Below are 72,089 nucleotides of genomic sequence, written 5' to 3' on the forward strand. Positions count from 1 at the left end.
CCGCGATTGCCTCCTTAGTAATAGAGGATGGGCCGAAGTCCCAAGACTTTATCACCATGTCTCTGGAGTCCGCGGCGATCAGGTCTTCGATAGACGCAGAGACACTCCCCAAATCCTCCTCCACTAGCTTTTCCAACTCCAACACGAAGGCAGAGGCAAGCATGCACTCCTCAAAGTGTGCACCCCAGCTGACGGCGCTAACACCAAGAAGGTGGCGGTAGGGTTCGGAGAAGGCAGGCCAGCGAGTTTGGGCGGAGGCGGAAAGGAAAGCCACCGCGACAGCAACCTAAGCGCGAGACGCGAATAGAAAGACGGAATGCGCGAGGGTAGCAAGAGGCGAAAGCGAAGAGGGCAGAGAGCGATTTCTCGAACACAATGAAAGCGAATGAGCGGTGTGGGGGGGGGACCCCGCCGCCAAAAGCACCCTTATATAGGCAGCAGGCAGGCGGTCCGACTCCCGCCACACAACGGTCACCTCCGGAAGATTCGCTCACTGCACAACGGTCACCTCCGAAAAAGTCGCAGGGAATGCAATGGACACTAACACGGCAGAAACGGCCGCAACGTAGGGCAATGGCTAGATTTGCCGCCCAACGGCTACTCTCAACGAGACCAACGGCTACGCCAGAGCGGGCCAGGGGGGAAGTAGCGGGGCCTCGCTTGAAGACACCGAAGGCGGCCTCCGCCCCTGCGGACGCCTTCGGCCAAGGCGTTTTGAGCTCACGGCACGCTCCAGCGAACCATGGTCTCAAAAGGGGGGAACTATTGTAACATGGTTTTGGCGGGTGGCGAAGGCCCCCGACAGCGGGGTGTCGCCAAGGCGTCTTTGACCGTCTTAGGGCGGAGACCCGACGCTGACTAAAGGAACTTTCCCGGCTATGCTCGAAGGGTGCTGAATCTCCTTTTCATCGTGGACTCCGCCAAGGCCAGGCGGGCGTCTCTAGTATTATGGGCGGAGGCCGCCTTATCTCTAAACTAATCAAACAAACAATCTTGCCTAAGTGTGCGCAGGTACTCAAGCGTAGGCGCTCGCGGTCCGCACAAGCGCGCCAGCATGGCCCCTACACGGCCGGGCGGAGACCTACGGATGATGTCTCCGCCCAGACCGGCGGAGACTCTCTAAGGCGACAGCGCGCCCCTGAAGGCGAAGGCTAGCGGCCGGGCGGAGACCTACGGATGATGCCTCCACCCGGACCGGCGAAGATTCTCCAAGGCAACGGCGCGCCCCTGAAGGCGGAGGCCAACGGCGAGAACCATGGCCCCCGCGCGGCCGGGCGGAACCCGCGGGTAATGTCTCCGACCGTCTGGCGGAGACCTGCTGAGGCAGCGGCGCGCCCCGGGAGATGAAGGCCAGCGCCGGGGACCTAGGCCTTTGGGCCGAAGACCGAGCTACAGTGGGCCGGCTGCTCATGGAAGCCCATCACTTGAAGACGGTGTGGCAGGATTGCCCCGCGAACAAGAGGCTAGCGGCGGAATATTCCAGGAATGTACTGTAGTAGTTGAGGGGCATTGTAATAAATTCTGTTATGTAGTAGTTGAGTCCTATAAATAGGGGACACTTGTAACCGTGGAGGTTGGTTGGTGAATGAATTAATGAAACCATAGCTTTCCGTGCCTTTCCCTTTACTCACCACTCTTCCCCCCATCACTCCTTTCCCGAGCCTCCGCCCTAAGGCGGCGTCCGACGGGCGGAGGCCTCGGTCTCCTTCACATTGTTGAAACCGCTGTTTCAACACACTGACTTGCATTTCATCAAAGGATAACAATAATAGAAATATTGCGTATTGTATCCAGTATTTCAGTTAGCACTACTTATACATCAGTTATATTTATCTTATCGCATTGTCATATATTGTGGATACTGGATACGCTTCACGGCTTCAGTCAACTCCAGAAAAAGAATACAGTGTTTTGATCTGTTTTAATGTTCATTTCAGGTGCCCCCTAATATCAGGTTTGTATTAGACGGAGAAATGCCGCCTTATTTACTTGCGAAGGATCTGATTTTGCAAGTAAGCTTACAAGCTGTGCTAAATTTGTTCCTTTCTTAGGATCTACCTGTAATCGGGACTTCTTATTCTTGTTAATTGCTACTTACAGATTGTTGGTGAGATTTCAGTATCTGGTGCAACCTACAAATCAATGGAGTTTGTTGGATCAACTGTAGAAAGTCTAACTGTGCGTTTCCTGCTCAAGATTATCTTAATTAATTGCCACACTTCGTAACATTGAACTTAGTCCTTTTCACACACTTGCTAGATGGAAGAGCGTATGACACTATGCAACATGGTTATTGAAGCTGGTGGAAAGAACGGTGTTGTGCCTGCTGATGAAACTACATTTAAATACCTTGAGGTACAAAACTAGTCCCCTTGAAATGCTCATAATAAAGCTGGACCAATATGCTCTTCTTTCATAACATTCCAATAACTTTGAGAGAGTGCTCAGAACAATTTGCAAAAATGAGCTTCTACTGTTTAGTTTGTAGAATAGTTCTGACATCATTGTTGTTATGCTGGTATACTGCATGGTAAGACATCAATTGATTATGAACCTGTCTACAGTGATGCTCAGGCCAGGTGACTATAGGCTATCCCTGCTTTTCTTGACCTTTAGCTCATGTTATGTATGCATCTATGTGCATGTTTTCAGTTTTAAAGTTATTTGCCTTACAGATCACGAGTCCTTGTTAGACAACATCGAACTTCGAAAGTAAATGGATAAAAGATACACCACTAGTTTTTTCTATATTCTCTTATCTCTTGTCTTTAAAAGTTGATTATGTTATGCACATACAAGAAGTACAATTTGTTGTCTAATTCTTTCCTTCCAGGCCTGGTGCAGTGGTGAGAGCTGTCTCACTGAGTCACCAGGTCGCGGGTTCGAAGTAGCCTCTCCGCAGATTTTGCAGGGGGAAGGCTTGCCTCGGTTTTTCCCTTCCTCAGACCCCACTCATGTGGGAGCCTCCGGCACTGGGTTTGCCCTTATAATTCTTTCCTTCCAGACATTTGGCTCTGTAGTCTCTGTGTGATCATCTTTTTTTTGAGCGAGAATACAGCAGGGGAAGCCCCCACTGTAAGATTTTTTTTTATTAAATAAAAAAGAGGAAAAAGGAACAAGACTGTACAACTATACAACAGACACCAAAACAGAAAGAGCAACAGGTCTAAGGATGACGGAAGAAGAAGAAACTAAGCTAGGGAGTCTATACAAAGAGAGAACCGGTCGTTTAGCATCACTGAATCTCAAAGCTTGCAGTTTAGCTTCCTCCATGAATAGCCTCTTCCAAGAACTAAAGGAGGGACGTCCTCTATCAAAGATGAAGTCATTTCTTTGCTTCCAAATTTGCCTCTGTGTGATCATCTGATACGGCATGCGCATGATTTATTGCTTATTTTATTTGATTGCCTTTGTTCCCAGATTTTTTAGTGACTACCGTTTCGATGTATCAAAACTGGAGCCAGTAGTTGCCAAGGTTTGTTGATGTAGTATTTTGCAATCTTCATCTTTTGTTGATTTTCCTATAAAAACGAAGCAATAATAACTGTCTTGAATCTGCAGCCACATTCGCCCGACAACCGTGCTCTAGCAAGAGAATGCAAGGATGTCAAGATCGACCGAGTCTATATTGGTTCTTGCACTGGTGGTAAGACTGAGGACTTCCTTGCTGCTGCAAAGGTGTTCTTAGCCTCGGTAAGAAGCTTGAATCCTATCATGGTGTACGTACTTGTTGTCTTTCAGACCTCCTATCCCATGGCTACTTGACTTACTGGAAACTTTTTCTTTTTAATCCAGGGAAAGAAGGTTAAAGTTCCCACATTTCTTGTCCCTGTTACACAAAAGGTGACATTTAGAATAAAAATATTCCAATGTGATCACCATGTAGAGTGTAGACTTGTTCATTATTTGGAAATATTGTGATAAATCTCTGCAGGTGTGGATGGACGTATATAGCCTCCCTGTACCAGGATCTGGTGGCAAAACTTGCTCCCAGATATTTGAGGAGGCTGGTTGTGATACACCAGCAAGTCCTAGCTGTGGTGCTTGTTTGGGTGGCCCTCGTGATACATATGCACGGATGAATGAACCTATGGTAAGTATCACATGCAAATCTAGAAGCATTTCTATATAATAGGCATGGTACTTAGTATATACCTAGGGTGGGGAACTATGGTTCTAGTGCACAAATTAGTATGTTGCTATGTTATCTTAACTATTGAATGATAAAGCTCTGCCTGTTACCTTAAAAAGCAAAGAACTATCAAATGATAAAATATATCTTGTGCACATACAAATTTCACACTCTGACTGGCTAACTGATGCGCAAATTATGCTTACTTGGGTACATAACTGTACCTCCATCTCAGTTATGTGCTAGGTTGCTGTTCTAATGTTGTTACTGAATAGTTATGGCTGGAATCACTAAACAATAATGCACCCTGTGCAGATTTAGCACTAGCACCTTCTTATTACTACTAGACCCCTCCCCCCTCCTGTTGGGGGATGCATATTCTTTTTCCTTTCTTTTTTTTTCTCTACGTGTATAGATGCTATCAATGCCAGTTGAAACTACAAGTATTGTAGAACTTTTTGTCATTGATTGAAGTCCTTCAGTCTGTGAAGGAAAACAAGTACTCTGAAATTCTAGTATGTTGACATGTGCGGCTTTGATGAGATGAATTTAACATATGGATCTGGTAACCTGGATGCAGGTCTGCGTGTCCACTACGAACAGGAACTTCCCAGGCAGGATGGGGCACAAGGAAGGGCAGATCTACCTGGCGTCCCCCTACACCGCCGCCGCCTCGGCCCTGACGGGGTACGTCACGGACCCCAGGGACTTCCTCATGTAACCATCTTGAAACAACAGAGTTCATGATGTGACACAGTTACACAGTGCCTGTAGGCTGTATTGCTGTTTTTTATATATATATATAATGTACTGCTGTTTTTAGTGTTGAACCTTAGTTTAGGCATGCCTTTCGTTGAGGAATAAACTGCATGTCGGGAGGTTCGCATGTAAGGTTTTTCATTATTACAGTGTACTACCAAGAATATACTTGACTGTTTCAAGGAAAATACATTCTTGTGGTTCATACAAAAGGTAGTTCCTAGACTCCCTACTTCTTACAAAAGGCCTGTTGAGAGATCTTGTGGTTCACACTGGATGCTTTTCTTACAATGAATATGAGAAAGAAGCTCAACTGATCTTTCATATTCTGCATGTCAATGCACTGTACTAGGTGCGAATGTCATATTGTGAGTATTTATAATCAACCCATATAAATGACAGAATCTATAGCCTAGTTGGAAGGCTAATATATACACTCCATACATCATGTTACTCATGAGAAGAAAGGAAAACATGCGCCTTCATCCAGGAGCAGGATCCCCTGGGGAATCCTGCTGGGGTTTTGCAGTATGTCATGCTTCCCACGGAACCCACTTCTATCTTGCAAGCCATTGCAATTCTACTAGTAGCATACTTTTTTTTTTGGAAAGTACTAGCTAGTAGCATAATCTTGACTGACATTCACAGATGATATAGCGTACTCTCTTCTGGGTGTCACCGCAAGCCTAATGACACACCCGGGATATATACTTCCTCATCAATCCTAATTATATATACCTCTTGTTACCGTATTTGGTGAGTGGTATGCAGGCCCAATCTGCCATCAATGTAAAGGAACATGGGAAAGGAAACACATGCATTTAGTTTATAATAGGTTTGATTTAGAGCAAAAGTCACTGACAAAGTAGCAGTTTCTTGGACATTGACAAAATGTGTACTTGTCATCTACATGACACCACTTTGATGAGCAATGATCACTGATAACATATAGTAACAAGACCAGCAAGTACTAGTAAGCCAAGGTGCCAAACAAACGTAGGTTCCACAAGATTACATACACAAAACAACTAACACTTATCTTGATGTGCTAAGGATAGCCTAAACCATACTGTATAATTAGGTACCGTAGAATATGCAGTACCACCAAGTTGTTTGTGCATGACATATTGCACCTCCTTTATAGCAATCAGGCACCTTCAAGTCAACATAGAATCCTGAAAATTTGGAACCACCTGCTGATCCAATAATCCAGTTTCAATAGAATAGCTGCTGCAAATCCCACTCCAAAGCCCACACCAACAAAGAGAAACAAAACAACATCGACACCATGAGAGGAGTTTTTCAGATGTGTTTCACTTGGAATATCCGAAGGGCCACATTTTTTGGATAGAGGGGGTCCACAGAGTCCTGCATTGCCATCAAATGAACTCTCTTGGAACGTTTCGAATTGACGTGATTGTGGTATCCTTCCATCCAATTGATTATTGCTCAAATTCAAGGTGCTAAGGAAGGTGAGATCAGTTAACTCTTGCGGAATCTCACCTGATAGCATGTTGGAAGACAGGTCCAGGGACTCCAGAGCAGTTATGCTACCAAGTTGGGGTGGAATTTGTCCAGTGAAGGCATTATGAGACATGTTTAGTACATGCAGTGAAAGCAGATTTCCAATCGAAGTAGGAATATTTCCTTCCAGTGCATTGTCTGATATGTCTATTGCAGTTAAGGTAGTTAAGATCCTTTCAAAGCTCATGGTGAACCCTTTGTATGATATTGTGATAGAGTCTAGGTAAAGTACTCCTATGTTTGGATGATATATGATATCTCCACTATTGTTATCCTGCCTCATTGATTTCAAATTTTCAAACCATTGTGGATGCAATTTTCCAGAGAAATTGTTTGAGGCCAGATCAATGATTTGCAAGCTTGAGAAGTGTCGTCCTCTGTATTTTTCATCTTCAAGATGACCTATTGAACCATGGAACTTGTTGGATCTCAAGATAAGGACACGAAGATTCAAAAGGCCCCCTAGCCAGGATGGAAAAGTGTCTGTAATTTGATTCCTTCCGAGGTCAAGAACCTCTAAGTCAGTGCATTTAGAGAGTGTCCTTGGAAGCTGACCTTCAATCTTATTGCCATTCAAATTTATTGTCTGGATAGGACATCCAATTGAAATATTGGAAGGTAGCATCCCTTTGAATTGATTCTCCCTCAAATTTATTATGCTCAGACTATTTTCCATCAAGCATCGTGGTAATAGTCCACTAAAGTTGTTGTACGATAAGTCAAGGACTTCCAAAGGTGAATGGCAAATTGAACGTGGCAAATAACCACTTATATTATTGTGTGACAACATAAGATACACAGTGGAGCTAAGGTATAATGTGAAGTTTGGAAGAAGGGAAGAGAAACTATTATTTGAATAATCCAATATTTTAGCTGATGAACTTGGCAAAGGAATCGGTCCTTGAAGTCTGTTGGATCTAAGATTGATATAGCTCAAGGTATTACTGAATGGGATAACATATGAATTGACTTTCATGCCAGTGAACATGTTGTGTGAAAGATTTATCACCATGAGGTCATAATTCCATATCCAACTTGGTATATCCCCGCTGATTTTATTATTTGAAAGGTCTACATGAGTCATGTGCTTGGCACGCATTATTAACTTTGGTATTTTTATCATATTGCAACTAGCAAGACCTAGCTCCACAAGCTGATAGGGATAGGTGGATAAAGAATTATTAATACCTTCCCCTTCTATTACAGTCAGCTTATTGTATGATAGAAATAAAGAAGTGAGGTCCTTCCCCCATAGTGACGCAAGATCCACTGAGCCCATTAAGTTGTTGCCCTCAATATTGAGATCCTTCAAATTTGGGAGTACCAACAATGACTGGGGGATTTGCCCTGTCAGATTATTCATTTCCAAGTATACAATCTTCAAGCATGAAGATGCAGCATCGAATTCATTTATGGGACCAGAAAGTTGGTTTAATGAAAGATCTAAGTAGCCTAGAGCTGGAAGAGTGAAAAGAGATGTTGGGATTTCTCCTGCACAAAGAAAATAAATTTAGTTACACTGTGGATTTCTAAATACTTTTTACAAGTATACACCTAAATAAATCTATAACTAAGTTATACATGATCCAATGAGTATGAAATTTTTACTACAGTTCAAGCATACAATAATTAGCCCAACATAAAAATTTCACCATAATTGGATTATAGAAACCGCAGCTATGAATTAATTATAGAAAAGCATAGATCTAAAGCTATAACAAAAAAATTTGTACTAAAGCATATCATATTATATGTTCACTGTGTAGATCTACTCATGTGGAGTCCAACAAAATTAGATTTTTTTTATTTTATGATTTTTCTATAATTTACTATGATTTTTTCAAAGATTTGGCCGAAATAAATAAAAAAGAAAAAGACAAACCCGTGTTTGAAAACCGCTTATAACGGGTCAGGGAGGTAAAATGAACGGTTTTAAAAGTTCAGGGAGATGGTTTATCCGGTTTTAGAGCATCTCCAAGAGTTGCCTAAATCCATTCATAATCCTTGGTTTTTAGCAAGATGAGAAAAAACCTCTCTCGAGCAACTCCTAATCCATCCTCCTAATCTTTTAGAACTTGGAAAAAGTCACCCTGTTCCGCGTAAAGTTACGCGCTTCCGAGTCACGCGTATCTTCTCTCACCCAACGTGTTTGTCGGCCAATCTAAAGGTGGAAGGGCGTGGAAAGAATAAAGAGTAGGAAATGGTTCCAGATGCAAATGTACAAGAGAGAAAGAATATATAAAAGTGATTATGATAATTTAGAAATAGTATATGATTCCTGATGTAAAATTGTCTTCTATATTTTAGGAGTGGATTATTAGAAACTCTTAGAGATGTCCTTCTTTATTCTTTTTAATATTTTTTTAGGAGTTGTAAAACTCTATGTTTTTAGGAAGAAAATATTAGGTACTTTTGGACAATGTGGAATTTTTCCCTTCGAAAAAAACATGAGGATAATGAAGGAGACCAACACTGAACTATGGGCCTCTAATATTTCAATTAATTATCAATCATTTAAATGTTTTATGTATTTTATAGACCAAAGGCTAAGATTTATTTAAAATATTAGCTCCTATGAGGTATTGGGAATATATTTGGTATATTTTTTATTTGACTTTCAAAATGACACTGACCGATGTTTCTGATTCGGGTTTTTAAAGATCTAGAATCATTCGACATATATATTAGTAAAAAGAGGAGAATTGATCCTGTTTATAAAAGAAACCGGGCCTGGAAATCGTCCAACAAAGGACCTCAGCCTTATCTCGAAAGCTTAGATCAACCACGAGACAAAAACCTGGTCAAAGCACCAAACAGCTACCATGCACGGTCAAATACGAAGTCTACCACTAAGATCCTTGTTCTATCCACTGTCCACGACTAATCACAACTATGAGTCATCGTTGTTGAGCTCGTTGACACCTTAACACAGTAGCTCCAACTTCTCAACAAGATGTAATTTGGTGCCACCACCAGCCGAGGAACTAAGCACGATGCAAGATGTACAAGACGATGCCTCCAGGAAGGTTACGGCGCTAACGACACTAACGACACCGCCATCGCCAGCCCACAAATAGGTTAGGTTTTCACCTATTGAAACTCAGCAGGGTTGGGTAGGGTGGATGCCTCCAAGGAGGATGCGGCTTTCAACCTGACCTCAACCTACCAACCCCCGTAGAACGCAGCTGAGGCACAGTCACGCCAGCAGCGAGGCTGGGCACCATCAGCTGGGAGCACCCTCAACGGAAGACTGAGGGCATGTTTGGATCGCGGCCTCGCCTAGGGAGCCCTGCCCAGGCAGGTTGATCCAGCTCCAGGCGCCGGAAATCGACGGCCTGGGGAAGCTACCTGGCCCAGGCGTCGTTTTCAGGTATCGATCCAAACAAGCCCTGAGTGCAAGACAGAGCAGGGGCACGAAGAACTTAATGGAGACCACGAAATTGACGCGCAGCTGCTTGGCCTCACTGCCGGATAAACAGCACCACCTGCAGGAGTAAGCAGCACCACCGACCGACATTGCCACCCCTGAAGGTTGCAGCATCACCATGCTTCTCCGGCTTCTTATAAGAACCGGCCACCAACATGCAGATCTGGCCTCCAACACCGCACCATCTAGATCCACGTCACCATGCCAAGCCTCATCGGTTGGCCGAGTCATCGGCCACCGCGCTCACCATGTGTGACCGTGTGTTGCTGGCCAACTCGCGCACAACCCGCTTGCTGCTACGCTGCCGCGTCTAGAGCTCGCAAGCAAGGCACGGGCACGCCGCCCGCGCGGCCTCCGTGCCAATGAGCTAGGCGCCTCTGCGTCGCCACCCATGTGGGTTCTGTGGCTCGAGCTCCACCGCTGCTGCCCAGGACGATATTGCCGGAATCAAGCTCCAACCCACCGGATATGGCCGCCCCTCGCAGATCCGGCCGGGGGAAAAGTGGATCCACCCGCCGGAGCCAAAAGAGCCGTCACCACTGTCATGGAGCTTGCTTGGACCTCAACTTTGCGGGAGAAAAAAAAACTGCCACTGCCATCCTCGCGGGCGCATGAGCCTCTTGCGACCTGACCCGCTTGGGCGGCAGCGAGGCAGGGGAGGGAGGTGATGTGGGCACCAGCGCTGGGGATTGAGGTTTCCGCCTATTTCGGTTTCCAGGTTGAAAAATTGAACTGGCCTAATAAATTAACTGCATGGTTATTTGCATCACAGAAGGAATCATTTTGGACCAACCCCCCAAAAATTATGCAATAGCTATACCATAACCCCTTGAATCGCTTCCACTTTGCAATCACCGTAGCACATAATGCATTGCCCCTCCAAGGAGATACTATGTATGCTTGCATAAGGAATTACATTCTACGCAAAACAATGAATGATGCACATTGAAATTTAGTCCTAGTTTATCCTTTCACACTCAAACCTATTCAATATAAATTTCATAAGGTTTTAAACAACCAAATTTCTACATAAATGCACTGGCTCTATTACTGTAGTTCATTACAAGATCAGAAGAATCAGTATAGGAAACACAAACAAAAAGAGCAATTTAGGAGTTCCAAATAGTACGGAGTGAGCTTTTATTTACAAAAACTAGGTGTAAATGAGCGAGTGAGCTAACCGTACCGCTGAGATAACTTCCTTCAAGCCGCAGCTCAGTCAACCGAGTCAAATTAGCAATTGTACTTGGTATTCCACCGCTGAAATAATTTCCTCCAAGCTGCAGCTCAGTCAGTTGAGTCAAATTAGCAATTGTACTTGGTATTCTGCCAGAAAGACCCATAGAACGTAGTACAAGTGATTCCAGCTTCTTCGGTGCGCCAACTTCATGTGGTATTGGGCCTATTGGCCGAGACCAACAACAATTCAGGATGTGCAATCTTTCCAAGTTAGTCATATTCCCAATAGCAGATGGAATATCAAAGAAGCTATAATCGCACTCGATTTTGAGAAATTTTAGGTTTATAATATTGGTAATTGATGATAATGTTTGTGTTGTGAGGTTGCTCTCAGAAATGACTAAACTTGTTAAGTTTTTGAGATTTCCAATGGATGAAGGTATTGTCATGGAGAAGTCGCAGGAGTCTAACTCCAAGCTTCTCAGGTTCTTGATGCCTCCAAACCAAGAAAAGAGTGACTCCAATTGTCTTGGTGAATCTAGTTGTGTCACGAACAATCCGCGCAAGGATGCAAGCATGACAAAATGAATAGAGGAAATCCGTGGAAATAATTTTTCCATCAATAGACAATTCTGTTAATGCCTTGAAACCACTACAATAGCTTGATTTAACATAGGTAAAGTTGGTCCCGTCTATCCATAGTGCTTCTAAAGAAGCGGCATTAGAAAAGCTTGACAGGTGGCCAGAGAGATTTGAATTCTCGGACAAGTCGAGCACCCTTAGATTTTCTGATCGAAACATTCCTCGAGGAAACCACCCTTGAAGATTAATACCATTCAGTAGGAGCACTCTTAAGTTGGGAAAATTCATGAGAAACTCAGGAAATGGACGGGGGATGATATCGTCATTGCTGCTGAGGTTGATCACAGTCAGAGACTTCAACCTTGAGAGAGAGCTGCCAATCTGACCTTGGAGGCTGCAACCCTCCAAGCTAAGAACCCTCAGATGCGGCACAGATTTAGCTAGAGCTTCGAAGAAATATTCTGCAGACGAAGATATAAGCACAGCAAGATCAAAGTAAAGCTCTCTCAAATTGCTGAGATTTGACACTAGGGTTTCGAAATCGGGTAACCAGAGGAGATTAGATGCGCCGCTGATGGTACAGTCATCATCAGTACATATATAACGATCGGAAAGATCCAAGCAGACAAGGTTTGTGAGGTTGCTAATGCCAATAGGTACCTGACCGCTGATTCCTGAACTGGAGAGGTTGAGGTGCCTGAGCAAAGCGAGCCTCTCCAAACCAACTGATGGGATGTCGTAGCCCCTAAAATTGTTCATGCTCAGGTCGAGCATCCTGAGGGAGGTGAGATTAAACAGCACGGGGTGAATTCCATCACTGTTCAATCGAAACCCACTGAGGTCGAGAGCTGTGACGACATGATGGCCTGAGGACGAGTTGCTGCAGCCGACGCCCTCCCAGAGACAGCAGTCCGTGCCAGGTTTCCACGACGGAAGAGTGGTGGTGGACTCCAAGTCGAGTGGGAACCTTCCGTTTGGGTGGAAGCTGAAAGACTGCTTAAGTGTAAGCAGAGTGTTTGCCTGATCTGGACGGCATAGCCAAGGAGCAGAGTGGTGGCGAGTGAGGTTGGCATGCCCGTGAGGATGGACACCTGAGGCGGAGGCGGCATGTGTGTGGAAGTGGAGGAGCTGTACGAGACAGAGCAGCAATGGCGTCCAACCAATGCAACTGGAAGCCATTTTTGCATGCTAGGCTACTGTCTGGCTGGTAACACAAGGATGGCATATTTGCATTTGTAATCGAAGTTGATAGTCTTGTTCAAGTTTCCAAGTCATCGTCGGTCATCGCACGCGCATTACACCCACAATGGCATGCTGCACATTCATGTGCGTGGTGGATCGTGAACTGAAAGCACTCCACTAGTGTATTACTTTCTCTTTGTTTAATTTCACTCAGTGGAAACAGTTGAATGACCACATTAACATTAATCATCACTCCATGCACGGCCCCTTTCCTTTTCTTCATAAGGTCCTAATCGGCGGCTATTTGGTGATAGAAAATAGAATCACTATATCCGAATTTGAATGTGATTTTCAATTGTTATGTTTTTGGCTGTGAGTATTACAATTTTTCAAAGAAATCACTTCAATCGACAAGGTTTAGTTTTGGGCACCAAGGCAAAGTCTTGTTTTCTCTTTTCATACACAGAGGAACTATCATATCTTTTGCCTTTTCCCGCTTCTAAATTCACATTAATACTCCGTAGTTGTCTCAACGCCTCTGATGTTTTTTTTTCAAAAAGCTTATGGCGTTTGAGACGGGCTTACACCTAATAATGGTGCCAGACCTAATTTTTACCGACTATTCCCTAACTTGACATACTTAGCTCAGAAGCTGCAAATCTATATCTATATGTATACATATACACGTATATCTATACTTTCTATGTTTCAGTCTTTATTTAAGAGCAAACTTTATTTTATTCCCTCTCACTCTCTCCCCCTGTCCGTTGTCGCTTACTCTTACCTTTCTTGTTTTGAGTTTGGAGCTACAAAACCTACATCGATGCCACACCACTCATGCCATGACCTGGCTACTCGAGCCTGTTTGTGTAACAGTGTTGCGGCACACATGCACTACTTGAAAAATTGTACTTTGCCGAGTGCCTGAGACTTTGCCGAGTGCTTTTTATCGGGGCATTCGGCAAAGAAATATTTTGCCGAGTGCCGCACTCAGGAAAATAAAGCACTCGGCAAAGGTGGCTTTGCCGAGTGCCAGGCACTCGGCAAAGCCTGGCTCTCGGCAAATCTGGGCTTTGCCGAGTGCCGCGGCACTCGGCAAAAGTCCCACTCGGCAAAAGGTGGCCGGCCCGTTTCGGCAAAAGGTGGCAAATCTGGGCTTTGCCGAAAGGTGCCGAAAAGTCCCACTCGGCAAAAGGTGGCCGAAGAACTTGTATGAGTCAGAGAAGCTCCTTCTTGCACTTAAGATGCCGTATGACAAGATACATGTGTGTCCGAAGGGGTGCGTCCTATTTAGGAAAGAACACGCGGATGCAAAGTACTGCCTGAAGTGTAAATCCTCCAGGTACGTGGAGGTAGACTCAGGCGATGGCCAGAAGAGGCAGCTTAAGATCCCCATGAGAGTCCTACGACACCTTTCGTTCCTGCCGAGGCTCCAACGGCTATTCATGACCGAGGAATCCGCGAAACAGATGACATGGCACAAAAACGGCACACGATACAATCCTGAGAAGATGGTACATCCATCCGATGCTGATGCATGGAAGTACTTCAATTCGCGGCATCCTCTCAAAGCAGAGGAGGCTCGTAATGTACGTGTCGCGCTGGCAACAGATGGGTTCAATCCATAAGGCATGATGGCTGCACCATACACATGTTGGCCCGTGTTCGTCATCCCCCTGAATCTCCCCCCCTGACGTCTCCTTTCAATGGCATACTGTGTTCCTGTCGTTGATAATCCCTGGACACTCGGGGAGTAATATGGGTGTCTTCATGGAGCCTATGATAGATGAGTTGATCGATGCTTGGGTCAAAGGGGTGTGGACATACGACCGAGCTACGAAGACTAGCTTCAAAATGCACGTCTGGTACCACTACTCCCTGCACGACTTCCTGGCATATGGGTTAATGTGCGCCTGGTGTATTCAGGGGAAGTTCCCATGCCCAATATGCAAGGAAGCTGTGATGTTCATATGGTTGAAGAAGGGTGGCAAGTATTCGTCGTTCGACAAACATCATCAATTCCTTCCTCTTGACCATCCATTCAAAGAAGACGTCAAGAGCTTTACGAAAGGTGTCAAAGCGATGGACCCTAGACCGCACTTGAGGACTGGGGCGGAGGTTCGTGCTCAGATAGATGCTCTCATGCCCAACGAAGATGGTGGTTTCGTGGGATATGGTGAGCAACATATGTGGACTCATAAGTCCGGCTTGACGAGGCTCCCCTATTTCGATGACCTCCTACTGCCCCATAACATTGATGTCATGCACACTGAAAAGAATATCGCCGAGGCACTTTAGGCAACGCTCATGGACACTGACAAGTCTAAGGACAACCCTAAGGCTAGAGTGGACCTGGCAACGTTGTGCGATAGGCCAAACCTAGAGATGCGGCCTCCTGCAATAGGAAAGCAATGGAGAAGGCCTAGGGCCCCCTATGTCTTGAAAATTGATCAAAGGAGGGAAGTACTTCGATGGATCAAGAATTTAATGTACCCTGATGGGTATGCAACAAATCTGAGCAGGGGAGTAAACTTAGAGACTCTACGAGTCAACGGGATGAAGTGTCATGACTACCACATATGGACTGAGCGCATACTTCCATCGATGGTTCAAGGCTATGTCCCTGAGCATGTCTGGCTAGTGCTGGCAAAGTTGAGCTACTTCTTTCGCCAGCTTTGTGCCAAGGAGCTATCTTCGACCATCATTACAGAATTGGAAACTATGGAACCTAAGTTGGTCTATGAGCTTGAGAAGATCTTTCCACCCGGATTCTTCTTGCCGATGCAGCATCTGATTGTGCACCTCCCGACCGAGGCACGATTGGGGGGGGGGCCCGTGCAGGCCCGTTGGTGCTATCCAATCGAGCGATGTCTAAAGACTTCGCAAGAGTGGCATCAATCAAGGGATCCTACCCCGCACGAACATGATACCCTTCTTTTAGAGGGTGCGGGAGCTGGGAGGCCTGATTTCATTTCTTGGTTCAAACAAAAGGTCGTACGTTCGTCGATATTCCTTAGTAGCTTGTACGTTCCAATAGTATAACGATGTATCATGCTTGAGCTTGCAGGCGCAAACCAATGCGTCCATGAGTGACGAGTTGAGACAGGTTGCAAATGACTTCAAGTTAAGGGTGAAGTCATATACCGGTTATGACATGAATGGATATCGCTTCCACATGTCAAGACACGAGCAGACTCGGCCTGGTCGGAAAACCACCAACAGCCAAGTTTTTACGCTGGGCACTAATGGCGTCGAATACTACGGAATAATTGAGGAGATCTATGAACTTGAATATGAGGGCCGGGTACCTCTTACTCCTGTCATATTCAAGTGCCACTGGTTTGATCCTGCACGAACGAGACGGACCCCTCATCTTGGGCTAGTCGAGATTAGGCATGATTCCGTCTATAAAGAAAAAGATGTCTATATTGTGGCTCAATAGTCCATGCAAGTGTATCATACGCCATACGCGTGCCAAGACAAAGACCATCTTAAGGGTTGGTCTATTGTGCACCAGGTATCTTCGCACGGTAAACTACCTATTCCAAACGATGAAGATTACACCTTCGACACAAACACATATGATGGAGAGTTCTATCAAGCAGATGGGCTACAAGGGAGCTTTGAGATAGTCTTACCCGGTGTGATGACCGCCATGGAAGTAGACAATGAAACGGTTGATGACGAGGACCCTGGAGATGTAGTGCTAAATCCGAAGGACATTCAAATGCTTGAGCAATTCCATTTAGGCAAAGACAATGAAGAAGACACAGAACCTTCGAATAGTGTTGCCCATTTGGACAATTTTGACAGTGATGATGAGACCTATGACCCCAATCATGAAGATTATTCCTAAACCATGTAATACTATATTTTTTATTAAATTTTGTTATGTTTATTCATTTTGAACTATTTGACATGTATGTACTAACACTTGTTGTTCATTCTTTGTACATTGCAGGTGACAGAACAAAGATGGTAGGCAACCGTTCACCGAGGCAGGTGCTCTCGGTGTACCAGAGGCTACGCCGTCCTGATGGAGGCGAGGGGGCGTGTTCGCCCCCAGCAGCGAGAGCAGGCCCGGGTCGCCCCAGCATGGGGAGGGGGAGGGGCCGGGGTCGCCCTAGGAGGGACCCGCCTCCTCCCCCGGCTCTCGACCAGCCGGAGGACCCATCTCCTACCCCGGAGGACCACGTGGTGGCCATGGGCACGACCACAGACACTCCGTCGGGGGACGAGGAGACTCAGCAGACGGAGGACAGTTCTGCTTTCTCGGCTCCCTACCTGCGAGGTCCCACAAGCCTTCCTCCGGTTTCGCTTCCTAACCAACGCCCACTGGTTCGTCCTGTGGGAAGAAGGTAAGTAACTATAGATGTTGTCACTAGTACTTCATATGGTACGTTGAAAATCAAAAGAGAAACTGATAATTTTTTGTAATCACTTGTGCAGAGGCTGGCTAGTTCTGTCGGGTGCTCTTGACCCCCCACGCACCCCCGCTAACGTCCTGGGATGTCTGTGCAGGAAACACTTCCCCGGCCTTGTGGACTTGAAAGAGGGGAGGTGGGAGCCGGCCTGGTCGTGGGACAGGTACAAGCTCATCTCGGATGACGAGCAGGACAACCCTTCGCCGCAGTCCGGTCCTTCACCGCTGTTCAGGGGCCACACCTGCAGTTTTCGTCGTCGCAGTAGAGATGTTGAACTTTGTGATGTTGAACTTGTAATAATAAACTTGTGATGTTGAACTTTGGTGCATTTTTGATGGATTTATTAAATATGTGTGTGCTTGTGATATATAATGCATGTTGGTGATATAGATGTGATGATTGATGTGTTTATATATATATATATATATATATATATATATATATATATATATATATATATATATATATATATATATAGTCTGTTACAATGGAATATAAAAAAAAATTGCAATTCTCGGGGTCTTTGCCGAGTGCCATGGACAAGGCACTCGGCAAAGTTTTTTCCAAAAAAAATCCAGAAATTCTTTGCCGAGTGCCTTTTTTAAAAAAATACTTTGCCGAGTGCCTGGGCTGGGGCACTCGGCAAAGTATTTTAAAAAAAAAAAATAAAAAAACTTTGCCGAGTGTCTGGGCTGGGGCACTCGGCAAAGTTTTTTTTTTAAAAAAAATAAAAAAAACTTTGCCGAGTGCCTGGGCAGGGGCACTCGGCAAAGTATTTTTTTTTAAAAAATCCAGAAATTCTTTGCCGAGTGCCTAAACAGGGACACTCGGCAAAAAAATTATTTAAAAAAAATAAAAAAAAGTTTGTCGAGTGCCTGGACAGGGGCACTCGGCAAAGTAATTTTTTTAAAAAAAATTAAAAAAACTTTGCTGAGTGCCTGGACTTGGGCACTCGGCAAAGTAATTTTTAAAAAAAATAATTTTTTTTTTGCCGAGTGCTGGGTCAGGCCCTCGGCAAAATAACCGTTAACGGCCGATGTGCAACGGCCAAAAATATTTTGCCGAGTGCCTCCCCAAGCACTCGGCAAAATTGTTTTTTATTTTGCCGAGTGCCCCGATAAAAAGCACTCGGCAAAGACCCTTTGCCGAGAAAAATTTTGCCGAGCGGACTTTGCCGAGTGCTACACTCGGCAAAGCCTTTGCCGAGTGCAAAGGTCTCTTTGCCGAGTGTAAAAACACTCGGCAAAGCCGCGGCCTCCAGTAGTGATGCCAAACTAGACCAGAGCACCTCTCTTCTAATCATCAAGGTCACATAAGCCAACTAGTGACAGATTAACCCTAGTTTCTTAAAACCACACTGTAGAAGCAAAATAAGCAAGGTCTGAAACAAAAGACAAGCACACTGTAGAAGCTAACCACAAGCTGAAAATTAATAAAAACAAAAAAACTTTTGTGTACTAAAAACAAGCTGCAAACAAAGAGGAACCAAATGCACTACTACTGGCTGACGACGTACTACAGAGCAAAAAACTCGAAAGACATTCAGACAGACATACTGCTACAGCAAAAACAAGAACAAACTGAGGTGAACTAAGTACGTGGCTACGTGCTCGAATTGGCTTACAGACAGATATACTATGAGGAGCTGTACAGGATGGTCAGAGACACTGACTGTACAGTAGCTGACTGTTGGGAAGAAGGGGAGTGGCAGATAGAATTTAGAAAAGCCCTCTCCCTGAGAGAGTTTGAGTTGTGGAAGGAGCTGTTGGAGGACTTGGATGAGGTTAACTTGGAAAGGCATTCTACTGATAGTGTGATATGGGCCTTGGAGAAGAAGGGCTAATTCTCTACGAAATCCCTGTATAGATTTTTGTCTGATGGGAGGGTTGCAAGTAGGGTGGTTGGAATCATTTGGAAATGTAAGGTTCCCTTGAAAATCATTTTTTTTGTGGCAATTTTTTAACAACAAACTTCAGGTGGCCCATAGCTTGGCCAAAAGGGGGTGGAACGGCAGTGACAGATGCTGTCTTTGTGGGGAGCTGGAATCAGTGAATCATATCTTTTTTGGGTGTTTAATGGCTAAACTAATTTGGGGTATTGCTAAGGAGGTGTTTCACCTTGTTACATATCCAAGATCGGTGGATCATTTTTCTGGGGTGTGGTTACAGGGCAAGGGGCTGTTACCTGTTAAACTTCTTATGTTTGTTTTTGCAGGTTTTAGTTGGGCTATTTGGACTACTAGAAACAAGATGGCAATTGAGAAGAGGTCTGCAAGGGCGCCAACTGATGTGGTATATGTTGCTTTGACTTTACTGCAGAAATGGAGTATTCTGCTAAAGGAGGTAGACGGGGAGCGAATTCTGAGTGTGGAGGAGGAGGTGCTCCAATGGATGAAGTCTTTCAAGCCTAGCATGGTGGAGCTGTCGGACATCGGAGAAAATTAGGGCCTCTGTAGCTTGGCTTTATGTTCCCTGTTTTGTTAGCCTTGCTTTGAACAGCTTAGTGTTTGCCGAGGCTGTTATATGTTTGTATCAACTTAAGCTGGTAACCCCAGTCTTGTATCAAACATGGTGCTTTCTTATAAGCAGAGGTCAAACTCTTTTTTAAAAACAAGTACGTGCTCGAATTAACAGAAACATGCGACACTATTGCAAGAAGAACATCATAACATAGGTTCAGAACTGTACTGATAATTAATAGGAATACAGAGAAGCTTTGAGCCTTTGAACTAACTGAAAAGCAGAGAGAGCAGCTAATTCAGACAACTACTGAAACATAACACAGATCCTATGTCAAAAGGAGCGAAAGAGCTGCTGACCAAAAAGATGTATGCAATGATTACTTAAACGATTTACCAGTGTATCTTGAAAAGGACTTGTCACAAATCTGAGAAAATACATAGGCTGAGATTCTGCACTTACTCCAAAGCCATTGTCGATCTGCTTACCTGCTGTTCTTGCACAGACTAACTTGCAGAACAAATAAAACTGAGAGCAGAGCAAAGAAATAGAGCAGCAGAACTGGTGAATGCTGAGAAACTAAAAGAAGTGCAGGTCTGAAATAACGATACAGAACTGCTGCTGCACGCTGAATGCGTTTCAGAAAAGATACAGGAGTGCAGGGAAAAAACTGCGTACCTCCAGAACTCAACAGAATTGAGCCAATCTCAAAGCAAAGAAACAAGGATTTAAATGCAGCTTCGACTCGTTTCACCAAGATCCATCGGCAAGGTTAAAGCTTTTTTGCGAAAAACTCAAATCTCGGGAAAAACCTAGAAGGGGAGAAATTTGGGGGAAATTCAAAATCTGAGGTGCTCGTGAGAGGAATGGATCAATTGATCACCAAGAGGTCTTCCTCCTTGCCGGCGCCATTGCGCGTCACGGCGCACATCGCGGAACGCGCACGCTCCTGGCTGGCCGCACAGCGCACCTCCTCGATCGCCACACACATGCACACGCGCACGCTCCTGCATGGCCGCATCCTCCTCACCGCTACCTGCCTGCGCCGCTCGCTGCTCCCGCCGCCGATCCCCAAAACCATCTCCTTCCCCCGATTAGTCCAACCCACAGATTGGCGGTGGTAGGGACATACCTTTTCCATTTGAAATGCATGTGTGCAAAAAAAAAGGGTCTAATTCTCATCTCGAGGATGCCACTATGATGAATAATTCTGATCACTGGTAACATATTTAATACCAGAAAGTAGTAGTAAGCAAAAATACCAACAATTACAAGATTCCACAAGATTACATACACACAAGAACTAACACTTTATCTTTATGTGCTAAGGATAACGTAACTGTATGAGCAGCAACCTCTTTTATATCATCCCTTTTTGGTAAATCAAAGTTGCAAACAACTGGTCGGCTTCAGGCCAAGTTCATAGAATCCTTATAATATGCAACCACCTCCACATCCAATCTTGCTTCATTAGAATAGCTATTGCAAATCCCACTCCGAATCGCACACCAACAAAGAGAAACAAAACAATGTCAAAGGAGTTTTGTGGATGCTCTTCAGTTTGAGTATTTGTCGGAGTGCCACATGGCTTGGATAGAGGGGGTCCACAGAGTCCGACATTGCCATCAAATGAGCTATTCTGGAATGTCGTGAATTGATGCGATTGTGGTATCTGACCTACCAACTGAGGTGAGATCTGTCAACTCTTGTGGGATCTCACCTGATAGCATGTTTGAAGATAGGTCGAGAGACTCCAAAGCAGCGATGCTACCAAGCTGGGGAGGAATTTCTTCACTGAGGGCATTGTGAGACAAGTTCAGTACATGTAGAGAACAAAGATTTCCAATTGACACTACCTTCCAAAGCATTATCTGATATGTCTATTGCTGTTAAGGTAGTTATGATCCTTTCAAATGTCACCATAGACCCTTTATATGATATTGTGTCAGAGTCATGTTAAAATCCACTTGTTAGGATTCCATGGCCTATGATTAGTCTATTGGCCCACACAGGATCACCGGCTCAGGTGAGTCAACCACTCACCAGTCTTGTCAAGCACGGCCGACCATGACACACGTTGTCTGACCACTCACTATGGCTAGAGGTAGAAGAAGGAAGAACAGAGCACACACACAGCACAAGCACCATCGTTGGCCGGAGCACTGCAGAGGAGATGGTAAATCTGAACTCTCTTTGTTGAGTTGTAGTGGCAAACTATATATACAACTCTACCCATCTAGTTCTAGTACAGCTGCCCTGCTGCAACAGTGACTAGATAACACAGCAGGGCTGACTCTGGCGCCTGCCCCTACATGTGGCTACAGTGCGTCAGGTGAGCTGTTCGGCGCATGCCTCTACAACGGCTACAGTACCACAACAGGGGGCCTTTTCGGCGCCGCCTTCCCCTGCCATGCTTTCATACAAAGAAGCAGTAGATTATCTAACAATTCTTCCCCTAATCCTACTCCTATCCCTTGAACCCTCTCCATGCCGATCATCTCCTTCAGCTCTGTGAGTCGAAGACGTCCGAGCGGCTTGGTGAGGACGTCCGCGAGTTGTCGACCAATTTCGAAGAACTCGATGATGATCTTCCCTCTATCGACACAATCCCTAAGGAAGTGGAACTTCATGTCGATGTGTTTGCTCCGATCATGCAGAACTGGATTCTTCACGAGGGCGATGGTGGGCTGGTTGTCCACCATTAGTGCTGGTGGGTGAGCTTCCGTACCGGTCAGCTCGCCCAGCAGTTGGCGTACTTGGCATGCCGCTGTGGCCGCTGCTACATACTCTGCCTCACACGTAGATAGTGCCACCACCTTCTGTTTCAGCGACAACCATGAAATTAGAGCCAACCCAAGGAATACGAGCACGCCAGAGGTGCTCCGTCATCCGTCAATGTCTCTCGCCATGTCTGCATCGCTGAACACAGTGAGCTGCAGCCTACTTCCTCTGGTCTTGGGGAAGATGATCCCCTGATCCACCATCCCCTTGATGTAGCGCAGTAGCCGCTTCACTGCAGCCTAGTGATCCTTGTTGGGATCCTCCATGAAGCAACTAACGTAGCCCACGGCGAACGCAATGTCTGGCCTCATGTGGACTAGGTAGCATAGACTGCCGATGATGCTCTGGTAGAGTGTTGCATCCACCTTCGCCACGGTGCTGGCCTTCATCAGCTTCAGCCGCTCCTTCATCGGAGTTACGCATGGCTTGCACTCAGCCATGCCGCTCCCATCCAACAGCTTCAAGGCGTACGCGCGTTGACCGAGCATGAGTGCCTCCCTCTCCTGTCTCACCTCAATACCGAGGTAGTAGGAGAGCGCCTCGAGATCGCTCATTTGAAAATTAGCCACCATCTTGCGCTTGAAGTTGTCGATGTCCTCCGCACACACGCCGGTGACGATCAAGTCATCCACATACATGCCGACGACGAGCTCCTCCTTCCCCCATCGCCGCGTGTAGAGCGCATGCTCAGTTGCGCATCGTGTGAACCCAAGCTCGCCTAGCGTGGCGTCAAACTTGGTGTTCCACGCTCGTGGGGCTTGCTGCAGCCCGTAGAGCACCTTGCGCAGTCGGAGCACCCTGTACTCCGCTCCCTTGACAGCGAAACCTGGAGGTTGCCGGACAAAGATCGTCTCCGCCAGCTCACCGTTGAGGAAGGCCGATTTAACGTCCAGGTGATGGACACGCCAGTTCTTTGCTGCTGCCAAGGCTAGTAGCAACCAGATAGACTCCATGCGTGCTACCGGCGCAATGACTTCCTCGAAGCCGATGCCCTCGCGTTGAACAAAGCCTTGGGCCACGAGGTGCGCCTTGTGCTTAACAATGGTGCAATGCTCGTCCCGCTTGACTTTGTACACCCACTTTAGGCTGATCGGACGACATCTTGGAGATGGATCGATGAGCTGCCAAGTCTTGTTTTCCTTGACCGCCTTCATCTCCTCCAGCATCGCCCATCGCCAATTCCCATCGCGCTCGACTAGCGCGAACGTGGGTGGTTACTCAACACTGACGAGTAGCAGCTCTGGGTCATTGAGCAGCCTACCTACCAGTCCTAAGGGACCTGTACCGCCGATGAGGTTGTCCGGTCTGTGGAACCGCACCTCCTCACCTTCACGGAAGGCATCCACGAACTCAGTGATGTCACTTGGAGGTTAGGTGAACTTGATCGGCGTCGATTGAGTTCCCTGTTTCACCGAAGTGCTCGGCATAGCATCTGGAGTGCTCGACACCCCAGATGCAGTGCTCGGCACTACTCCTGGACAGCTCGTCACTACTCCTACAGTGCTCGGCACCTCTTCCCCAGCATCTCCACCACCATGGATAACCAAGTGCTCGACGACGAAGGTGCTGGTGAAGCCACCAGCTTCCCCCGTGCTCGGACTGTTCTAGTCCCAAGCCGCCTTCTCGTCGAACACGACGTCGCGCAAGACAAGCACCTTGTCTTCACGTGGGTTGTAGAGCTAGTACGCCTTGGTACCCTCCATGTAGCCTAGGAACACCATCGGTGTGCTCCTGTCCTCCAGCTTGGTGAGGATCGGCTTCGTCTTCCTGACATGGCCAATGCAGCCAAATGTCTAGAGGAAGGACATGCTCGGCTTCCACCCATACCAAGCTTCGAACAACGTCTTGCCCTTCAAGGCCTTGGTGGGAGCATGGTTGACGATGAACACTACCGTGGTCACCACCTCACCCTAGAACCTTGCCGACATTCCTTTGGCCTTCATCATGGATCGAGCCATACCGACCACCGTCTGGTTCCGTCGCTCTACCATGCCATTCTGTTGTGGCGAGTATGGCATGGTGTGGTGTCGCACCACACCTTGATCCGCGTAGTATGCAGCGAACTCCACCGAGGTGAATTCACCACCGCGATCAATCCTCAGCACGTGGAGCTTCTTGTCGCTCTCAGCCTCCGCACGCATCTTGAACTTCTTGATCGCTGCCGTCGCTTCATCCTTGCTCGTTAGGAGTTGCAGCCAAGCAGGAGGAAGTACCGCCGACAACCGTTTATGGCTGGCGTGATCGGCCCACAGAGATTGCCATGGATGAGCTCGAGAGCATCCTTCGTGCGATACTTGGCCGCCTTTGGGAATGGCAGCCTCCTTTGCTTCCTAGCCAGGCAGCTGTCACATAGCTCGCCTTTGTGCTCGATGTGGGGTAGCCCTCAGACCATCTTTTCTAGCCGACCAAGCGTGTTGAAGCTAAGATATTTGAACCGGGCATGCCACAGCCATGGCTCCTCGGTGTGCCTTGCCGCCAGGCACACTGGCTGCTCTACCTTTAGGTTGAGTAGGTACAATCGGTTCTGGGACCTCTTCACCTTGGCAAGAAGTCGCTGCTCCCGGTCCCTAATCCTAAGGACTCCATCCTTGATCAGCACCTCGCTACCATGCTCATCTAGTTGGCCAATGCTGGAATGCAGCTGTGGGATGTAATATACATTCGTTAGCGTGCGGTGCTCCCCGTTCTGGCACCTGAAGATGATGGTGCCGCGCCCTCGGATAGCCACCCTTGAGCCATCACCAAACTTCACCGTACCAATAACATCGTCGTCGAGCTCAGAGAAGGCTGCCTTAGAGCCCATCATGTGGTTGCTAGCACTAGAGTCCAGGTACCATCGCTACTCCTAGTCGCCGCCCACATGTTTGAGGAGGACTTGGGCGCACGGTTCGTCAAGATCGACAGCCTTTAGGGTCTTCATAGGTCCTTCCACTGCTATCACCTCTCCCTTCTCCTCGGCCTTGATGTCGTGCAGTGCATAGAACATCGCCATCAGGATAGTGGCCTCATCCTCATCATCAGCTTGTGCCAGATGAGCTTCAGCCTTCTTCTCCTGCTTGCGATTTGGGCACTCCCGTGCCCAATGGCCCATCTTCCTGCAGCGTCGGCAGGCATTGGGGTTGACTTGCTTCTTCCTCTCTGAAGAAGCCTTGCCATGGCACTTACCATCACCATCACAGCTAGAGGAGGCTACCCTAGAGTTCCTCTGAGCAGCCCACTCCTCCTCTGTCAGCAGCAGCTTGCCGCTGTCCTTTGTTGTTGTCACCTGCTCTAGGCACTCGTATACCGCCCATAGACCGCCTCCTCTTCATCGATGGTGACGCCGTGGCTCTTCAGCTTGCTGATGAGCGTTTATAGGCAGAGGGAGAAATCCTCCACTGATTCACCATCCTTGAACTTGAGGTTGGCGTACTCCTACTTTAGAAGCTGGGCCGTCGCCTTCTTTGCGCTATTGGAACCGATGCGCATTGCCGCAATAGCCTCCCATGCCTCCTTAGCAGAGCTTTTCGCCCCCAACGGCTCCCTGTACTTCGCTGGTATAGTAGCGAGGATAGCCTCCAATGCTGACATGTCATCTTCTTCACTGTTGGTGCCCTTGTCAACAGCATTCCATAGCCGTCGGGCTTTGAGTTTGACCTTCATGGTTACCGACCACTCTCCATAGTTGGTGCGAGTCAGCATCGGCCAACTGGTGCCGCTAACCTCCCACATCGTGCGAATAATGACCTCCTATCGTGGCTGGGCAGCTGTCGACAAAATATGGTCGGCAGTCTACCTAGGGGTATGCCCAAGGTAGTAGATTGTTGGCAGACAGATGCGCAAGCCACAAACAAGACGGTGATGCAAGACAGACACGAGGTTTTATCCAGTTTCGGCCGCCAAGAAGGCGTAATACCTATGTCCTGCGTCTGATTGTATTGTTGTATGTCAATGAGAGATGTTTTTTAGAGGGGTCCCCTGCCTGCCTTATATAGTCCGAGGGCAGGGTTACAGATCTGGAAACTAACCCTAGCCAGTTACAATTGCCATAGGTGGCCAGATAAGGATTCCTATTCTAATTGATTAGGGTCTTGCTTGATCGCTAAATCTGTCTTGACTCCTTGCGTGGGAATCCGAATAGGTTAGCCGGGCCGCGCATCGTCTTTTGGTGGACCGGACCCTCTGATCTAGGCTAGCCCAAGCCTAGTCATAAGGGTATAGGGGTTAATACCCCCATAGCTAGTCCCCGAGCACCATGTATTATGCTGCGACATGCCATTTGATCTCCTTCAACTAATGCAATCCGTCTTCATGTCATTTGCAACTGATTGAAACATTGACCAATCAAATGCGCCAGCATTCTGATAAGCACAGAGAGCAGTAGACCACGATTATAGCCGAAGATTCCAGTTGTCCAAAGAATGCATGGTGCTCTTAAAGAAGAAAGAAAAAGATTTCTTTCCTGGTGAAGTGTGCCCACTTGTATTTCTGAAAAGAAATGTAAGTGACCCTTGTATAGTAGTTGTTATGGCCAACAGTCAGAGCGTAGGGGTCAATAAAATAAACACATTCACCACAAGGTGAAGTACACCCACTTAGTCCCTGAGCCTGGTAGTAGGTGATGCAGGCACGTGGTGCCAGGGTCTAAAAAGAATTCCCATTCAAGTTGAAAATCCAATCATAATACAAGCGATACCAGATGCACCGGCAGGTGCATCGTACCGATGTAGTCCCCGAGCTTGCTGGAAGGCAAAGTATAAGCCTTGTAGCAAGGTCTAAATAAATGTCTCTCAACTGTATATGAGCACAAACCACATGTAGCCGAGGAGAGCAGTCTCCGAGCAGTGGTCGGGGTAGTTCCCGAGCACGATAGTAATCCTAACAATCAGTCAAAGCGTAGGGGTCGATTAAATAAACACATTCACCTCAAGGTGAAGTGTGCCCACTTAGTCCCCGAGCCTGGTAATAGGTAACGTAGGCACATGGTGCCAAGGTCTAAAAAGAATTTCCACTGAAGTTAAGAATCCAGTCGTCGTACAATCAATACGAGATGCACCGGCAGGTGCATCGTACCGATGTAGTCCCCGAGCTTGCTGGAAGGAGAAGTATAAGCCTTGTAGCAAGGTCCAAATAATTGCCTCTCGACTGTATGTGAGTACACATCACATGTAGCCGAGGAGAGCAGTCGTCGAGCACTCTTCGGAACAGTCCCCGAGCATGGTAGTGGTCGGAGCAGTCCCCGAGCACGGTAGTGGTCGGAGCAATCCCCGAGCATGGTAGTGGTCTGGGCAGTCCCCAAGCACTTTAGCGGTCTGGGCAGTGCCCGAGCACGGTAGTGGTCTGGGCAGTCCCCGAGCATGGTAGTGGTCTGGGCAGTCCCTGAGCACGAGACATGAAGCGAAGAAACAAATTGCGCTTGTACTATTACTTGGTGTATTTATTTATCTTCTTACTCTATCAAGTCTGATCTGACACGTCTGGTCAAGAAAGCAGATGGGTATAGCACATCATACTGTCTTCTTGTCCTTTCAAGCAAACAGTCGCTTGGCACCTATAAGGAGGTGCGTCAGTGTGGGTCCTCTCACACTAGCAACAAAGAGGCGCATACACTGATAACGAAGGGGCGCATATATTGGCATAGATCTCGAGGTTGTGAAAACAACCATCTGCGGCGCGTGCGCATGTCTTCCAAGAATCTCGAGCAGACAGAACAATAGAACTCTTGGTTATTTATAATATAGAACTGGGAAGTTACTTTTTACCGATCCCCATTACCATTCGCCGCCATAGCCTTCTTCTTTCTCTTGCCAACCCTAATACCTCCGAGATCATCACCAATCACCCCTCCACCGTATCCACCTCCTTAGCAAGGGCGAATTCATGGCGAAGAGTGACGCCTAGAAGAAAGCCGGAGTCATGGCGAAGGAGTGGTGGAAGTCAAGAAGCAATGAGTAGACCATCAAAGACCTCGTCATCATGGGAGTACTCCACAACAAGGCACTCATAGGATGGCGCACGCCAGAAGGAGAAGGGTACCCCGATCCACAACCAGGTGAGATTGTGGTTTTCGAAGATTTCTTCAAGCGGGGTTTTGGGGTTCTAGTGCACCCTTTCCTTCAGGGGCTCTGTTTGTATTATGAAATTGGGATTTGCAATCTGCATCCCAACTCGATTCTTCTTGTCTCCACCTTCATCCATCTTTGCAAAGCATATGGTGGCTTCTAGCCCCATTTTGACTTCTTTCGCCATCTTTTCTGTCTACGGAAGAAAGGAAGTGGCGGCTCAAAGATAGCCGGAGGTGTGTACCTCAATCTGCGTGATGAGATGAAGGCCCAGTACTTGCACTGCCCTTGAAACACATCGCTTTACGACTGGTACAAGAAGTGGTTCTACATCCATGAAGAGCCGAACTCTATCACACTGTGCGACATGGGGTTCATTCCGGAGAAGAAGAACAGCTGGTCGGAGAAGCCCGAGCACTTGGAACAGATCTCAGAACTTCTTGGGATGATCCCATGGAAGAAACTAGATGGTCTGAGCGTGGTTGGGAACTTCATCAGCCGAAGGATCCAGCCTTGCCAGAGGAGGGTACATCCCGGCTATGAGTACCAAGGTAGCATAGACCCAATGAGGACTAGGCAAGAGGCGCTCGACAAGATATAAGTCAAAGCCAGGATTGGAGAGCTATTCAAGTTAGCTGATCCAAATTATGTTAGGTTGAGCGACATCGAGCACGCTTTCAAGCTGGCCCGACCTCCCCCAAAGGTAAATTATGCTGCCTTGTACCCGTAGTATTGTGTTGTAACAGAAACTTAGTGTGTTATCGCCTTTATGTTTCCCAGATTAATGGTCGTGACAAAGCAGCAGTGTTCGTGTCTCCACCCCCTGGTGTGGATTGGCCACAAGTTGCCGACCCAACCACCCAGACCAGCGCCGGGATCGAAGACGTCGACTGGGCAACGGCCAGGGCCGCTGGTAAGCGGCCGGTGGCTAGCAAGCATCGTCAGGCCATCTTTACATTGTCAGATGATGAAACAGAGGATGCAGACATCTTTTGACTCATCCCTCGAAAGAGGAGGAGACAACTGGAGTCGACAAAGCAGGGTGGCTCCACCGTGCCAGTGGGACTCGCATCGCCGACCACTGCAACGCAGAAGACAAGCGGCAAAGGGATCGAGCATCAAGCCCCGGCGCCGGTACTGGTCGTAGAAAGAGACCCGGTGGCACCCACAGAGCATGTGGAGCAAGCACGGTCGAAGAGACACGCCTTCGCCACATCATTCCATGCTTCCAAGCTGTAAGTATTTGTAACCTTGATGCAAGCTTACAATTTATATTGAATACTATTGTCTTCTGAACTTATCTCTGATATATTAGGTCGGCGTCCACCGAAAATCCCGACCAACTAGCCGGGTGCGGCATGGCTCCACCAACAATCCCAGAGAAAACTGCCCAGAAGCCAGCTATGGAGGAACCTATAGTAGAAAGTCCACCAGAGCCCCAGCAGATGAGCGGCCAGACAACAGTTTCTGAGCAGGTGGTCGAGGGGAGAGCCGAGCCAAGTATAGGTGCTTCGAGCACTAACCCTGCTGAGGGGGACATGTCAGCGCCAAGGGTAACAGACCAAACCGTGGAGCAGCAGCCGGAGGTGGCATAGAGCACGCTTGCCAATGCTATGGCCCGTGGGAAAGCCATAGTGATCGCTGAGGCTGCAAACTCCGGACCAGCGCCGCTACCTGAATGAGAGGCCGAAGAGGACGAAGTAGAGGAGGTCCTCAGCCATCCCCAGGACAAACGACAACATGTATATGTGTCGCGCTGGCGGAACAACCAATGGGTTGTTCATGAAGAAATCCCAGAGGTCGAAGAGACCATGAAAGTTGAACGAGCGGCAAAACGCCTGGTGATGGAAGTCCAGGTATGTTTTGCATGACCACTTGATCCTACTATCTAGTCATACTTGTCTGACTTAGCTTTTGTACATGCAAGACTTAATGAAGACCACAAGGTACCGAAAGAAGTGCTTCGACCAGATTGAGGGGATCACAGCAAGCAATAAAGAACTGGTGGCCGAGGTGGAATGCTTGCGCCACCAACTTGAAGCCACCAACCAGGAGAGGACGGAGCAAGAGGCACAGAACCAGAACCTAGTCGTCTAGCTCAGTAACAAAGAGCAGGAAAGAACAAGTAAGTTGTCACTTTATCACAACAAGTGCATGACACGTGTTGTTGCATTATTGGTAGTAACAGCTGTAGTGCATGCTTAGAAGCCGAAGTAGTCCATCTCTAAGAGGAGAATAGCCGTGTGGCCGTAGAGTGTGGTCGCTTGAAGGAGGACAACAAGAAACTGGCGCATGACCAGTCGCAACTCTTGGACCGCACAACCAAGATGAAGGAGGAACTAAAAAGTAAGTGTTCTAGACCACCTTGCTCACTCTGTTGCCTACCTTATCTTGTCGTGGCATGACATTTTAATGTCTTGTGCGGTTTGCAATTTTAAAAGTCAATGCCAAGAAGCATCTGGAAAACATGATGAAAGATCATGACGGCTGGAAGGCGCGATGCCTAGAGATCACCGAGGATCGGGACACATGGAAGAACCGGTGCCAGGAAGTGGCAACTGGCATTTTGCCCGTCCTCGACCTTATCGACCCAGCGCTTACAGAGGAAGTGCCAAGGACGCCGTAGCTCGGACTAGTTGAGAGATGCCGAAAGGCATGGGGATGGTTCCAAGAGTTCGTGAAGGAGGTGGGTGAGTACACAGGCGCACATGTGCTAAGCATGGTGCGTGCCCACTACCCCCTGATCGATCTCAAGCGCTTGGAGGCTGGGTACCCGAAGGAGGTAGACCCAGACAAGGCTGAGGAGCTTCGGATGACCTAGCTGGACCTATCTTCAAAGATAATTGGTGACTTTAACCTATGTGGAGGTGGGACAGCACATGTACAGGGTACGCCATCAACAAGTCAGTTGGAAACGCCATCAGTTGCGAGCCAACCGGTGAAGCCTACGGTCTCAACCAGCCAGGCATCGGCGGGGCCATCCTCTTTAGCTCAACTAGTACAAGAGTCCCCGAGACTCGAGCAGGATGTTGGAAGCGGTGAGTAGCAGGTACCGCGTGCCTCGACCAGCCAACGGGATAGGCTAGAGCTATAGAAGAAGGATGTAGTTGTGTTATTGTAAACTTAGGCCTCTTCAGGCAAGCTTGTAATAATGTAACTGTATATCATCATAAGCTTGTTTGTTTTGTATAAAACGTATTTAAGCTTGAAACTCGTGTTGGTGTAACTAAGTGAGAACATGTTAGCGTTCTATTTAGTTGTACTAGTTTACTCGACACGTCATCCTAAAAAGTTTGTATGGCCCTGATTTGCCATGTGGTCGGAGTGTGAGGTGCGTGACCTGTGCACAGGTAGACGCGAACAAGTCAAACCAGGGGGACCTGCCGATCACCCGTAGCATAGAGAGCGGATCTCGTGCACGCATTGGGAGGAACCGGAGACAAGGCCTGCTCCGAAAACATGAGAAGGAATGGTGGTCGGCTTTGACTAGCTAAGTTAGAATAACTATAAAATTCGAAGTGACACATCAGAGTGGTCGGAGAAATCATAATAGCTTTATTGAATTAAATCAAAAGTACAAGAAGAGTACATATCTTAGTAGTTAAGCATAGAAATGCCTAAGCTTGTCGATGTGCCATGAATTGGGTAAGTCCATACCGTCCAGGTGAGCTAACCTGTAAGACGTTGGTCGTGTGACTTCCTTGATCATGAAGGGTCCTTCCCATGGAGTTGCGAGTTTATGGACACTAGCCTGATTCGTCTTCCACTTCAGGACCAGGTCCCCGACCATGAAGAACCGCTCTTTAACGTTCTTGTTGTAGTACCTCCACAAAACAGCAAGGTATCTGGCTATACGTACGCAAGAATCGAGCCGCTTCTCTTCTGCACTATTCACTTCTAGCTCCCGCACTTCATTGACCTTGCCTTCGTTGAAGTTCTCTACCCATGCTGATCTGAAAGTTATATCTGCTGGGAGGACTGCCTCAGCACTATAAACCATAAAGTATTGTGAGATGCCAGTGTTACGACTGGGCTGAGTTCTGAGGCCCCAGACCACGGCTGGTAATTCTTTGAGCCATCTTTCGGGAGCTTTGTCATTTTCCCTGTACATCCTCTTCTTCAATGCATCCAAAATCATACCGTTTGCCCGCTCGACCTATCCATTAGCTCTAGGGTGCGCCACCAAGACGTATTTTACTACTATGCTCCTTTCATCGCAGAAGTCCCAAAAAGCGTTCCCAGTGAACTGAGTACCCAGATCAGTGATGATGCTGTTGGGTATGCCAAAGCGGTGGATGACCTGGTCAAGGAACGCGATAGCCTTTTCTGAGGATGTCTGTACCAGAGGCATGTACTCTATCCACTTAGAAAATTTGTCGATCAGCACAGACACATGTAAATTTCCCGGGAGCCGGTTTGAAGGGCCCGATCATATCTAGTTCCCAGCATGCGAAGGGCCAAGAGGCTGGTATTGTCTAGATCTCATGTGCTGGTACGTGGATTCTCTTGGCGAAGAACTGACAACCCTCATAGTGGCGGACTAGCTTCTCTGCATCGGCTACCGCTGACGGCCAATAGAACCCTGCTCGGAAAGCCTTACCGACCAGTGTTCTTGAGGCTGCATGGTTGCCGCAGGAGCTAGAGTGGATTTGGTCTAGGAGATGTTCGCCATCCTCCTGGGTTATACACTTCATCAATATTTCCTCCTTTGCGTTCTTGCACCATAACTTGCCATCGACGAGCAGATACTGCTTACTTCGACGCATCAGGCGCTCGTTTTCTGTCCGATCAGTGTAACCGCTGCCATCTGTCAGGTACTTGATGAAAGGTACTCTCTAGTTGGGCTCATGAGTGGTCGGAGGTGGCTCGGTGGTGCTCAACGCCAGAACCGTAGCCACCAATTGCTGATCTGGAGGCTTGTCGACCGTGGAATCTTCCTCTTCGATGGAAGGCATGAGCAGGTCTTGGATGAATACGCCATGTGGGACTTTGGCTCAGGATGATCCTTACTTTGACAGCGCATCTGCTGCTTGATTTTTGTCCCGGACCACGTGTGTGTACTCAATGCCATAGAACCTACCTTCCAGCTTTCTGATCGATTTGCAGTATGCATCCATCTTTTCGCTGGTCGTGTCCTAGTCCTTGTTGAGTTGGTTGATGACTAGAGCCGAGTCTCCATAGACATAGAGATGTTTAACACCAAGCTCGACCGCAATGCGCAAACCATGTAGGCATGCTTCGTATTCGGCGGCATTATTAGATGCTGGGAAATAAATCCTAAGGACGTACCAGAGCTGCTCCTTGGATGGTGACACAAAAAGGACTCCTGCTCCTACGCCGTCGATGTTGAGAGAACCATCGAAGTACATCTTCCAATACTCGTCGGGCCCCTGAGAGGCAGGCGTGCTTAAGTCTGTCCACTCGACGATAAAATCGACGAGTGCCTGAGACTTGATTGTAGTACGGCTTGCAAATTCCAAGGAGAAGGGGCATAGCTCCATTGCCCATTTGACGATGCGCCCATTTGCATCCTTGTTGCTAATGATGTCTCATAGAGGGTACTCAGTCATGACCACCACATGATATCCATCGAAGTAATATTTCAACTTTCGGGATGTTATCAGTATGGCGTAGATCAACTTCTGAATCTGTGGGTACCTGGTCTTGGATTCATTGAGTACCTCACTGATGAAATAGATTGGTCATTGTACCTTGTAGACATGGCTGGGCTCATCACGCTCGACCACCATGGCCGTGGAGACCACTCGATTAGTCGCCGCAATGTAAAGCAGGAGTGTTTCGTCTTCTCTAGGAGTAGTGAGGACCGGAGGTGACATAAGGTATTGTTTTAGCTATGTGAAGGCAGTGTCTGCTTCCTCTGACCACTCAAACTTCTCGGATGCTTTGAGCAGTTTAAAGAACGGTAATCCTTTTTCGCCTAATCTTGATATGAAACGGCTGAGGGCAGCCATGCATCCGGTAAGCTTCTAAACATCCTTCACCTTTTTGGGTGGCTTCATGTCCAAGACAGCTTTGACTTTCTCCGGGTTAGGGCGTATGCCGTCGTGACTGACAACGTTGCCAAGTAGTATGCCAGAAGGAACACCAAAGATGCACTTCTTTGGGTTTAGTTTCCATTGGAATGTGTTAAGGGCTACAAAGGTGCGTTCTAGGTTGTCAACAAGGGTATGTGCTTCCTTGGTTTTGATAACTATATCATCAACATAAGCCTCAATGAGGTCATCTTTTATCTCATCTTTGAGGCAGGCCTGTATAGCGCGTTGGTAGGTAGCCCCGGTGTTCTTGAGCCCAAACGACATAGTCATGTAGCAGTAGGCGCCGAAAGGCGTGATAAAAGATGTCTTGATTTGGTCATCCTTTTTTAGAGCAATCTGGTGATAACTAGAGTAGCAATTGAGAAAGGAAAGCAGCTCACAACCGGCGGTTGAATCTATGACCTTGTCTATGCGAGGTAAGCCGAAGGGGTCCTTAGGGCAGTGTTTGTTGAGATCAGTGTAATCAACGCACATTCTCCATTCATTATTCTTTTTGCGTACAAGAACCGGGTTGGCTAACCACTCTGGATGAAACACTTCTTTGATAAATCCGGCTACCAAAAGCCATGTAACTTCTACCCTAATCGCCTCCTTCTTATCGCGAGCGAACCGTCGTAGCTTCTGCTTGATAGGTTTGGCCTTGCTATTGACATTCAAGGAGTGCTCGATCAAGTTCCGAGGTACACTGGGCATGTCAGTAGGTTTCCATGTGAACACATCCACGTTGCTCCTCAAGAACCTGACGAGCACGTCTTCCTATTTGGGATCTAGGTTGGCCCTGATAAGGGCCGTTTGCTGGGATCACCGTCGACCGGCTGGATCACCTTGTGCTCCTTGGACTTGATGTTCTTGCATGGAGCCTCGAGCTCTGGGATCTCCAGGTGGTCGGCCGAGGTCTTCTTGGCGTCGAGCATGGTCTTGGCCATGCGAATAGAGAGGTCATGAGCCTCTGCTATTTTGAAGCTGTCGTCCTCGCAGGTATAAGCTGCGTATACGTTGCCCCTGAGGGTTAGAACTCCTTTCTCGGTAGGCATCTTCAGCACCAGATACCTCTAATGAGGTATGGCCATGAACTTGGTGAGCGATGCTCGACCCAAGATAGCTTGGTTGGTGCCGTCGAAGTCAGCAACCACGAAGTTGACGTAGTCGGTGCGGAAGTGGTCCGGGGTCCCAAATTGCATGGGTAGCGTGATCTGACCGAGAGGCGTATAGCTCTGTCCGGGGAGAACACCCCAGAACTATGCCTCGTATGGCTTGAGATCTGCCTAGGTTATCTTCAGGGCTGGTAGACTGTTCTTGAATAGTATATTGATGGAGCTGCTGCCGTCAATCAGCACCCTATCGAACTAAACCTTGTTGATACAAGGATCGAGGACCAGAGGAAAATGTCCTGGCTCAGGTATTGCGGCCCATTGGTCCTTTCTGCTGAAGGAAATCTCACGGTGAGACCAAGGAGGGAGCCATGGATCAGTGATGAGGTTGTTAGTGTTGGCCACGTTCAAGCAAGCGCGGGAAAGCAGCTTGCGTTCTCGTTTGGTCTCGATGGAAACTTTGCCTCCAATGATGGTGTGCACACGATCGGTTGGCTTGACGTACTTGTGATGGGGATCTGCGTCTTCGTCGTCATTGTCCTCGTTGTGCTGTTCCCCTACGTCGTTAGGCTTGTTGGACGTATCCGGAGCCTGTTGACGCGTGTAGATAGACTTGAGAACATGGCAGTTATCCATGGTATGGTTCGACTTGGGATGGAGCTGGCAGGGCCCTTTCAATGCTTCGGCATAGTCTTCTTCGTAGTTACGACGTCCGCCACCTTTTTTGACGGTGTTGACTTCGTCGTTGTCTTCCCGAGCATGCTTGCCCCTATAATCATCATGGCGGTTACGCCGCTGATTACGTTGGTCACGGTGGTCATGAGAGTTATTGCACTGGTTACGGCGGTCAAAATTGTCGTTCCAACCACGGTTGTTGTGGTAGTCGTCGCGGTGTGGGGGATGGTCGGAGCATGGAACCCTTGTTGCTTCTTCGATAATTATCTTTTTAGCGTCATTGGCGTCCGCATATTTCTTAGCAGTGGCCAGGAGCGCCGTGACTGATTCAGGTCTCTTGCATAGGAGCTTGTCCCTTAGGGCGTCGTGGAAGCGGAGGCTAGTGATGAAAGCCTCAATTGCCTCGTTGTCGGAGATTGATGGGACCTTGATGCACATCTCTGAGAAACGCCAGACGTACTCGTGCAGTGGCTCATCTTTCCGATCTCGAATCTGTTGCAGATCATATTTGTTCCCGGGTTGCTCGCAAGTAGCAATGAAGTTGTTGATGAAGGCTTGCTTGAGCTCTTGCCAAGAATCAAAGTAGTTCGCTGGCAAGCTGACCAGCCATTGGTGATCTGCATGGCCAACAGCGACTAGGAAGTAGTTAGACATGACGTGCTCATCGGCCATGGCTGATCTGCGCACGGTTTCGTAGAGCATGACCCATAATTCGGGGTTTTCCTTGCTGTCGTACTTCTGAAGTTTTTCGAGCTTGAAGTTCTTGGGCCATATGACTTGGCGAAGGTGCGGGGTAAACTGCTTCAAACCCGGTGGGCCATGGGCAGTATCATATTCCATGCGGCGATAGCTTTCATGGGATGCTTGATCGTTGGCTCTCTAGTTGATGCGATCACGCAGATCACGTCCTCCGAGGTAATGGCGGAGATCTTTATTGCCATCGTGGCGATCTCGGTTGCCATCTAGATTAGCCCTGTGACCATGGTTATTGCGGCGATTATCGCGGTTGTCTCGGCGGTTGTCATCCCGGACGTCGCGGCGGTTGTCCTCCCGACGGTGGTTGTCGTCCCGACCACCATCATGGCCACTGTTTCTGCCTTGACGGTTGTCTGATGGGTCGTTGTTGCATGAGCCACGTTGGTTGGGTGGCTATGAGTGACTGGAGTACTAGCGGCTGTGGCTTGACTCGACTGAGATGGATGGAGGCCGGGCTTGATTTACAATCTCTGCGGTCTGGGCCATAGCAGCCGTCAGATAAGCTTGTATATCATCGCGAACTGCCTGTGTTTCTAGGGTGTTGGGAAGCCGTTGCATTGTCGCCATAGCAATGGCTACATTGGCGCTTGGAGTCCTGAAGACCTGTTTGTCCCCCACCCTATCGAAGGCATTATTGAGGTCGCGTGGCTAGACCCTTATGCGCCGTGCCTCCTCTTCTGCTTCGGCTTCGATTTGTCGGTGATTAAACCAGTCAATATTGCATGCTTCGTGTGCAATCCTTTCTTGTTCTATTTCACCAACTGCTGGTGGTTCGTCATTACTAACAACATTGACCAAATCCCCTAGCCTTGGTGGGAAAGACGGGAATTGTGGGAACCCCGGGGCGTGGTCTGGGATATCCAGATCATATTCGATGCCTTCATCGTCATGATGCTGGAGCTCAGTGTGGATAGAGGCATTAGATGTGATGCCAGATGAGGAGCTGGAGTCACCCTCTTGGACTGTGTGGACAGATCCTTCTTGATAATCCTCAATCCGGATCATGTTGACGAAGTTGCGTGGCTTCGGCTGAGGGCGATGTATAAAACACAGATCCGAGCGGCGTTGTATATTATACGCGTAGTTGGAGGCAGCATTTCACAGGCCATAGGGCTAGGCCTGGTAGTTCTCCATCGAGGCTTCGTACTCGGAGAGCCGGAGACCCATCGCGGAGGCTGGCCGGTGACGAGCGAAGCGCCCTTCAGGAGTAGTTATGACCACGAGATCTGTACCGAGTCGTGCAGGATGACTAGTCCGAGCTGGTCAGGTAGATCTATTGTGGGGAGCGGTTACCTGCTCATTAGGTTGACTTTGAATTGAACTTACCAGAGCTAGGGTTTCAGCGAGTTTGGTGCTGACCCGATCGATGGAGTCGAGCAGGTCGGTGTTGTTGATCTGCTCCCTTTGTAGCGGGGAAGCAGATGATGGGTTATCGACGTGGCTAAAGATGATGCAGGCATGGTCGGAGCTAAATGTACCATGGTCGGAGCCAGATCCATTGTGGTCGGAGCCATATCCACCGTGGTCGGAGCCGTAGCCGATGCAGGTGAAGCAGCGGTCGACACAGTTTGAATCCGCGGCTCCTCCGTGGTCATGGCGATGAAGTCGTCAGAGCCAGTGGTCCAGGTGATCTGGCCGATGGAGAACGTGAGGCCGTTTGGCATAGCCACGGAGCCAGAGATGATGACCATCTTGTTTGCTTGGAGAGAAGTACGCACACCCCCTACCTGGCGCGCCACTGTCGATGAAATATGGTCGGCAGTCTACCTAGGGGTATGCCCAAGGTAGTAGATTGTCAGCAGACAGATGCGCAAGCCACAAACAAGACGGTGATGCGAGACAGACACGAGGTTTTATCCAGGTTCGGCCGCCAAGAAGGCGTAATACCTACGTCCTGCGTCTGATTGTATTGTTGTATGTCAATGAGAGATGTTTTTTAGAGGGGTCCCCTGCCCGCCTTATATAGTCCGGGGGGCAGGGTTATAGATCTGGAAACTAACCCTAGCCAGTTAAAATTGCCATAGGTGGCCGGATAAGGATTCCTATTCTAACCGACCAGGGTCTTGCTTGATCGCCAAATCTATCTTGACTCCTTGCGCGGGACTCCGAACAGGTTAGCCGGGCCGCACGTTGTCTTTTGGTGGACCGGACCCTCTGATCCGGGCTGGCCCAAGCCTAGCCGTAAGGGTATAGGGGTTAATACCCCCACAGCAGCCACAACAGTGCCACCGCTGTCGCCCATCTCCAAACCATTCATCATTGCCAGCGGTTAGTCTGGCGACGACGCTTGTACGGCTCCGATACCACTTGTTGGCCCACACAGGATCACCGGCTCAGGTGAGTCGACCACTCACCAACCTTGTCGAGCATGCCCGACCACGACACACATTGTCCGACCACTCACTATGGCTAAAGGTAGAAGAAGAAGGGAGAACAGAGCACACACACAGCACGAGCACCATCGTTGGCCAGAGCCCTGTAGAGGAGATGGCAAATCTAAACTCTCTTTGTTGAGTTGTAGTGGCAAACTATATATACAACTCTACCCATCTAGTCCTAGTACAGCTGCCCTGCTGCAATAGTGACTAGATAACACAGCAGGGCTGACTCTGGCGCCTGCCCCTGCATGTGGCTACAGTGCGGCAGATGAGCCGTTCGGCGCCTTCCCCTACCATGCGTTCATACAAGGAAGCAGTAGATTATCTAACATAGTCCTATATTGTTATACTTCTTCATTGATTTCAAATTTTCAAACCAATGTGGATGCAACTCACCAGAAAAATTGTTTGAGGCTAGGTCAATTATTTGCAAACTTGCGAATTGATCTCCCAATTTCTCATCTTCAAGAGAACCTATTGAACCATGGAACTGATTGGATCTCAAGACAAGGACACGAAGATTCAAAAGGCCCCCTAGCCAAGATGGAAATGTATCCGCAATTTTATTCCTTCCAAGGTCAAGAACCTCCAAGTCGGTGCAATGAGTGCTTTTGGAAGCTGACCTTCAATCTTATTGCCATGCAAATCTATTGTCTGGACAGAACATGCACTTGAAATATTGGAGGGTAACATCCCTTTGAATTGATTCTCCCCCAAATTTATTATTCTCAAAACTCCATTTTCCATCAGGCATGATGGTACCGGTCAGGTAAAATTGTTATATGACAGATCAAGGATTTCCATGGTTGAATCACAAATTGAATGTGGTAAATGACCACTTATATTATTGTTTGACAACCTAAGATAACTAGTGTTGCTAAGTTACAATGTCAAGCTTTGAAGAAGGGAAGAGAGTGTATTATTTGAATAGTCCAAGAGTTTAGTTGACGACTGCGGCATAGGAACTTGCCCCTCAAACCTATTGTAACTAAGATCCAAAATAGCTAAGGTATTATTGAACGGGATAACAGATGAATTGAGTCCCGTGCCAGTGAACATATCCTTTTTGGTACATCTCCACTTATTTTATTACTTGAAAGGTATAGATACTTCACGTGGCTAAGACGCATCAATAAGTTTGGTATTTTTGCTATATTGCAACTAGCAAGTTCTAGGTGCACGAGCTGAGATAGGTAGGTAGATGAAGAGTTGCTACCTTCCCCTTCCATTTCAGTTATCTTATTGTGTGAAAGAAAGAAATAAGTGAGGTTTTCTAACCTCCATAGTGAGTCAAGATCCACTAATCCCATCAAGTTGTTCCTAGAAATATGAAGTCGTATCAAATTTGGGAGTACCAGCAAATGACCGGGTTATTGTCACACCCGATTTTAAGGACAAAATCGAATGTAGAATCATACGTGTGCCCAGAAATAAATCACACACATTTGATGACAAATTAACAATAGTATCAAGAGACAATGCTTTATATAGAGACAAGATATTTTTCAGAGTAGCGGAAATACATATTCTAATCTTCAAGTGAAGTCTCCAGAGCCACCGTTACAATTGACTGGGGGTGACATACGCCCAACACTCCTTAAAAACTTTAACCAAGCTCCATCTTCTATTACACGTCTAGGATTTTTTTTTTCAAAATTTGAATATAAAGCAAGCGTAAGTACATATCGTACTCAGTAATATAACATGTGGTTTAGGAGGCTCAAAAGGTTGACACTGGTTTACTGCGATTAGCTTTTAGCGAGTTATAATTTTAGCAATTGAGTAGCAACACGTTTAGCAACCCCCCCCCCCCCCCCCCCGGTTAATCACATGAAACTGATAACATGAATAATGAGATAGCATTTAAAAAACATCAGCAATTATTTGTTATTATTCAATAAGGAGTCCAGGGCCGCTCTTAACCGCGAGCACGGCTATTATAATAGTTTTACACTCTACAGAGATTGTACATCTTTACCCATGAGCCGTGATTTTCCCTTTCGCCCGAGAGGATCAGCCTCTTGAACGACTTCTTGGAAGGTCGGCAGGGTTCACTATGAAACCTTTCAAAGGTTTCCCTAATAAGTTAGTAGCCGCTAGGTTTCCGTGGCATGTAGATATAGAGCCCCCTTTCGACATGGCACACACATAGGAACAGAGACCGCACTATACCCATCATGTCAAACCCTTTTGCGCCTTTCGGTAACCACTAGCAAGCTAGAAAAGATCCTCGTACTTGACTAAAGCTAGAGCCATATAACACTCATGATTGTACTGTAAGTCCCGGGTGATCACTTACAGATAAGTTCTTAGGGAGGACAAGAGCATCATGTATAAAGCCAAATGCTCTCACCCTTTATTCTTGTTGCTAAAAAGCATCTTTTATTTTTTGTTGCATATTCCATTAGACAAATTACAGTCCATGTTCATAATTAATTGAGCACTAGCATCAGTTACCCATATGCAAATAATTCCTAAGGTGACAAGGAACCAGGATATCAAATAGCTAGGAGAATTCCGTACGGGTATCAAGGTAGACACATGCATATGATTAAAAAGTTATTAAGGTGAATAGGATAACAAGGATGATCCCATGCTATACTTGCCTTAAACTTGCTTTTCACCCAAAGCAACTTGCTTAGAGAATCTTTGAACTTCATCTTCCGTACTGTAACTTCTGGCACTCAGCTTCTGGTCTCAAACGCTTATGTACGGTTCTCGTTCTACTCGTTGCAAGCACCACACATAGGTAAACATACAAGCAAGAAATAAAAGCAACTAAGAACAGTACACCACACAAGAGAAAACAATGTGCTCCCTCCATTCCAAATTATAAGTCGTTTTGACTTTTTTGGTTCATCCATTTTGCTATGCATATCTAGCAAAATAGATGTACCAAAAAATCAAAGCGACTTATAATTTGGTACGGAGGGAGTACTAAAAGAGAACTAGTTCTACGGCCACGAGATCATAAGAAAAGCCGATAATGGCAACAACTACCGAAAGATTTATATTATAAAAGAAACAACTATAAGCCTAATTTATGTTAATTAAGAAAAACTATGTGAGTAGTATTAATTCACATTAATTATAACATATTTAATTTCAAAAATCGAGTTAAAGCTAACCATATTTTATTTATAAATGTCATCATATAATTTAATTAGATTAAACTTTGCAAAACAAAGGTACTTGTGAGAGCATCTAAGACAGTTTTATATTATCTTGTTTATTCTAAGAAAATTATAATTTAGAAACACATTTATATTAGCAATATATTAATCATGTTAACGTTTATGTATAAAATACCGAAGTATAAAACCTATATTGATTTTAATTATAGAACTAGTTGCATTAACATTAATTAATTTAATATTTTAAATTATAAACTCAGGAACATTTAGTATGGTAAACATCATTATGAACACATAGATCACATCGACATGAATCTAACGCAATTTGAACGGAGCAAAAAAAATAAAACAAAGGAACGATGGAGATTACGAACCAGTGGTAGTTTCGTAAATTCGTCATCTTCTTCATCTGGACAGTGGCCATGAAGGTGGTCTGCTGCTGCTCGCACGCGGAGGGAAAGGAGTGGCATCTCGGCTAGGGGTTCGGCTGGAGTGGGGGCTCCGGTGAGCGGCGGGGGACGACGAGCACGGCATAGTGGACTCGCCGGCGGCGATCTTAGCGGTGGGGAGGCAGCGAGGAAGGAGATCAGGGCAGTGCAGTGCCTTGTGGTGGAGCTCGGGTGGTGGCAGCCACGAGGTGAAGTCAGGGGGTGGTGCTGTGAGCTAGGTTTGATGTCACAGGGTGGTGCTATGGACTCCTTGTTCCACTGTGATGCCGATGCAGCAGACATGGAGGCGGGAGGTTGCGGGATTGGGGAGATCAGGAGCTCGTTCTTCACTAGGGGAGGAGAGAGGGCACAAGGAAGGCGACGTGATGGGAGGAGCCCTATGGTGGCTTGAAAGGTCCTAAATGGCTAGAGAGGTGTGAATAGCCTAATAAAACTTCTACAAATTCACTAGAGCAACTTGGTTAGTAAAACAAATGGCCCAACACAATTTTGCTCTAGCTCTACACAAATAGGCAAGCCACCTACCAATGAGCAAATGACTATGATCTCTATAGCACACACAAGAGCTAAGTCGCTACTTAACTAACTAATGAGCTAGCAAGAACTAGTTACTACTAACTAAACAACTAGCTACACAACTAGCAAGATAAACAAGAGCTACCACTACACAAGTGTATCAATGAATGTAAATACAAGGGTGGTAGTGTGGTATATCGAACTGGGCAAGCGATCAACCAATCAACATGAATACCAATGATGATACCAAGATTTATCCCGAGGTTCAATTGCTTACCGGCAATCTAGTCCCCGTTGTGATGGCCTATTCACTTGGGGTTCACGCGCTAATAGGCACCATGCCTAGCCCAACACTTGGGCACCGTAAGAACCAACACAAATGAGGGCACTCAACATCACGAGCAATCCACTAGAGTAACTTTTGCGATCTCCTGCAGGGACAAGGTCAAGAACCCCTCATAATCACACCGGGTGTCGCCAGGAACAATCACCAACTCGAGCTAACACTCCTCCACTGCTCGAAGCCATCTAGGCAGCGGCAATCACCAAGAGTAACAAGAGAAATCCATAGCGAAACATAATCATCAAGTGCCACTAGATGCAATCACTCAAGCAATGCACTTGGATGCCCTCAAATCTCACTAAATGATGAACAAATCAAAGTAGGTGAGTGAGAGGTGAATGGCTAGGCTCACAAGGTTGTATCAGTTGTGAAAATGGCCAAGAGAGAGAGCCCAACCTAGCCAACAGGCTTAAATAGGGGGGCAAGCCACGAAATAGCCATTGCCCCTAAACCGATCGTCGGACCAAGCTCTCGACCTGGACAATGGGGCTGTCAGACCATGGAGCTTGGGTCCAATGCTCAGCCGCACCCACTGCTAAACTGCCACATGTCCCAGTCAAACACTCGACCGTTGCCATGCCCCAATAGTCACTTGATCCCGCACGTGGAGCAACCCTCAGATCGACATAGTACTGCTATCGGACCAAAGAGCACTACAGTCCGACGCTTTTCGGTAAACATGCCAAGAGGTAAAATAATGTCAGGCTGAGTACAGCTAAACCAGCCGGACCAAAGTGCCTTGGTCTGACACCCTGCGAAAACTACACCAAGAGCTCCAAAACCGCTCAAAACCATCGGACTCAGATCCGGCGCAGCCGGTGGACCAAGCACCAGGGTTCAACCCTCTTTGCTGAGGATCTGCTGGACCCAGGGCTAAGAGGCCGATGCCTGAGTCCGGAGCTCACATAGGAATAGTGCGCGGCTAGGGTTAGCCGTCGAACCAGCGACGCATGGGTCGACACCTAGGCCAGCCAGGGTCTAACGCCCCTACTTCATCTCCCTTTGCTCTATTTCAAGCACGATCTCTTCTCCCTTGCCCTCATGTGCCAACACCAAAGTGTACTCATCAACACTTGTGCACATGTGTTAGCATTTTCCAAATCATTTTGCAAGGGTATGATAGGTAACTAGTATCTAAATGCATATGCAATGAGTTAGAAATTCTAGTGGCACTTTGATAACTGCGTTTCACAATGAATTTCTCCCCTCTTCATAGTACGGCTATCAATCCTAAACCCGGTCACACTCTCTATAGTGTCTTGACCGGCAAATTAAAACAAAATGGCCCTATTACAAATACTTTTGCCTTGAGCCCATTTTATTTTTCTCTTTCTTCTTTTCCAAGTTGGAGCACTTGATTCACCATCTTTTGGCCACCTCCATTACCATGAGTGCCATCTAGCTCCACATCTTGGACTTGGACCAACCTACCTCAAATACACACTTAGAGCATAAGGTTAGTACAATAGGTTTCATCAATTAACCAAAACCAAACTATGGCTTTCACGACTTTTATAGGGGAGGAGGCGAGGGAGGAGGGAAGGGCCATGGAGCTCGGGTGCCCACCAATGTCAGCCTTGACCAGCTGGGGGTGAGGGGAGGGCGCTGATCGCGTCAGGAGGGAAAAAAAGGAGGGGCGTGACACGGTCATGATGCGCGGCGAGTGCAGGGATGGGGCAGGAAGGGGTCGGGGCGTCCATCTCGGCAACGAGCTCGTGCTCGGTTCCACCAGAGAGAAGGGAGCGGCGGAAGGTTAGGGATGATGGGGCTGGCCCACACGTCAACGACTGAGAGTGAGGACGTCAGTGGGACTCGGCTATCGGTGGGAGAGCAATGGGAGCCCGGGCTAAACTCTGCGTGTCTAGTGGGTCGGCCTAGGAGGAGAGGGGAAGTGGTGTTGGGGCTGCAGCGAGCTGGAAGCCCAGCCGAAGAGAAGGTGGGCACGTGGGGTGATCTGGGCCTCGGCCAGATTCGACCCAATGGGATGGGGTGGGCTGAAAAGGAAAGTTGAAGAGGAAGAAAAGAGAAGAATATTTTGGCCCAATCATGAAATAAAGCTTTGTCATTTTCCTAACTTGTTTTCGAAACTAAGTTTTGATATAATTTAAACTAATTTTGAAACCCTTTTTTTGAAAAAAGAACAAAACCTACTCGAGGCTTAAATAAATTTTTGAATTCATTTTTCACATAATAAAATTAATGCAAGGCATGAACACAACACCTTATCATATTAATTTATAAAAATTATTTAAAATTCATATTTTGCGCATTTAAATTACCGACAAACTATCTAAATCTTGGAAATTTTATTAAAATCATTAAATCATTTATTTTATTTAGTATATTGTATTCACAACTCAAAATTGAAATTTTTGGTTGTGACAGGCATCTGCCCAGTTAATTCAATATTTGGTAAGTTTACTATCTTTAAGTGTGAAGATGCCCCATTGAATTCATGGATAGGACCACAAAGTTGGTTATTTGAAAGATCCAAGTGCTTTAGCGCTGGGAGAGTGAATATAGATGTTGGGATTTCCCTGCAAAAAGAAGAGAAAAATTCAGGGATGCTGTAGAATGTAGATGCTACTGAACTAATAAAACTCCGATGCTACATATCTTAGTTTTTTATTTACAAAAACTTGAGTAAGGGTGATAAGATAAATTAGTAGTGTTACGCACTAGTATCATGTTGTTTTCACACAACCATCCAGTTCGCAATCCAACCCAACGATCACAAATGCACCAGTGGAGAACTAAAAGTTAGGAAGCTGTTGGAGTCCGCTAGTGTAGAAACTACATACTAAATTCCTTTGTGGTTTAGAAGTAGAATTTTCTTATTGTCTATAATGGTCGACACACATAGCATACTTTTGTTTACACCCTTGGTGATTAAAACTGTTGTTATAACAAAACATGGTCTTGCTTTAACTGGATATGGCAAGGGCTCTCTCCACCAGATGAGAGTTCAAACTTGAAGACAATAGAGGAAGAGGGCACAAGAGGGAAGAAATAGAGAGGTAAGAATAGATTGAATGAATGGAGTGTGGCACCCTCGTCTCTAGAACCAATTCCTCTAACATAGGTTAGAGGGACTTGGGTCACTAACAAGTGTTGCAATCAGACCCTCCTCTCTTGTCCACACACATCCTTTTATCCATAAATAAGGCCGTCAACTGAAACATTTGCCTTCATTTTTTACATCTGGACACACATTATAGGGGCCGGGTGTAATTGTCATTAGTGATATAGTACAATAACCACCCCTGTTGCAGTATAACTTGTACCCAATTCTATAACTAACAGGTGTTGGGCTCACCCCCAACAAACTATGAATCTTACAAAACAACTGTGGGCATGATCCTATATCACTTCTTACAACTTATTATATATAAGAGAACAAAGATGCTGCTATACATTGTCTAAACCATTTAATTTAGCCTATATGGTTTGCATATGCCTATCTTATTAAAGCTAGCTTGCGATTGCAGTAAAAAATGGTGGACAAATAATATGAGAAAAAGGAAAACTGAAACTAAACCATAATAACCTATTTTTGTGGTTTATTCGGCTTATTTCTTTATCTGTTTTCAAAGAGGGTGCTAACCAATTGTTGTTTTTAATTCAATCTTGAGCTTTTAGAAAATTGAAATGACCTAATAAACTGCATTGTCATATGCATAACAGAAAGCATCTCTTTGGACAACCCCAATAAAAATCACAATATAACTATGTCATAAGCCCAAGAATCCCTTCCCCCTTGACTTTCCTAATACCACAACACACACTACTACAGAATGGACTTGTTGTCCCGGGCGGTAACGGTCTTTAGTCCCGGTTACCGCGCCGGGGCAACGATCCCAGGACTAAAGGTGCCACCTTTAGTCCCGGGTCATCGAGCCGGGACTAAAGAGGGACCTTTAGTCCCGGTTGGTGTTACCAACCGAGACTAAAGACCCTCCAGTCGAGCAAACGTGGCCGCACCTTTAGTCCCGGTTGGTAACCCCAACCGGGACTAAAGGTTCCTTTTCTTTTTCTTTTTCTTTTTAATTTGTTTTCAGTTCAGTTACACGTATTTGTTTAATATATAATATGTTTTTATGTATGTATTCTACGCTGCTAATATAAATACACGCACGCATATAATTACATCTAATTCTCATCTCGAGCATTATTATATTCGAATAAAGTATGAACCTATATATATTATAGATATATATATGTATATATACAACACTTTCATAATCTTGTTCTCGAAAATAACGATATCAATAAACATTTAATTTACATCATTTATTCCTTAGGATCAAAGTAGAACTCGCCGTTGGGATTTAGCACTTTTTCTAGAAGATATCTTGCTATTGACTCTTGAACTGCTTTCAGATGGTCTTTTTGCATGACCCTTCGTTTCAACCATTCAGTCTTGCATTTAAAATAAAAGGAAAAGTATTAATACATATATATATATTCATTTAAAAATAAATAAAAAATTGATATATACGTACTCTGAGGACATCTTTAGGAGTTCTTCTTATGTGCGCAGTGATAAATTCACAAACGTAGTATCCACACAAGTTATTACCTGGTTCCTGCCGCAAACACCACTGTACGAGAAGAAGATTATTCTCATCATCTCACACGTAAATTGAAGTACGATATAGTAATTAAACACGTGGGGAAGTGTATATAGTACAACTTACTGGTATTTCAACTACATTAAGTGGTGCCTTGCAATCCTTGCGATGTTGCTGAATAAACTCTTTCCAAACCCTGTGCAACCAATAATGTACGATCGTTAATAAATTATGGCAAAGTCTATTCAATAATAGTTGTGCGCGAGAGATCGAAATTACCCCTGGATAATGTCTATCATATCTTGGTATAGTGCCCGCTCTTTTCTCAACGAGTCAAAGATTACTAACCGACTTGAGTTTAACTCAATGACAATGAGTATCCAGTGAAACCTGCATTGGTTTATACACACACGTACATGCATATAAGTTGTATTGATATTACATAAAATGTGTAGACTACATTATTATTAACACTTACTCAAAGTTGTACGGGAAAAGTATTGTTGTCTTGTCGTGCTGCTTCACGAAGAACATCATGATATTCTCCTATGCTTCAGATACCCACCGCTCCTTGACAGTAATACCGGTTTTGAATACGATATAAGGATCAATGAAGCCAATACTGGTGTCTTGTATTCTTTGGAGCTGTGACATCTGGAATCTGTATATAAATATAAGTTACATGTGAGGATAATTATATACACGTACGCATGGAAGTGAGTTTATTAAATAAAAGTAAGAATCACTTACAAACAAAAGGAGCTAATGATTGATTTGTCCAGAGCGTCCAAGTGGAATAGTTGATGCAATTCTTCGAAACTAATATGTAAGATGTCATCACCACGGAAGTAATGATGGTCTCTAAATCTGACAAAGATCCACTGCTCACCCCTGCCACACGCCTGCATGTACCACTTGTTGAGCAAGTACATTTGCGTACCCAATTCATTCAGAGCCGCAGGGTTGTACAGACTTTTACCATATTTATAAGTCTTCTAGGTATCAACTTCCAGGTTCTGGATTAGAGCTTTGCCCGTCAATTGATCCAAGGTTAAACCAGTATCTTTAAAAAAAGCATTAAGGGCTTGAACCGACACTTCTCCAGAGTTGTCTGGTCGATAGACTTCTATGTTGGAACCATATTCATTAGCAACAACAAGATTTTGCATTGGTTGCTTCTGTTGTCCGAGCTGTGGGACATCCTTCCCTGATGCTCTTTTCCTTTTCTTACCTGCATCATGTGACTTCACGAGGGAGCGGTCATAGTCTGATAGTGGCGAAGGCTTACGAAGTTTAATCATCTTTTTCTTGTGAGCATCGACCTTCTGCCTCAGCACCTCTCGTGGTAGGTAAAAGTACGGCTTTTCCTTAAGCTTCGCTTGACTCTTGTTTTTGGTATCTATAAAAAAATCTTTCACTTTTTTTGTCTTCTTCAGCTGCTATTTGCTCATCAGTCTTTTCAGGAAGTATTTCTTGAGAAATAACTCTTTTTCTCGGGGTCTTCTTTGCCGCCGGGACCTTAGACGTCTTTGTAGTGCGTCGCTGTGGAGGGGGTGGGGGCGGTGTTGGAGACCGGCGTGGAGGCGATGTGGCCGGTGTTGGTGGAGATCGGTGTGGAGGCGTTGGAGATCGTTGTGGAGGCGGTGGGGCCGGTGTAGGAGTTGGAGATCATTGTGGAGGCGATGGGGCCGGTGTAGGAGTTGGCGATCGCCGTGGGGATGAAGTCGTCTCGCCCCCCGCGACGCTGTGATGAGATGGGGAATGAATGATTAGGCTAGGCTGGGGGGAGACCCTGCTACAAAAACAAGTTGTGTGTCAATTATTTTTGAAGCCAATAGAAAATTAATGGAAAATAATATTTCATTCACTTTCATTCGTACCTAGGGTGAGGTAGGGGAAGCGGTGGTGCCCCAGGAATGATGATGAAGCGTTTGCGCCATTGAATAAATGTCTTCTCTGCTTCTCCTAGTGTTTTCTCCCCATCACCGCCTTCAATGTCAAGAGGAACATTGCTGTGACCTTTGAGCACTCTATCGATCGAGACGCTAGCATATCTAGGTTGAATAACTAACCCATGGATTCTTGGTGTCTTCGTTCGGTCTATTGGAGATACAATCCCGACAGCCACCATGATTGATGCATTATTACCATCTAGAATGTGGAGCTCACATGTTGTTAGAGGCTCGGTAATGTCATCAACAGGGAAGCGCAACCCAGCGTCATCTTGAATAACTGGCAGCTTCGTAGAAGCACAACTGCTTTTCATCTGACCAACGGGGCTAATGGTGACTCCCGACATTGATTGCGATTGCATTTGACTCATTACTAGCTGCACTTGCCTCTTGATCTCCTCCTGCATTCTTGCCTCAAGAGATTTTTCTTGTTCACGTGATTCAAGCAATGCTTGTCATGACTCATCAACAAATTGCTCCAATGCACGGATTCGTTCTGCCTCCTCATCCTTCTTTCTCTGGCGGCTTCTATAGGTATCCTTGTCTGCTAGGAATGCGTGTAGCCACGGAACCGCCCCATAGCCTCTTGTTCGACCACCATGTTTGGGATTCTCTAGGGCATATGTCAATTCATCCTTCTCTCTGTTGGGCTTGAAAACACCACTATTAGCTTCTTCTCTAGCACGAGCTAGTCTCTGTGTTGCTCTCTCAATTTTTTGGCCGAAAATTAGCTTGCCAGTGTCTGGGTCTAGGCTTCCCCCATGAGCGTAGAACCAATTCTTCGCGTGTTGAGGCCAGTTCTTCTCTATTATTTCAGGTATGATTCCCTTGGCAGTAATCTCTGCTTCTAGGTTCTGCCACTTGGGAATAGCACTCCTATAACCACCTGATCCCATGCGATGATGGTATTGCTTCTATTGGGCATTCTGCCGATTCCTCATCACACGTTCCTCACTGTCTTGAGATGTCTTGTATTCTACGATGGCATCCCAATGGGACTCCAACTTGACAAATGCCTTAGCATTGAAATCCGACGTAGCATTCTTCAAGATAAACTTTTTATACAATGTCTTCTTCCAACTCTGGAACAATATTGCCATCTTCTTCATTGTCCAATCCCTCACTAGCTCCTTCAAAGCATCATCTGCTTGTAATGTGAAATGCTGAGTGATATCTCTCCAAGCTTGGTTCTTGTCATGATTAGATACAAAACTAACATTAGGAGCGGATATCTTCTGCTTCCATTCACGAGCACTAACTAGGATCCTATCCCTTACAATGAACCCACATTGATTGACATATGTCTAAGCATGTGGTCCCAATGGTTTGCCGGTGTCGGTGTCGAATTCTGATATTATGAAACAGCCCTCTAATGGCTTTTTTGGCCCTTGGACTTTACTACTTTTGTCGGTGGTTGATGTAGATCTAGAGACTGGCTACATGAGTAGAAACACAATGATTAACAACAAATATACGTACGCATGCATCTATAAGAGATGATAGATAATCGAATATACCTCGCCAGTATTTTCTTGCGCGATAATTTGTTGATCTTCAACCACTGGCATATTCAGGATATCCTCATAATCAACAAAGTACTGACTCGTGTCATCTACATCCACATTGGTGCCGGCGTTGATAATATCCGTCATTATGTCATCACTCAAGTTATCATCTGGAGCAGCCATTTGTATCTTCAAGATAACACATAGATAGAATTACTATGGTACATAACATAAGTACATGTGATAACACCACTGTTCGCCTAAACGGCCGCTTAGCCCGTTTACACACCGTTTAAACGCTACACGGTGGCACACCGTTTCCGTTTAATTGGTTGTTTTGACCGTTTAAACGGCCGTTTTCCCGTTTAAACACCCGTTTTGCCCGAATAATGGGCTAAACGGTAGGTGACCGACTGTTTACCGTTTAGCGTTTAGGATAACACTGGATAACACATATAGAATTACTAAATCCAATTAAATATAATAACATATAATATTTCATAAGGATAAACAATAATAAGGTATAGGCTTTGGAATCGAATCAAAAACACTTTCGATCCAAATAAGTACATGTATATATATACACATAGAATGATACAATATATTTTCTCTCTCTCTCAACACATAGAAATAAGTGCATATGTCTATATCTCTAGATATGGATGTGATAACGCATAGAATGTCTCTCTAGATACAATTTTCTCTCTCTCTCAACACATGAAAATAAGTACATGTATATATACATATAGAAATAATTAAGTACATATGTATACATATAGAATCTCTCTCTAGATATAATATATATATAGAGAGATATATAGAATATATAATTACTAAATCCAATTAAATAAATCTAACATGAAATTAGATAAGCTAGTAATAGATAATACATTTTAATCTAACATATATCAAAAACTATAATAAAAAAACTATCTAAAAAACTATCTAAATAAAATACTAATTAAATTTTAATGCATTTAATCTAATATATCAAAAACTACCTAAGAAATAACTAAAAAACTAACAATAATAAACTACTAATTAAAATTTAATACATTTTAATCTAACATACAGCCAAGACTTTGTAAAAAAAATCTAAAAAGCATGGCCGATCGAGAGCATGCAGCAGATCAAGCAGAGTACTCGACGGAGGCCGTACGGTGGGCGCGCGGGAAGCGTCGGCGACGGAGGGTGTGGTTGGGTGCGGCGGCGGAGACGGGATGCGGCGTTGCGGGCCGGGAGAATGGCGCGGCCGGGTGGGGGTAGACGACGGCGGCGCGGCAGAGACGAGCTCGACGACGGCGGATGGCGCGGCCGGGCAGGGCTGAGCGACGGAGGCGAGATCGAAGATGAACAGAACAGACGTTCGATATATATAGGCCGGGACCCTTTAGTCCCGGCTTGTAACACCAGCCGGGACTAAAGGACATTTAGTCCCGGCTGGTAAGATCAACCGGGACTAAAGGGTTGGATCTTTAGTCCCGGTTGGTCTTACCAGCCGGGACTAAATGTCCTTTAGTCCCGGCTGGTGTTACCAGCCGGGACTAAAGGTATTTTTGGGCGGGCACCGAAATTGCCGCCAACCCTTTAGTCCCGATTCTTGGTCTGGGCCGGGATTGAAGGCCTGAAAATTTTGGCAACCCACCAGCGTAATTGGAAAGGCCTGGGATTTTAATTTTGTTTAATACTAGGTTAATCAATTAATTCCATAGCAACTTCAATACTTTACAATATTTATTTTAAAAAATACTATTGATTAACTAATTATTTATTGTAAATAGGAAAATTTTGTAAGCTAAAGTTTTTAATTTCTTTTATGAATATAGAATATAAATGTTACTAATACTAAGTATTTTGTTAATGCAAAAATATATTTGTAACTTAAAATTAATAAAACTAATATTATTCGATAGGAAATTTATTATCACATTATTGTAACGTCAATGTTTCAATTTTGTCTCGGTTTTTGACCAAAATTGACAGGAAATTTTTGTTGAACCTATAAAAATAAAGAAAATATAGTATTTTTTATTTTACAACTTTCTCAAATGAAAAAATGGCCTATATAAGGATTGTAGATATTGATGAGCTTAACAAACTTGGTATTCAAAACTTTTCAATTTGAGACAATCTAGGGTCCCGAAAACTAGTTTGTAGGCGTTGAAATTTAAAAATCACAAATTTGAACAGTCCAAACTTTCTCAAATGGAAAGTTGACCAAAACAACAATTGTAGATCTTTTTGAGTTTAACAAACTTGGTATTCAAAACTTTTCAATCTGAAGTCATTTAGAGTTCATAATACTAGAGTCAAAGTGTTGTTTTTTCATTTGACCAAATTTGACTTGGTCAAACTTGCTCAAATGAGACACTAAATGACCTCAGATGAAAAAACTCTGAATACCAAGTTTGATCATCTCAGCAAGATCTACAATTGTTACATAGCTCATTTTCCCATTTGAGAAATTTTTATCAAATACTAGTCACAACTTCTTGAATCTCATATAGACTTTCTAAAACTATATCACACACTTGTGAAATTTAAACTATATTTTATTCAAGCTTTCTCAAATGAAAAAATATCCTATATAAGGATTGTATATATTGATGAGCTTAACAAACTTGGTATTCAAAACTTTTCAATTTGAGACAATCTAGGTTCCCGAAAACTAGTTTGTAGGCGTTGAAATTTAAAAATCACAAATTTGAACCGTCCAAACTTTCTCAAATGGAAAGTTGACCAAAACAACAATTGTATATCTTTTTGAGTTTAACAAACTTGGTATTCAAAACTTTTCAATCTGAAGTCATTTAGAGTTCATAATACTAGAGTCAAAGTGTTGTTTTTTCATTTGACCAAATTTGACTTGGTCAAACTTGCTCAAATGAGACACTAAATGACCTCAGATGAAAAAACTCTGAATACCAAGTTTGATCATCTCAGTAAGATCTACAATTGTTACATAGCTCATTTTCCCATTTGAGAAATTTTTATCAAACACTAATCACAACTTCTTGAATCTCATATAGACTTTCTAAAACTATGTCACACACTTGTGAAATTTGAACTATATTTTGTTCAAGCTTTCTCAAATGAAAAAATGGCCTATATAAGGATTGTAGATATTGATGAGCTTAACAAACTTGGTATTTAAAACTTTTCAATTTGAGACAATCTAGGGTCCCGAAAACTAGTTTGTAGGCGTTGAAATTTAAAAATTACAAATTTGAACCATCCAAACTTTCTCAAATGGAAAGTTGACCAAAACAACAATTGTAGATCTTTTTGTGTTTAACAAACTTGGTATTCAAAACTTTTCAATTTGAAGTCATTTAGAGTTCATAATACTAGAGTCAAAGTGTTGTTTTTTCATTTGACCAAATTTGACTTGGTCAAACTTGCTCAAATGAGACACTAAATGACCTCAGATGAAAAAACTTTGAATACCAAGTTTGATCATCTCAGCAAGATCTACAATTGTTACATAGCTCATTTTCCCATTTGAGAAATTTTTATCAAACACTAGTCACAACTTCTTGAATCTCATATAGACTTTCTAAAACTATGTCACACACTTGTGAAATTTGAACTACATTTTGTTCAAGCTTTCTCAAATGAAAAAATGGCCTATATAAGGATTGTAGATATTGATGAGATTAACAAACTTGGTATTCAAAGCTTTTCAATTTGAGACAATCTAGGGTCCCAAAAACTAGTTTGTAGGCGTTGAAATTTAAAAATCACAAATTTGAACCGTCCAAACTTTCTCAAATAGAAAGTTGACCAAAACAACAACTGTAGATCTTTTTGAGTTTAACAAACTTGGTCAAACTTGCTCAAATGAGACACTAAATAACCTCAGATGAAAAAATAATTGTGAAGTCATAACATATTACATAATATCCGTCTCTAAAACATAATATATTAAACATGCATCGTTGTATCATGTGGGCACAACAGTGAATTTCTTCTTGACGTATGACCCTTGGTTATGATCTTGTCGTAACCATGGAGTGTCTTCATCATTTAACATGATGCTTGGATCTTTCTTCATTATGAAGTGTGGGATTCGGACATTTCTTTCGTAATCTTCTGACATGTCTGACTTGTCTTCAATTCCCACTATATTTATTTTCCCAGAAAGAACTATGTGGCGCTTTGGCTCATTGATCATTGAGTTGATGTCTTCATTTTTTCCTCTCTTTGATTTTGTAGACATGTCTTTCACATAGAACACCTGACTCACATCGGCAGCACGGACGAATGGTTCGTCTTTGTACCCAATATTGTTGAGGTCCACTGTTGTCATTCCATACTCTTTGTCGACTGTTACCCCTCCTCCGGTCAGCTTCACCCATTGGCACCGGAACAAAGGGACTTTAAAATTAGGTGCGTAGTCTAGTTCCCATATATCTTCTATGCGGCCATAATATGTTTGTATATTCCCATTTGGATCTGTGCCATCTATGCGAACACCACTATTTTGATTGATGCTCCTTTTATCTTAGGCAACTGTGTAAAATGTATTCCCATTTATCTCATACCCTTGGTACATGAGGATATGCCATGATGGTTGCCTAGCCAATAAATATAGTTGCTCATCAATATTGTCATCGCCTTGACATTCTTTTCGCAACCAACCACTGAAACTTTCCATGTGCTGACGCCTAATCCAAGCTTCAGTCTTCCCTAGAAACTTGGATCGTAAGAACTCCTTATGTATCTCGATGTACGGATGCACCAATGATGAGTTCTGAAGAACTGTGTAGTGTGCTTTATTGAAATAATCGTCTTTCATGCCAATATATGTTTTCTTCCCTAAAGTTCCTTTACCACTGAGTCTCCCCTCGTGTCGTGATTCGAGAACGCCAATCGGGGCAAGGTCAGGAATAAAGTCAACACAGAACTCAATGACCTCCTCTGTTCCATAGCCCTGGGCGATGCTTCCTTCAGGCTTAGAACAGACTTTCACATATTTCTTCAAGACTCCCATAAACCTCTCAAAGGGGAACATGTTATGTAAGAACATAGGTCCAAGAATACTAATCTCCTTCACCAAATGAACTAGGAGGTGTGTCATGATATTAAAGAAGGATGGAGGGAACACCAACTCAAAGCTGACAAGACATTGAACCACATCATTCTGTAGAGTAGCTAGTTCCACTGGATTGATTGCCTTCTAAGAAATTACATTGAGGAATGCACATAGCTTCACGGTGGCTAGACGTACATGTGGAGGTAGAATTTCTCTTAAAGCAACTGGAAGCAATTGCGTCATAAGCACGTGGCAGTCATGGGACTTTAAGTTTAGGAATTTCTTATCTAGCACATTTATTATACCCTTTATATTGGAGGAGAATCTCGATGGGACCTTGATGCTGCTTAGACATTCGAACATGATGTCCCTCTCTTCTTTGCTAAGCGTGTAGCTAGCAGGACTTAAGTAACGACGTCCATCATTTGTCTTCTCTGGATGAAGGTTGTCTCGTTCTTTCATGCCCTACAAGTCCTGACGTGCTTCAAGTGAATCCTTTGGCTTCCCGTACACACCCATGAATCCTAACAAGTTCACACAAAGATTCTTTGTTAGGTGCATCACGTCGATTGCGTTGCGGACCTCTAGGACTTGCCAATAGGGTAGCTCCCAAAAGATGGACTTCTTCTTCCACATGGGTGTGTGCCCCTTAGCATCTTTGGGAATAGATTCGTTGCCTTGTCCCTTTCCAAATACTACTTTCATATCCTTGACCATTGTGAGTACATCTTCCCCGGTTTGGTTATGAGGCTTCTTCTGGTGGTCTGGCTTACCTTTAAAATGCTTACCTTTCTTTCTTACTTGGTGATTCAAAGGAAGGAATCGACGATGGCCATGGTACACGACCTTTCGACATCTTTTCAAATATATACTGTCAAGGTCATCAAAACAATGTGTGCATGCATTATATCCTTTGTTTGTCTGACCTGAAAGATTACTTAAAGCAGGCCAATCATTGATTGTTACGAACAACATTGCTCGTAGGTCAAAGTGTTCTTGTTTGTACTCATCCCAGACATGTACACCTGGTTTGTTCCATAAAACTAGAAGTTCTTCAACTAATAGCTTCAGATAGACATCAATGTCGTTGCCAGGTTGCCTCGGACCTTGGATGAGGATCGGCATCATAATGAACTTCTGCTTCATGCATAACCATGGAGGAAGGTTGTAGATACATAGAGTAATTGGCCAAGTGCTATGACTAGTGCTCTCCTCCCCAAAAGGATTCATACCATCTGTACTTAAGGTGAACCTTAAGTTTCTAGCCTCATTTGCAAACTCTGGAAATTCCCTGTCTATCGCTCTCCACTGGGACCCATCAGCTGGGTGTCTCAGCATATTGTCTACCTTAAGATCTTCTTTATGCCACCGCAACAACTTTGCATGGTTTTATTTCTGAACAAACGTTTTAAGCGTGGTATTATAGGAGCATACCACATAACCTTGGCAGGGATTTTCTTTCTAGGACGTTGTTCACCTTCGACGTCACCAGGATCATCACACCTGATCTTATACCGTGATGCTTTACATACCGAGCATTCATCCAAATTCTCGTATTCATTGCCATGGTAGAGGATGCAGTCATTAGGACATGCATGTATCTTCTGGATTTTTAATCCCAATGGGTAGACAACCTTTTTTCCTTCGTACGTAGTGGTGGGCAATTCATTTGGCTTCGGAAGTATCTTCTTTATGAGGTTCAATAAATTCCCAAATGCCTTGTCGGATATACCATTCTTTGCCTTCCACTGTAGCAATTCCAGTGTTGTACCCAGCTTTTTTTGCCCCTCTTCGGCCGTCGGGTATAGCAACTTCCTATGATCCTCAAGCATGCGCTCGAACTTAACTTTCTCTTTTTCACTTTCCAATTCTTGTTGTGCATCACAAATGGCATCGCCAAGAGCATCACCGAGATCATCTTCTACCGCTACCTCTTCTTCATCTCCCCCCATTGTAGTATCATCAAAGGCACCATACTGAGCAATAATGTCATCAATGTCTAAATCTTCTCCTTCACCTTCTTCCATCATTACCCCGCTTTCTCCATGCTTAGTCCAACATATATAGTTTGACATAAAACCTGACTTAAGCAAATGTGAATGAAGACTCATTGAGCTTGAATATTCCTTTAAATTCTTACATAGGGCACATGGACAACACATGAAACCATCCCGCTTATTTGCCTTGTCCACACCTAAGAAATAGTGCAAGCCCTCAATAAAGTCTTGGGAACGGCGATCGGCATTGTACATCTAATGGCGTGACATAATCTGTATTACACGACAAATTATGAAAACCTTGAACATAATTAAGTATTTTATTACACAACATAAATGACACACACATGGTTGATTAATTAACTAAGCCTGGCTACAACGTAAGCAATCCCAACTATCACTAAACAAACTAAAACAACAATGCACTTCAGTAACATAATTATTTTGTGATCGTACGCAACTAAAACAGACAAATATTCTTCTGTTGAATATCAATAAGCTTCTCCTGCTGGCTCACTGACTCATCAGCAGCAGCCGCTATCTCAAGCGCACCCAAATTCTGCACGTATGTAGCATAATCTTCCTCCAAGTACCAACCATCGCATCCATTGCCCTCCCACTGAAATTAAAGCCAAAAAATATTTAGTCAAAAATATTCAAGAAAAGCAGGTCAATTAGCCATAATTATAAAATGCGTAAAAAACTCACATCGCGATCCGGGCACTTGTAGAAAACACGACCCTTGTTGGGTCCCTGTCTCTTGACTTGGTACTCCATCACAATATTCTACTTACACTTACCGCAGATAATGAGAGGGAGTTCTGGCCTCAGTCGTTTCGCAACCGAACGAGAGGCCGAGGATCCGGTACCAGTTGTCATCTACTTTCTATACTTATTTTTGCAAACTAGTGTAAATTTCATATTTTCTAAAATGATATATTTAAATAAAACTAGTATGGATTTCACATGTTTCAATAAATAACCATCCGTACTAGTTGACCTTGCTTACGTGATAATCTCGGCCAGCATTTCTTCACCGGACGACACCGTACTTGGCCAAGGAAGAGCTCCAATTCTACGAGAAAGGGAACACGGTCTTCCACGACCGTTGCCGCTCTCCCTCGTAGAATCAAAGTTCCTCCTTGACGTCCGTTACCGCTCGGCAGAGAACATGTTGGCCGAGCTGAACACGGTCCGCAAGTTCAACTAGTACGGATTTTCTATAATTTTCTAACTATTTACTAAGTTTTTCATTTCATGGAAAATTTAATTCTAAAAAAAAGGCATGATTTCTAAGTAGTTCATTTCATGGAAAAAATAATTCTAAGTGACCTGCTCGATATCGGCGAGCTCACGGACATTTAGGTTGCCGAGGATAGTAACATTTGTAGATGACATTTATAGGTCTGAAGTTATCAAATATCCATCAAATTATAGCTCAAAAACATGTTTCAATAAATAACCATCCGTACTAGTTGACCTTACTTACGTGATCAACTCGGTGAGCATTTCTCCACCGGACGGCACCGTACTTGGCCAAGGAAGAGCTCCGATTCTACGAGAAAGGGAACACGGTCTTCCACGACCGTTGCCGCTCTCCCTCGTAGAATCAAAGCTCCTCCTTGACGTCCGTTACCGCTCGGCAGAGAACATGCTCGCCGACCTGAACACGGTCCGCAAGTTCAACTAGTACGGATTTTCTACAATTTTCTAACTATTTTCTAAGTTTTTCATTTCATGGAAAATTTAATTCTAAAAAATAAAAGGCATGATTTCTAAGTATTTCATTTCATGAAAAAAATAATTCTAAGTGACCTGCTCGATATCGGCGAGCTCGCGGGCGTTTAGGTTGCCGAGGATAGTAACATTTGTAGATGACATTTGTAGGTCTGAAGTTATCAAATATCCATCAAATTATAGCTCAAAAACATGTTTCAATAAATAACCATCTGTACTAGTTAACCTTGCTTACGTGATCATCTCGGCGAGCATTTCTCCACCGGACGACACCGTACTTGGCCAAGGAAGAGCTCTGATTCTACGAGAAAGGGAACACGGTCTTCCACGACCGTTGCCGCTCTCCCTCGTAGAATCAAAGCTCCTCCTTGACGTCCGTTACCGCTCGGCAGAGAACATGCTTGCCGAGCTGAACACGGTCCGCAAGTTCAACTAGTACGGATTTTCTACAATTTTCTAATAATTTTCTAAGTTTTTCATTTCATGGAAAAATTAATTCTAAGATCACGTAAGCCACCGGGGACGAGGATGGCGCGTGCTCCAGCGAGGACGAGCGAGGCGTGATTTTGATGAACTAATTTAACTTTTGTCTATCCAAACATATATGCAAATCATCATGTGATTTTGAGCTAAAAATGACATATAAAATCATAATAAAGTCCAACATATAAAGTTACACATGCATCTACATCGCAAAATGAGATAAGCTACTGATAAAACATAAGAGGATTAAGTTTGTTACCTCCAAAATCGAAGAGCAACACCAATGGAGGGGGAGAGAGCAAGAACAACAGCAAGCTGAAGAACAGAGGCAGTGAGTTTGAATAGAATGGCTCGGGCTCGGGGAGGAAAATGAGCTGAATTATAGGCCGGGATAATTAGTCCCGGTTAGGGGTCCAAACCGGGACTAAAGATTAATCTTTATTCCCAGGGCATCACCCAAACCGGGACTAAAAGCTTTAGTCCCGGTTGGTATTACCAACCGGGACTAAAGGTAAACCTTTAGTCCCGGTTGGTAATACTAGCCAGGACTAAAGATCCCTGCCCCGCGGACGATCGTTGGGCAGGGACCTTTAGTCCCGGTTGGTATTACCAACTGGGACTAAAGGGTCCTTTAGTCCCGGGGACAAAAAATGTCGAGGCTAATGCCAAATTGGGACATCGTTCTAAAGTCTGTTCTCTAGTAGTGACATAGCGCACTGCCCCTCTTAGGAGATATTATACTTGCATTTGGATCGATCCACATTCTTCAAAAACCATTGAAGAATGACGTGTATCAAACATTTACTCCTAATCTATTGTTTCACAATCAAGCTTATTCAACATAAAATTTTATACCATTTTGATGAAAAAATCTTTGCAGCAATGCAATGGCTCCATTAGCATTGTTCATTACAAGACAATCATCTGTACAGGAATACAAATCAAATAAAATAATACAGTTTTAGGAGCTAAAAATAGTATGGAGTGAGCATTTGTAGGTGCTTATACAGAAATTTGGTGTAAATTTATGAGCGAGCAAGGTATCCATACTGTTGAAATAATTTCCTTCAAGCTGCAGCTCAGTCAATTGAGTTAAATTAGCAATTGTACTTGGTATTCTGCCAGAAAGACCGATAGAAGGTAGTACCAATGATTTCAGCTTCTTCAGTGCACCAACTTTGTGTGGTATTGGCCCAGAAAGTTGACACTCCGCAATGAACAATCTTTCGAAGTTAATCATATTCCCAATTGCAGATGGCAGTTGTCCCGTTAAGCAACCGCAACCAATGATGGTGAAAACTTCCAAGCTTCTAATATTGCCAACTGCTAATAACGTCTGTGTTGTGAAGTTGCTTTCAAAAATCTCTAGCATTGTCAAGTTTTTGAAATTTCTAGTGGAGGAAGGTATTGTCATGGATAAGTTGCAATCGAAGAAAACCAAGCTTCTTAGGTTCTTGATGTCTTCAAACCAAGAAAAAAGTGACTCCAATTGTCTCAGTGAATCTAGTCGTATCATGGTCCATTCGCGCAAGGATTCAAGCATACCAAATGATGAGATGAAATCCATGGAAGTAATTTTTCCATCAATACCCAATTCTGTCAATGCCTTGAAATCACTAAAATAGCTTGATTTAATGACATTGGAAAAGTTGGTCTGGTATATCCACAATGTTTCTAAAGAAGCGGCACTAGAAAAGTTTGGCACGTGGCCAGAGAGATTTGGATTCCAGGACAAGTCGAGCACCCTTAGGGGCTGTTTGGATTCTTTCATTTTGGAGAAATTGAAATCTACTTAATGGATTATACTATTTGACTTAGAATTTGAGATTCCACAGCTTTCTAAAGTTCACATATAAGCCTATCTCAAATTCATAGGGTGGGAGATGAAAATTTATTCTTTAGACTACCATGCTATGTTTCTAATCTTCAACTTATATAGCACATTCTTCAACTCGCTTCTCTACAGTAAAATGCAACATATAAGCATATTCCTTGCATGGCTAACAATAGTATACAAATATATTCCATATACAACCATATTAACTTAATAAATATGTGCCTAAATTATAATTATTAGAATGAATTCAATTCCAAGGATCCAAACGGAGCCTTATATTTTTTGATCGATACACTTGGCAAGAATTAGTAATAGTAAGAATTAATGTAGAGCATCCGTTGGGGCCTCTAATTAGTAATAGTAAGAGTTATTTTACATTGTCTTTTATAATGACAAATATGGGTTCTTTTTTAGAAAATGGAATATATCTAGTGGCTATCATTATATTGTTAGAGACTACCGAATGAATGGTTTGATGTTTCTGATTATTGAGAGAATTTCTATGATTCATCTTTTTTTTCCTAGCGTATTTGGCAAAAAATAACGTGAAGCCTTGGTTGGGTCTCTAACTAGTAATAGTAAGATAATACATGATACCAAGTTGTTTGTGCATGACATGTTGCACCTCCTTTAAACACACACCCTTAATGGTAAATCGTACTTGCAAACAATTGGTTGCCTTTAGGTCAAGTTCAAAATATTTTTTTTTAGATAATAGAACATAGTTCCAGCCACTACTAAGGTCTACGTTCAAAATATATAGAATCATTAAAACATGAAACAACCTGCTAACGCAGTCCTGTTTCACTAGAACAGCTGCTGCCAATCTCACATCAAAGCCCACACCAATAAAGATAAATAGAACCAGCCTGTTACAAGACAATAGCGAGGAGCCGACCCACTCCTTTCATGTGGCGCTGGATCTGGCAAGGGGTGAACACTGGAGTAATCACCACGGTCTTCCACGTATAAGTCTAATATAAACAAATTGAATGAAACCAAGAGTTAGTTCTCGTAATCAAAGAAAGGTAAAAATAAGCCAAAAATGACTTTAAGTTTTTAAACTATTTACGAAATGGAAAAAAGTCTGTTTTGACTATGGCACCCACTTTACCTTTAAGGATTTAACTAAGCACAATAACTCTTTCACCGAACCCGGCGGTGAACCCGGCTAGCGAGAGCGACTAAACCCGGCAGAACCAGCGACCGAACCCGGCGGATCCAGGCGGCGGAGGATCCGAGCTCTGATCAAGATCTCCGATCATGGAAACCGAGAGTGCTGCATGGTGGGGGCTGTGGCTCGTGCAGATGGCGATTGGCGCCACCTCTGTCAGGTTTGCATCACGCCAATTTCTTTTGAGGAGTTCGCCATTGCCTTTCCAGGTCTTCAGGAACACGGGTGGACCGCGCCTGGCTTGAGGCAAGTTTAAGGAAACCCTGGCCGCCTGGTGGGCTACAGGTTGTCCCTCTCTCCGATCGGTTAACAAGCTGCTGGGAACCAATGCATCTCGACTAGTTCGGCCAGCTTGTGTGTGTTCTCCGAGGTGGGGGTGATACGGGATCTCCATTGAGGAGGTTTTCCACCCGAAGCTTTGGAATCACGAGTGGAGTTCTTGCGGGGTGCATGGGCGGAGTGCTGGCGGACGGTGATGGTGTCAAGGCGGTTGTTGTGAAGAGCTGGATGGAGAGCACAGGTGGATTGCAGGTCCATTATCAGGATGGATTGGAGAAAGGGTCCAGTCTGAAGGCCAACGCCATTCAGCAGGGATTTGAGGAGGATGTACACGTTTCTGGTGCACAGGACATGGAGACAGTGGTTCACCGTCCGGCAAAACGCAGCAAGGTGCAGCTCGGCTCTGCTCCTCCCCTGACGGACTCTGCACGTTTGGTTTATGGGATATGGTTGTCCAGGATAGGCAATCCAACTTTTTGTGGTGTTTGGTTCTAGTCTAATTTAGACCGTGCCATCCAACTAGTAGAAGAATCCCAGAGAGATCGACATGTTGATGTGGGAAAATCATCTGTCCAATCTTGTCGGATGAGCTCATCCAGTTTCTGTAATCTTGATCGTTACAATGGTTGTTCCATGTACTTTTTTAAAAAAAAAATTGTTATTGGTAATTGAGTTTTTGCCTCATCTCGTACTAGCGTGCTGTTTGGCTGGTTCTAATGTAATGTAAACGTTAATGAAATTAGTTCAAACTTACATCCCGCCGTTAACATCCGCAGCTTATTATCATTTACGTTTGCGTTATATTCCTCCTCACCAAACAGCACCGCCGCTTCTGGGAAAATTCTGGAGACGAAATGGAGGTATATTATTGGTCCAGGCGAGGACACTATCGTTACCCCCTCTCTGTTTGGTGCTGTAGATTCCTGCAGCGGCAGCCGCTGTAAAGGCCACCCGAGTAGGCTGTATATATTGTCCCCCACCTTTTATACTTCTCATGAGTTCTTTCACATGGACACATCCTATTTTTCACCCCTCTTCCTATTGATGGTCCATATTTTTTATAACCATCCTAAAATTTCTCTTAATTACAGCGCAGATTTGTGTGTCCATAAGGATTAGGGTAGCAGTATTACTAATTAGCAATATTACTATGTTAAGCAGCAGTACGTGCTATAATTAGCAAATTTAGTTTAGTCAGTAATTATCATGATAAAATTAGTATAGGTAAGTGTTAGGCCTTCCACCGTGTGGAAGTAGAGCCAGCAAGAAAATTCACCACTGGAAAACCGGACTTTGCCGAGTGCCTGAGACTTTGCTGAGTGCTTTTTATCATGGCACTCGGCAAAATAAAGCACTCGGCAAAAGGTGGCCGGCCCGTGACGGCGGCCACCTGCCGTCAGATTTTGCCGAGTGCCTAACGGCTGGCACTCGGCAATTTTTTTTATTTTTAAAAACTTATTTTGCCAAGTGCCAGCCCTAGGCACTCGGCAATTTTTTTTAAAAAACATATTTTGCCGAGTGCTAGCCCATGGCACTCGGCAAATTTTTTTTTAAAAAAATATTTTGCCGAGTGCCAGAGATAGGCACTCGGCAAATTTTTTTTATTTTTTAAAACTTATTTTGCCAAGAGCCAGACCCAGGCACTCGGTAAATTTTTTTTTATTTTTAGAAACATATTTTGCCGAGTGTAAGCCTTGGGCACTCGACAATTTTTTTTTAAAAATTTTTAAAACTTATTTTGCCGAGTGCCAGCGCCAGGCACTCGGCAAATTTTTTTTATTTTTGAAAATCAACTTTGCCGAGTGCCCCCATGGCACTCGGCAAAATTTTTTTTTTGATTTTGGGCCCAATTTTTTTTCTGGGGCCTTATGACAGTATTTCAAACTCTATTTTAAAATTTGGGGCAATTTTGACTTTTTTCTGATATATTTCATTAGTTTATTTCGTTTTGTCAAATTTTTCGGGATATTTCAAATTTGAACTGTAGGTATATGGAATAATGGACTTTGGTCATCCAAAAATTGATACTCATGATATTTAGGGTATGTTTAGGCCATATCCAGGAACTCACATGAAATCTCGAGCATCTCGTTGACGTAACATGTCGAGTTACTTGCCGAAAATGTGATTTTAAATTATATAAAATGCAAATGATGTCCGAAAATCACGAAACTTGTCGAGGCGTCGTGTTATCGCATGTGGAGGCTGTGGTAAAAAATTGAGAAGGTTTCGAGCAAGTTGTGACGTCGGATGCTAGATGTCACGACGTCACAACTTGCTCAAAACCTTCTCAATTTTTTACCACAGCCTCCACATGCGATAACACGACGCCTCGACAAGTTTCGTGATTTTCGGACTTCGTTTGCATTTTATATAATTTAAAATCACATTTTTGGCAAGTACCTCGACATGTTACGTCAATGAGATGCTCGAGATTTCATATGATTTCCTGGATACGGCCTAAACATACCCTAAATATCATGAGTATCAATTTTTGGATGACCAAAGTCCATTATTCCATGTACCTGCAGTTCAAATTTGAAATATCCCGAAAAATTCGATGAAACGAAATAAACTAATGAAATATATAAAAAAAGTCAAAATTGCCCCAAATTTTAAAATAGAGTTTGAAATACTGTCACAAGGCCCCAGAAAAAAATTTGGGCCCAAAATAAAAAAAAACTTGCCAAGTGCCATGGGCGGCACTCGGCAAAGTGGGCTTTGCCGAGTGCCGGCCCAGGGGGCACTCGGCAAAGTTGAAATAAAAAAATAAAAAAACTGGGCACTAAAAGCCCACCAGCCCAACCCCCGCGCGGCCCAACCCTAACTCACGCCCCCAGCCACCCGCCCGCTCCCCCGCGCCCACCCTAGCCGCCGCTGTGCCCACCCCCGCCACTACCGCGCCCTCGTCGGTGAATCACCGCCGCCGACGAGCCCCGCCCTCGCGCCCGCGTGCGTCCGCACCCGCGCCCGCGCCCTTCGCCGGCCTCGCCCGCGACCATGCCCGTCGCCGGCCGCGCCCACCGCGCCCACCCCCATCGCCGGCCGTGCCCCGCCCCCAGCCGCCGGTCGCGCCCTGCCCCGGTAGCTCCCCGTGGCCCAGCCCCCCTCACCTCGGCCGCCCAGAGGTGGCTGGCTAGTGTCGGCTGGCCATTTCCAGCAACGGCGGCTGTGTCCCGGCCGTCCCTTCCCTGGCCGCGCCGCCTGTAGGAGCAGGGGAGGTAGGAGGAGCAGGGGAGGAGGGAGAGAAGGGAAAGGGAGAAGAGGAGGAAGAAGGGAGAAGGGAGGAGGAAGAAGGAAGAAGGAAGAAGGGAGGGAGGAGAGGAGAAGGGAGGAGGAAGAAAGAGAAGGGAGGTGGAGAGGAGAAGGGAGGAGGAAGAAGGGAGGAGGAGCCCCGGCCGCTGTCCACGCCTTGTTAGCGGTGGTGCCGTGCCCTCGGCGCCCCGCTCCCGACTCCACCCACCGTCAACGAGCACACTAGGTTCGCCCTTCCCTTTCTATTCAAATCATGCAATGGATGTCGGCCATCGAGCCCTTGTTAGTAGTAATAGTTGTTGTATGTGGTTTTCGGCCATCGAGCCGTTGTTTGTGGATGTTGGCCTTCGTGCCGATCTTTTTTGTAGATTTTTGAAACCTCCCCGTGCAGGGGAGGTTCTGCCGAAATTTTCAATTGTCACTAATGTATTGCCTTTTTATGCAGGAGGAGGCCCCGGCGGAGGGACCTCAGTGACCCCAATTGTCTTCATCAGCGTTGCGGGTCTGCCTGCACCGCGTCGCGGTGCCACTGCACCGACTCGCCATAGCCCCGCTAGCCTGACCTCACCGGCACCCTAGGTATAACCCCTCTATCCGTATCATGGTCTTAGGTCACTGATCCCAGTTAGGCGTCTCCCGTTCGAAAGAGATACAGTCAGAGTTATGCAGGTCTTTGCATATCTACGAGCGTTTCTGTTTCAGATTGTCCACGTTTTTTGGATAGCCCGCGGATGTGTAGATGGGTTAGTTTCCATGGTCCGCTCCGGTCCGAGACGGTGTTTCGGCATCACCCCCTGTTGTTCTTCGGATACACACTCTCCCTTGCAGGACGTGTATCGGGAGAACAGCAGGGAGGTGCTGCCGAAATTCCGTCTCGGATAGGAGCGGAGCATGGAAACTAACCTTATCTATAGATCCGCGGGTGGGATTAGGACCTATCCTCACCTATTAGAGAGTAGGGACACCGCGTAGATGCAATTGATGGTGACTCATATGTGCTGATACGTCTGTTAAAGGATGGAGGACCTTGAGTGGATGTACACGCTCCAGAGAGACGAGCACGATTATGACTTGCTGTTTATAGTCAAGGTCAAAGAATTCTTATAGCATGCATTTGGCGAGAGTGCTGGAGGCCATTCTCTAGTGGTTTGTCCATGCAGCGGTTGTGACAACAGAAGAAGGAAAGATAGGTTAACCATGGGTAAACATATTGTGAAGTTTGGATTTACTTCGGGCTACCACTGGTGGATCCACCATGGTGAAGCCGATCGTATCAGGGAGAAGGTGGTGAGACCACGGCTCGAGGCTTTCAATGATGATGCCGGGGTAGCAGACATGCTGGATGACATGCACCAAGCTCAGTTCGCTAAAGCACGTGACAAGGAGGAGATGGAGGCTGCCGCAGATGCCTTCTACCTGATGTTGGACTCAGCACAGAGACCCCTTCATGATCATACTAATGTTTCTCAGCTGGATGCCATTGGTCGCGTAATGGGGTTGAAGGCCGAGTTAAACCTAAGTCGAGAAGGCTTCGACAAGATGGTGGCCGTGTGGAGCAATATGCTACCAAAGACACACATTATGCCGAAGAACTTGTACGAGTCAGAGAAGTTCCTTCTTGCACTTAAGATGCCGTATGACAAGATACATGTGTGTCCAAAGGGGTGCGTCCTATTTAGGAAAGAACACGTGGATGCAAAGTACTGCCCGAAGTGTAAATCCTCCAGGTACATGGAGGTAGACTCAGGCGATGGCCAGAAGAGGCAGCTTAAGATCCCCATGAGAGTCCTACGACACCTTCCGTTCCTGCCAAGGCTCCAACAGCTATTCATGACCGAGGAATCCGTGAAACAGATGACATGGCACGAAAATGGCACACGGTACAATCCTGAGAAGATGGTACATCCATCCGATGCTGATACATGGAAGTACTTCAATTCGCAACATCCTCTCAAAGCAGAGGAGGCTCGTAATGTACGTGTCGCGCTAGCAATAGATGGGTTCAATCCATATGGCATGATGGCTGCACCATACACATGTTGGCCCGTGTTCGTCATCCCCCTGAATCTCCCCCCCGGGTGTCTCCTTTCAACGGCATACCGTGTTCCTATCATTGATAATCCCTGGACACCCAGGGAGTAATATGGGTGTCTTCATGGAGCCTATGATAGATGAGTTGATCGATGCTTGGGTCAAAGGGGTGTGGACATACGACCGAGCTATGAAGACTAGCTTCAAAATGCACGTCTGGTACCACTACTCCCTGCACGACTTCCTGGCATATGGGTTAATGTGCGCTTGGTGTGTTCAGGGGAAGTTCCCATGCCCAATATGCAAGGAAGCTGTGAGGTTCATATGGTTGAAGAAGGGTGGCAAGTATTCATCATTCGACAAACATCGTCAATTCCTCCCTCTTGACCATCCATTCAGAGAAGACGTCAAGAGCTTTACGAAAGGTGTCAAAGTGACAGACCCTAGACCATGCTTGAGGACTAGGGCGGAGGTTCATGCTCAGATAGATGCTCTCATGCCCAACGAAGATGGTGGTTTCGTGGGATATGGTGAGCAACATATGTGGACTCATAAATCCGGCTTGACAAGGCTCCCCTATTTCGATAACCTCCTACTGCCCCATAACATTGATGTCATGCACACTAAAAAGAATATCGCCGAGGCACTTTGGGCAATGCTCATGGACATGACAAGTCTAAGGACAACCCTAAGGCTAGAGTGGACCTGGCGACGTTGTGCAATAGGCCAAACCTAGAGATGTGGCCTCCTGCAATAGGAAAGCAGTGGAGAAGGCCTAGGGCCCCCTATGTCTTGAAAATCGATCAAAGGAGGGAAGTACTTTGATGGATCAAGAATTTAATGTACCCTGATGGGTATGCAACGAATCTGAGCAGGGGAGTGAACTTAGAGACTCTACGAGTCAACGGGTTGAAGAGTCATGACTACCACATATGGATTGAGTGAATACTTCCGTCGATGGTTTGAGGCTATGTCCCTGAGCATGTCTGGCTAGTGCTGGCAAAGTTGAGCTACTTCTTTCGCCAGCTTTGTGCCAAGGAGCTATCTTCGACCGTCATTACAGAATTGGAAACTATGGCACCTGAGTTGGTCTGTGAGCTTGAGAAGATCTTTCCACCTGGCTTCTTCTTGCCGATGCAGCATCTGATTGTGCACCTCCTGACCGAGGCACGGTTGGGGAGGCCCGTGCAGGCCTATTGGTGCTATCCAATCAAGCGATGTCTAAAGACTCTTCGCAAGAAATGTACAAATAAAGCTAGAATTGAGGCTTCCATTGCAGAGGCAAGGATTCGGGAGGAGGTTGCAAACTTCATGACATCCTACTACAAGCCAAACCTTCCTAGCAAGCATAATCCACCCCCTCGTTACAATGCTGGCGAAGTTGAATCGACCCTTAGCCTTTTCAAATGCCAACTAGGCAGCGCAAGTGGATCGACCCCCAAGAGATTGGATCTAGAAGAGTGGCGCATAATCACGCTATATGTGTTCACCAACCTTGTCGAGGTTGCGCCATTCATTAAGTAAGTTCTCAACAAACTTGTTTCAATACGACGTCACTATTCTGTATCGAACCCCGTTGATTCTCTTTGGTATAGGGAATTTGTTCGTCAAGAGTGGCATCAATCAAGGGATCCTACCCCGCACGAACATGATACCCTTCTTTCAGAGGGTGCAGGAGCTGGGAGGCCTGATTTCATTTCTTGGTTCAAAGAAAAGGTCGTACGTTCGTCGATATTCCTTAGTAGCTCGTATGTTCCAATAGTATAACGATGTATCATGCTTGAGCTTGCAGGCGCAAACCAATGCGTCCATGAGTGACGAGTTGAGACAGGTTGCAAACGGCTTCAAGTTAAGGGTGAAGTCATATACCAGTTATGATGTGAACGGATATCGCTTCCACACGTCAAGACACGAGCAGACTTGGCCCGGTCGGAAAACCACCAACAGCCAAGTTTTTACGCCGGGCACTAATGACGTCGAATACTACGGAATAATTGAGGAGATCTATGAACTTGAATATGAGGGTCGGGTACCTCTTACTCCTGTCATATTCAAGTGCCACTGGTTTGATCCTGGACGAACGAGACGGACCCCTCATCTTTTGCTAGTCGAGATTAGGCATGATTCTGTCTATAAAGGAAAAGATGTCGATATTGTGGCTCAACAGGTCGTGCAGGTGTATCAATCGCCATACGCGTGCCAAGACAAAGACCATCTTAAGGGTTGGTCTATTGTGCACCAGGTATCTTCGCACGGTAAACTACCTGTTCCAAACGATGAAGATTATACCTTCGACACAAACACTTATGATGGAGAGTTCTATCAAGCAGATGGGCTACAAGGGA

At 45.2% G+C, this 72,089-nt stretch overlaps 1 protein-coding gene and 1 long non-coding RNA gene across 3 annotated transcripts; one reads left to right on the forward strand and one right to left on the reverse strand.

Annotated features, from left to right (window-relative positions):
* Positions 1-1,933: 1,933 nt before the first annotated feature.
* LOC136466516 (uncharacterized) lies at positions 1,934-3,845 on the forward strand. 2 transcript variants are annotated; one of them, XR_010761361.1, is made up of 5 exons: positions 1,934-2,012; positions 2,101-2,178; positions 2,260-3,475; positions 3,562-3,693; positions 3,796-3,845. It is a non-coding gene; the product is annotated as an uncharacterized lncRNA (long non-coding RNA). The 2 variants fall into 2 exon arrangements; XR_010761362.1 differs by having other exon boundaries at positions 1,949-2,012; positions 2,120-2,178.
* Positions 3,846-5,782: 1,937 nt separating this feature from the next.
* On the reverse strand, positions 5,783-12,782 carry LOC136465040 (receptor like protein 22-like). Its single transcript, XM_066463938.1, has 3 exons — positions 11,573-12,782; positions 11,029-11,244; positions 5,783-7,906 (listed from the first exon to the last, which is right to left on the reverse strand). Exons 1-3 carry the CDS (start codon positions 12,780-12,782, stop codon positions 6,054-6,056), a joined length of 3,279 nt encoding a protein of 1,092 aa, XP_066320035.1. The 3' UTR covers positions 5,783-6,053.
* Between the last annotated feature and the right edge of the window lie 59,307 nt (positions 12,783-72,089).

Source organism: Miscanthus floridulus, chromosome 7 (assembly GCF_019320115.1).
Source record: "Miscanthus floridulus cultivar M001 chromosome 7, ASM1932011v1, whole genome shotgun sequence".
Classification (NCBI taxonomy): domain Eukaryota; kingdom Viridiplantae; phylum Streptophyta; class Magnoliopsida; order Poales; family Poaceae; genus Miscanthus; species Miscanthus floridulus.

Coding starts and splice junctions, on each gene's coding strand:
- LOC136465040 (XM_066463938.1), bottom strand. CDS start 12,782: ATGGCTTCCAGTTGCATTGGTTGGACGCCATTGCTGCTCTGTCTCGTA. Junction 11,245..11,572: donor CATCCTTGCGCGGATTGTTC/GTGACACAACTA, acceptor CTCGGCCAATAG/GCCCAATACCACATGAAGTT. Junction 7,907..11,028: donor TGAAGGAAGTTATCTCAGCG/GTACGGTTAGCT, acceptor TTCTTTGTGCAG/GAGAAATCCCAACATCTCTT.